At 39.9% G+C, this 72,089-nt stretch overlaps 4 protein-coding genes across 4 annotated transcripts in view; 1 reads left to right on the top strand and 3 right to left on the bottom strand.

The window, feature by feature from the left end:
• The first annotated feature begins 26,748 nt into the window (after positions 1–26,748).
• Positions 26,749–28,933, top strand: LOC140851167 (uncharacterized). The gene is made up of 5 exons (XM_073242746.1): positions 26,749–27,424; positions 27,560–27,893; positions 27,938–28,016; positions 28,107–28,236; positions 28,371–28,933. Exons 1-5 carry the CDS (start codon positions 26,749–26,751, stop codon positions 28,931–28,933), a joined length of 1,782 nt encoding a protein of 593 aa, XP_073098847.1.
• A 7,599-nt stretch (positions 28,934–36,532) lies between these two features.
• On the bottom strand, positions 36,533–40,020 carry LOC105050022 (scarecrow-like protein 18). Its single transcript, XM_010929862.4, has 2 exons — positions 39,826–40,020; positions 36,533–39,703 (listed from the first exon to the last, which is right to left on the bottom strand). The coding sequence occupies exon 2, from the start codon at positions 38,196–38,198 to the stop codon at positions 36,960–36,962; it is 1,239 nt and encodes a 412-aa protein (XP_010928164.1). The 5' UTR covers positions 38,199–39,703; positions 39,826–40,020; the 3' UTR covers positions 36,533–36,959.
• A 15,972-nt stretch (positions 40,021–55,992) lies between these two features.
• LOC105050021 (uncharacterized) lies at positions 55,993–64,202 on the bottom strand. The gene is made up of 4 exons (XM_010929861.4): positions 63,839–64,202; positions 63,618–63,747; positions 58,891–59,052; positions 55,993–57,102 (listed from the first exon to the last, which is right to left on the bottom strand). The coding sequence occupies exons 1-4, from the start codon at positions 64,024–64,026 to the stop codon at positions 56,212–56,214; spliced, it is 1,371 nt and encodes a 456-aa protein (XP_010928163.1). The 5' UTR covers positions 64,027–64,202; the 3' UTR covers positions 55,993–56,211.
• A 3,718-nt stretch (positions 64,203–67,920) lies between these two features.
• Positions 67,921–72,089, bottom strand: part of LOC105050020 (probable protein phosphatase 2C 66) — a 5,720-nt gene continuing 1,551 nt past the window's right edge. Inside the window, exons 2-5 of the mRNA XM_010929860.4 lie at positions 71,921–72,089; positions 71,486–71,603; positions 70,879–71,102; positions 67,921–68,755 (exon numbers count right to left, since the gene is read on the bottom strand). The exon at positions 71,921–72,089 is cut by the window's right edge and continues 212 nt beyond it. Coding sequence (XP_010928162.1) covers positions 68,204–68,755; positions 70,879–71,102; positions 71,486–71,603; positions 71,921–72,089 — 1,063 coding nt within the window. The 3' untranslated portion in view covers positions 67,921–68,203. The remainder of the gene's footprint in view (positions 68,756–70,878; positions 71,103–71,485; positions 71,604–71,920) is intronic.

The raw sequence follows: 72,089 nt of genomic DNA, 5'->3' as shown, positions 1-72,089 counted from the left end.
ATTAATACTATATGTACATGTAGTTTAATAAATAGTGTTAAAAATTTGTTGTTCAGAATATGAAAAATTAAAAGTATGAAAAAAAGAATATATTTATTTAATTACCAATCATTATCAATATAATGAGCAGTCACAATAATAAAATAATAACTACCAATAGATGCTGTCCAAATATCAGAAGTTAATGATACTTTTGAATTTAGGATAGAGAGAGATTGGATCAAATTTTATTTTATTATTAAAAAATTAGTCATACCTACTCTTCTAAATGTACATCTACTAGTTCTTCTGTAAGTAGGTTGTAGGGCTAATTGAATATACTCTTCAAAATTAAAAGACTCGCATAAGCTAAAAGATAATTCATCCTTAACTATCTATTTGATCAATACTTTCCTTTGATTTTCATGATTATATACAAAATTACCTACAAGACTACCTCTTTGTATGTTAAGGATGCTTTAAAGACGAGCATCACTTATGTAGGGTATAAAATACCCTCCAGTCGAAGTTTATGACAGGAATGACCCTCCAGAGATTCTACTGACTTCCGACCTATGGCGACATCTCTCCGAACCTCGCTGGTGGCCGAGCCTCCGCAACACTCTCAAGTTTTATCGACGGATAAACCCCCACCAGCGTTGACCAGATTCTTCACGACGGACGGACTCCACCCAAGTTTCCACGATGATCGACCACCTTCTAGACTTCACCCGGACTCCTACGGGAGCCGGACCTCGTCCCCAACTCCGGCTGCAGGTAGACTTCGTCCGGACTCCTACAGGAGCCGAACTCCGCCCACGACTTCGCTTGCAGGCAGACTTCGTCCGGACTCCTACGGGAGCCGGACTTCGCCCCCGACTTCAATTACAGGTAGACTTCGTCCGGACTCCTACGGGAGCCAGACTTCGCCCCCAACTTCAATTGCAGGTAGACTTCGCCCGGACTCCTACGGGAGCCGGACTCCACCCATGACTTCACTTGCAGGCAGATTTCATCCGGACTCCTACGGGAGCCGGACTTCGCCCTGACTTCAATTACAGGTAGACTTCGTCCGGACTCCTACGGGAGCCGGACATTGCCCCCAACTTCAATTGCAGGTAGACTTCGCCTGGACTCCTACGGGAGTCGGACTCCGCCCACGACTTCGCTTGCAGGCAGATTTTGTCCGGACTCCTATGGGAGCCGGACTTCGCCCCGACTTCAATTACAGGTAGACTTCGTCCGGACTCCTACGGGAACCGGACTTCGCCCCCAACTTCAATTGCAGGTAGACTTCGTCGGACTCCTGCGGGAGCCGGACTCCACCCACGACTTCACTTGCAGGCAGGCTTCGTCCGGACTCCTACGGGAGCCGGACTTCGCCCCCGACTTCAATTACAGGTAGACTTCGTCCGGACTCCTACGGGAACCGGACTTCGCCCCCAACTTCAATTACAGGTAGACTTCGTCCGGACTCCTACGGGAGCCGGACTTCGCCCCCAACTTCAAATACAGGTAGACTCCGCCCGAACTCCTACAGGAGCCGGACTTCGCTCACAACTTCACTTGCAGGCAGGCTTCGTCCGGACTCCTATGAGAGCCAGACTTCACCCCCGACTTCAATTACAGGTAGACTTCATCCGGACTCCTACGGGAGCTGGACTTCGCCCCCAACTTCAATTGCAGGTAGACTTCGCCCGGACTCTTACGGGAGCCGGACTCCGCCCACGACTTCACTTGCAGGCAGATTTCGTCCGGACTCCTACGGGAGCCGGACTTCGCCCCGACTTCAATTACAGGTAAACTTCGTCCGGACTCCTACGGGAGCCGGACTTCGCTCCCAACTTCAATTGCAGGTAGACTTCGCCCGGACTCCTACGGGAGCCGGACTCCACCCACGACTTCACTTGCAGGCAGATTTCGTCCGGACTCCTACGGAAGCCGGACTTCGTCCTGACTTCAATTACAGGTAGACTTCGTCCGGACTCCTACGGGAACTGGACTTCGCCCCCAACTTCAATTGCAGGTAGACTTCGCCCGGACTCCTGCGGGAGCCGGACTCCACCCATGACTTCACTTGCAGGCAGGCTTCGTCTAGACTCTACGGGAGCCGGACTTCGCCTCCGACTTCAATTACAGGTAGACTTCGTTCGGACTCCTACGGGAACCGGACTTCGCCCCCAACTTCAATTACAGGTAGACTTCGTCCGGACTCCTACAGGAGCCGGACTTCGCCCCCAACTTCAATTGCAGGTAGACTCCGCCCGGACTCCTACGGGAGCCGGACTCCGCCCACGACTTCACTTGCAGGCAGGCTTCGTCCGGACTCCTACGGGAGCCAGACTTCGCCTCCGACTTCAATTACAGGTAGACTTCGTCCGGACTCCTACGAGAGCCAGACTTCACCCCCAACTTCAATTGCAGGTAGACTCCGTCCGGACTCCTACGGGAGCCAGACTCCGCCCACGACTTCACTTGTAGGCAGGCTTCATCCGGACTCCTACGGGAGCCGGACTTTACCCCCGACTTCAATTACAGGTAGACTTCGTCCGGACTCCTACGGGAGCCGGACTTCGCCCCCAACTTCAATTGCAGGTAGACTTCGCCCGGACTCCTACGGGAGCCGGACTCCGCCCACGACTTCACTTGCTGGCAGACTTCGTCCGGACTCCTACGGGAGCCGGACTTCGCCCCGACTTCAATTACAGGTAGACTTCGTCCGGACTCCTACGGGAGCCGGACTTCGCCCCCAACTTCAATTGTAGGTAGACTTCGCCCGGACTCCTACGAGAGCCGGACCTCGTTCTCGACTTCGACTGCAGGAAGACTTCGTCCGGACTCCTACGAGAGTCGGACTCCGAGCTCCTACCACAAGCGACTCACTCCGAGTTTTCGCTGCAAACGATCTACTTCAAATTCCTACCATGAGCATCCTTGGCCGAGACTCCTCGACAAATGATCCCCGCTCGGGCTTCTATAGAGATCGAACTCCAACCAAACTTCGACCGACAGGCCTGGACCCTTTGGCAGGCCGCAGCAACGGCCATGACTCTGCTCCACTTCCTGCGATGGATTCCATGCGGCTCCATCACCCCCTGGCAGGCCGCAGTAACGGCCACGACTCTGCTCCACTTTCTGCGATGGATTTCGCGCGGCTCCATCACTCCCTGGCAGGCCACAATAATGGCCACGATTCTGCTCCACTTCCTACGACGGATACCGCGCGGCTCCTCCATCCTCTGGCAAGTCGCGACAACGGACGTCGCTCCACTCTCCGCAACAGACTCCACGTGGCATGTCCCGGTGATAGCCATGATTCCACTCCACTACTCTTCGCAACAAACTCCTCCTGACCCTGGGCAGCCCACTGCCAGACGGTTACAAACATCGCTATCAGTCCGTTGCCCCCTTCGCCTATAAAAGGGGGACCCCAGATACGTTATTCTCTAAGCTCTAATTTTTATCCCAAAAACTCTGCTAAAATTTTCGTTCGAGCACTCCATTCTTGTTGAGGCAGAAAACTGACTTGAGCATCGGAGGATCTTGTCGGAGCAACCCCAACTCTGGTTTAGACTTCTTTTGTAGGTCCCGACGGCGACCGCGACTCCGTTGGCTCCAGCTTCTCTGACACAGGCGGATTTTTGTACCAACAGGATTGGTGCTAGAGGAAGGGCTTGTGTCTTCGCAGTACCTTTGTTCTTAAAGGAGCGCTCAATGGGACCGCCTCCGGTCTTCTTTTCCAGCGTCCTCTCCTCCTTCCCCCAGTAGGTCTTCGCCTGATGCCTCCCCGCAAAGCATCCAAGTGACGATCCACGACCTTCGCAGCTAGATCTCAGGCTCCGACCACACCTCCAGTTTCTCAGCCTCCTCCTCCTCCTCCGGCAACGGCGGTTGGTGCAGAGCAATTCGACCTACTGTGCAGCAGGTCAGAGGCCTCACTGAAGCTGTGCAGGCCATACAACAGCAGCAGCAGCCGCAGGCATCAGTGCGACTGGAGAGAGCGTCACCAGAACGCCAGAATCTGACGGTAGGACGGGCTACTTGGGCCAGCCGCCCCATCTTTTTCGGAAAGACAAATCCGAGGGTGGAGAGCCCTCAGTCAGATCACGATTCTACCCCTGGAAGATCTCTACCTCCATTCTGTCAGAAGACCCTTGAGACCCGTAGTCGAGAGGATTTCCTGGACCGGAGGCTCCAGGAGATGAACCGACGGATTGAAGAACTCCGCCATGCTCTCCCCGCTTATGGTGAGGACATTTGTACTGACCCTCCCTTTTCTCAAATGATCATGCAGGAATCGATCCCGCCGAACTTCAAACTTCCTCAATTTGAAAGCTACGACGGAACTTCGGACCCAGTTGACCACCTGGAGGCCTTCCGGATAATGATGCTGCTTCATGGCACACCTGACGCCATTCTATGCCGAGCCTTTCCATCCACCTTGAAGGGAGCAGCGAGAAACTGGTACTCGACGTTGAAGCTGGGTACCATCTTTTCCTTTGATCAGATGAGCCACCAGTTTGTGGCTCATTTTGTTAGTAGCCGGCATCTCCGAAAGGGTTCGGAGTCCCTCATCAACATCAAGCAGAGAGAGGGGGAGTCCATTCGGGCCTACATCAATCGTTTCAATATCGCCACGTTGGAGGTCCGAAACTTGGACCAATCGGTAGCGATGGCCGCCCTGAAAGGCGGCCTTCAGAAGAACAACCTTTTATTCTCCCTGGAAAAGAAGTATCCCAGGAATTTTGCTGACTTATTGGCTCGGGCCGAAGGGTACGCCCGAGCGGAAGAAGCCTTCAAAATGAAGGATGAGGAGACCGTGAGAGAGCGGCAGGCGGAAGACTCGAGTAAGCCCGCAATCGAAAAAGGGCCGAGAGAAGCTCGGCCATGTTCTCAAACTCCTCCCGGGCACAAGCGCATCCAGACTCCTCCCCGAGCACGCAGGCAGGGAAGCCCGGAGCACCGGGCTCGACAGGGCTCTCCCCCAAGAAGATTCAGCAGCTATGCCCCCCTCAACGCATCGAAAACCCAGGTGCTGATGGAGGTCAGAGAGCAGCTCCCAAGGCCAGAGAGGATGTGCACGCACCCCAGAAAGTGCAATCCTAACAAGTTCTGCCTCTACCATCACGACCACGGCCATGACACGGAGGAATGCATCCAGCTCCGAGATGAGATCGAGGAGCTCATCCGACGAGGTCGACTTGATAAGTTCATTCGGTGTCGGCCTGAGGGTAGAGAAGATCGGCCAAGGGCTCTGCCGCAGTCTGAGCCGCCAAGGAGGGAAGAGCAGCTCGATGATCGGTCTCCAATCGAAATCATCAACTCCGTCTCTAGAGGACCTTGACAAGAAGCAGACATTCCACGACGCTAGGGTTTGAAAAATTGTAAATGTATAATGAACGACTCTACTTTAAATCAAGATTCCTTTCAGATCTGCACATCTTTTTCTTTTTGGCACGGACTTGTAACGACAGGGGACGACCCCTTCGGACAACAAAAATAAATCTTAATGTGGGCAAAGTCGAAGGCCCGGTTACCCTTAGACCGGATGGGGGAGAGGCCAAACAGCGCCCATATGTGCCCCCTCAGCCATGTTAGGGACAGGAGGAGAACCTCGCCCTAACATGAGCAAAGTCAAAGGCCCGGTTACCCTTAGATCGGATGGGGGGAGAGGTCAAACAGTGCCCATATGCACCCCCACAGCCATGTTAGGGACAAGAGGAGAACCTCGCCCTAACATGAGCAAAGTCGAAGGTCCGGTTCTCCTTAGATCGGATGGGGGGAGAGGCCAAACAACGCCCATATGCGCCTCCACGCCATGTTAGGGACAGGAGGAGAACCTCGTCCTAACATGAGCAAAGTCGAAGGCCCGGTTACCCTTAGACCGGATGGGGGGAGAGGCCAAACAGCGCCCATATGTGCCCCCACAGCCATGTTAGGGACAGGAGGAGAACCTCGCCCTAATATGAGCAAAGTCGAAGGCCCGATTCTCCTTAGACCGGATGGGGGGAGAGGCCCTGCAACGTCCACATGTGCCCCCACAGCCATGTTAGGAACAGGAGGAGAACCTCGTCCTAACATGAGCAAAGTCGAAGGTCCGGTTACCTTTATATCGGATGGGGGGAAAGGCCAAACAGTGCCCATATGCGTCCCCACAGCCATGTTAGGGATAGGAGGAGAACCTCGCTCTAACATGAGCAAGGTCGAAGGCCCGGTTACACTCAGACCGGATGGAGGGAGAGACCTCGCAGTGCCCGTATGCGCCCCCATAGCCCTGTTAGCGACAAAAGGAGGACCTCATCCTAACCTGAGCTAAAATCAATTATGTCAGAAATAGGGAAAGAACCCCATCCTGACGCCAGTCAAGATCTGATCATTTAAGACCAGATAGGAAGAAGGGAACCTTCCCAGTGACCCCTTCGCGCTCCCGCGACCCCACCAAGAGCAGAGAAAAAATCCTCACTCGAAAAAAGAAAAATAAAAAGGGGAGGGGAGTTAAAAAGGAAAGCAATGGACTGCATCAGTGACGAATAAAAAATAAATTGCATCAAAGATGCAAGGAACCTCATCTCAGCAAGGATTGGGATTCTTATCAAAATTTCCGACCTTCAAGAAAGCTCTCAACACGAGCCAGAGATAAGACGGCTTTCTCAGGGCGACGATAAGCCCAGACCTCCCAGCTTGAGCTCTAAAAGGAGGTGTCAAACCCGAGTGGTCCCGGACAAAATAGCAGCCATAAACAAAAGGACGGGTCAATGCGACGACGATCGGGCACTTTCGAACGGCATCGATATCGGACAATGCAAAAGTCGAAGGAAGCTCGGCAAATGATAATTCGACACATGAGTAAAAGAGGTAACAGAAATCTTTTCATTTCATTGACAAAATGTGCATTACAGAGCCCTTGAGGCTGAAGAAGAAAGATGACAAAAAAGCAAGCCGATGCGGCGACGTCCAAGAACCTCCAGACGACATGGGCATCAAAAAGAAAAAGAAAAGCAACAACGCCAACAAACAAATAAGCGGCAAAAGAAGACACATAGGAGGACGAAAGACAAAAAGAGCCCTAAGGGGGCCCGGCTTCTCCCGACCTCGGACTTTCAGTTTCGACCCTCATCAGGGAGTGCCTTAAGCTTTTGACTTCTCCTTCCAATTCCTTCTCTCTCATTAGCATCTCCATATATCTCCGATGAAGTACTGGCTTTCGTTCTCCACCTCTCGATGCCTCTTTCTCAGGACCTCAGATTCTGCCTCTGTATCCTTGATTGTCCGCTGCTCGTACACCAGCTGGATCTTCAATTGCTGCAGTTCGGCCTTCCCCTCCCCAAGGACGACAGATAGTCCTTCTATGATCCTTCTCAGGGATTGGAGTTCGTCTGAATTCCGAACAGGAGTAGACTGAGCCCCCTCGGCTAGCTGCCTTTGAAGGCGGGCAACCTCATCGATCGCCATCCTGAGCTTCCCCCTGTATTCGTCCACCTGCCTGCACCAGCCGGCCCGGTACGCGTCATAGCTCGCCTTGGCATCCTGGAGCTGTTGCTGAAGGTCAGAGACCTTCTTCGACCATTCCCTATCGCAGTCGGCCCGAGTCGGAAGCCGGAACGAGCTTCCTTCCAACTAGCTAATCCTCTCCTGTGCAATCGACAGCTCCACTCTGAGAGAACTGATCTTGGCAGCTTGAGCCCAAGATCGATCGCTGGCGCGCTTCTTGTATTCCTCGAGCTCCTTCTTGAAGTTCATTTTCCTCCGGCTGTACTCCATGATCCCCTTCACGTGGAAGTTTCGAAAGTAGGTGGCCTCCGCGGTAGCTTCAGAGTGGCTCTCCCTCAACCTGCGAAGCTCACCATCCATTTCTTTCGATCTTTTTGTTAAATGGTGAACCTTCTTCTTCAAATGTTGGATCACGGACTTCAGCGGAATCCCCTATGGCAGGGGGAGCGCTTCGGCAGGACACTGCCATCGGGAGACAAAAACGTCAAGGTGTATCTCATTGCATAAAGCAAAACAAAAAAAAAGGAGGAGCAGAGTGGAGAAGCCCTCCAAAAGGAGAAACCCAATTTTATTGATTGAATATTTCTTAAAGACAAGAGGGAAAAAAAAATTGCAATAAAAGAAAAATACAAAGTCAGAGATCTCAGACCTCCGAAGTAGGAGTTGGGGAGCTCGGTGTCCCTGGAAGGGGGGCTGCGGTGGCAGTAGCAGTGGGAGAGGGATCGGCTTCATCTTTAGACCCTCGCCCAAGAAGCTGAGATCGAGCTCGAAAAATTTTCTGACCACCTTCTCCTGACAGAGCTCGAATCCTTTGATGAATACCTCTTGGCCGAATTTGACGTTCAGGTCCCTCATCTTTGCAGAGGCCTTGAACTCCTCCACCGCTAGAACCCTGGCCTCCAAGATCAGGACCGGGATCTGCTCCGCCAAATTCGCGACCTCGGCCTCCGCCCTCCTCACCGTCTCCTCCGAGGTCTGCTTCTCTTTCTCCAAGGCCTGCTTTTCTTTCTCCAGGGCTTCTTGGAGGGAGACTACCTCAGCTGCCTTTTCTTTGAGGCGAGCGACTTCGGTCCGGTGACTCTCCTCCGCCTGGATGGCGTCCCTCCTCGCCCGGTTCGTCACCTCGATATTGGCAAGGAGCTGGTGCCCGATCTGCGAGGACGGTTAGGAGGTCAGAATGAAGGTCGAGAAGCTAATTAAACGAAGGAGCGAGGAGAAGGGGGAAGGTGAATCTGTTTACCTCGAGAAAGGACCCTAGGGAGTCCCAAACCTGCTGTTCGGGATCGGCGTGATCAATCCTCTGGACGACCTCGGGCATGATGCAGCCGTCAATCAGCTGCTTTATTAAGTCCCTGTCATTGAAGGGATTCTCCCCCGGCTCTTCTTCGGAACCGTGGGACTCTTCGATGGCGGCCCGGCGGCTACTCACCCTGCGGGCCACCGACTTTCTTCTCCTCCCCCTCTCGACCCCGAGCGCCTCCGCGGAACGGACCCCCGAAATGGGAACCTCAGTGGGGGGACTCCTGGAAGAAGCTCGGGGAGCCGGAGGTTCGGCGTCCGAAGGAACGTCGACTGCGAAGGTTGCCTGGGCAGGCATGGCCGAGCTCGTCTCCTCCGTTCTAGCCTTCTTTGCCGATCCGGAGGCCGCGGTGTCTTTTCTTTTGTGGGCCTTAAGACCCCTGGCGAGCATCCGTGCTGCTTCGGCGTCCATCCCTAAAAAAAAGAGAGAGAGAAAAAAAAGAAAAATTAGTGACGGGGTAAAAAAGGAAGAAGTGGCGTGCAAAAAAAAAAAAAAGAAAAAAAGAAAAGAAGAGAAGAACAGAAAAAAAAAGGAAAGGAAAGATGAGATACTCGCAGGATCCAGGGGACTCAGGTCGATGTTGAACAAAAACTGCTCCTTCAGAAGGTTGGGAAGGGAAGGAGCCGAATAACCAAGAAGCCTCCGGGTGGCCTGAAGGTCATCCTCCCCCAGACTGGGAGCCCGACGGACAGAGTCTCTCAGGGAGCCCCAAGGGGGCAATCCCAGCCTCAAGGTCGGGCAGTGGACAAAAATGTACTTCCCCTTCCAGTTATGGATTGAAGAGGGAGCACCTTTCAGCAACTCCTTCTTGCCAAACTGGGGGGAGAAATATCACCAGTCTTTCACCGAGGGGTGGCGCTTGAAGGTGTAAAAATACCTAAACAAAGAAAGAGATGGCTGGACTTTGACTACATGGCAAAGGGAGAGGAACCCTATTAAAAATCTAAAAAAATTCGGCACAACTGAAGCTAAAGAAATATCTAAGAAACGAAAAAAGGCGACGTCGAAGGACGAAAGCGGAAGCCAGAGTCCGGCACGGAAGGCCTCCTGATATAGGCAGAAACGACCAGGTGGGGGGGTGCTAGCCCGATCGGAGGGATCAGGAAGCTCCAGATCATACTCCGGAGGAACTCCATACTGAATCCTTATCAGTAGAAGTTTGTCCAGAGTCAGAGAATAAGGAATGACACCTGGCACAAAAATCGGACGAGGCCCAGCCCTAGATGAGGGTTCATCTACAGTGAGGGGGTTCTGGAGGGCTGAGGTGGACGAACTCCTGGAGCCACTAGAAGCAGAGGTGCCGAAAGATATTTCAAACGAAGACCCTAAAGATCCTGGAGAAATCAGGCAGGACAAGGGGCGAAAGGTTTGCGGAGGACCAAACCAGAGGAATGCGGCAGAAGAAAAATGGAGGAGAAAAGGCCCCTAAATGGCAAGAAGAAAAATGAAGGTTCCGGGACTAACCTAGATCGCTCTGAAGGATACAGAGGGATGAGGACAGGGATGACTCGAAGAACGCTTAGGACCAAGGCGGATGCCAAAGAGGGTCAGAGCTCTCGGAGAGAAGGCAGACGCCAACGGAACTCTCAGGTGGAATGAGTTTCCTGAAGGCGGAAAGGCAGGTTTAAATAGACCCTGGGATCCGGTGCTATAATGATCGCAGATCTCCCCAGGCCGACCCACGCTCGCCACGTGTCCCACTCGCCACCGCAGGCGGCTAAAAAGTGGTTGACAGCTGACAGAGCCATTACTGCATCGTACCTGAGCCAACGCACCAGCGGGAATTCCGAAAGGTCCCCTCGGATCGTCCCGATTTAAAAAGACTCCAGCACGCGCGCATTAAATGCCAGAATATCTGAGGACGATCGTGCACAGGATTCGAGGGAACAACTTAGGCTGTGAAAATTTCTCTGTACTTTCTTCATTCGAAACTCGAACTTGAAAGTAGGGAGACTGGTGTTGGGTATAAAATACTCCCCAGCCGAAGTTCATGACAAGAATGACCCTCCAGAGATTCTACTGACTTCCGACCTACAGCGACATCTCTCCGAACCTCTCTGACGGCCGAGCCTCCGCAACACTCCCAAGTTTTACCGACGGATAAACCCCCACCAGCGTTGACCAGATTCTTTGCGACGGACGGACTCCACCCAAGTTTCCATGATGATCGACCACCTTCTAGACTTCGTCCGGACTCCTACGGGAGCCGGACCTCATCCCCGACTCCGGCTGCAGGTAGACTTCGTCCGGACTCCTATGGAAGCCGGACTCCGCCCACGACTTTGCTTGCAGGCAGACTTCGTCCGGACTCCTACGGGAGCCGGACTTCGCTCCCGACTTCAATTACAGGTAGACTTCGTCCGGACTCCTACCCGAGTCGGACTTCGCCCCCAACTTCAATTGCAGGTAGACTTCGTCCGGAATCCTACGGGAGCCAAACTCCGCCCACGACTTCACTTGCAGGCAGATTTCGTCCGGACTCCTACGGGAGCCGGACTTCGCCCCGACTTCAATTACAGGTAGACTTCGTCCGGACTCCTACGGGAGCCGGACTTCGCCCCCAACTTCAATTGCAGGTAGACTTCGCCCAGACTCCTACGGGAGCCGGATTCCGCCCACGACTTCGCTTGCAGGCAGATTTCGTCCGGACTCCTACGGGAGCCGGACTTCACCCCGACTTCAATTATAGGTAGACTTCGTCCGGACTCCTACGGGAACCGGACTTCACCCCCAACTTCAATTGCAGGTAGACTTCGCTCGGACTCCTGCGGGAGCCGGACTCCACCCATGACTTCACTTGCAGGCAGGCTTCGTCCGGACTCCTACGGGAGCCGGACTTCACCCCCGACTTCAATTACAGGTAGACTTCGTCCGGACTCCTACGGGTACCGGACTTCGCCCCCAACTTCAATTACAGGTAGACTTCGTCCGGACTCCTACGGGAGCCGGACTTCGCCCCCCAACTTCAATTGCAGGTAGACTCCGCCCGGACTCCTACGGGAGCTGGACTCCGTCCACGACTTCACTTGCAGGTAGGCTTCGTCCGGACTCCTACGGGAGCCGGACTTCACCCCCGACTTCAATTACAGGTAGATTTCGTTCGGACTCCTACGGGAGCCGGACTTCGCCCCCAACTTCAATTGCAGGTAGACATCGCCCGGACTCCTACGGGAGCCGGACTCCACCCACGACTTCACTTGCAGGCAAATTTTGTTCGGACTCCTACGGGAGCCGGACTTCGCTCCGACTTCAATTACAGGTAGACTTCGTCCGGACTCCTACGGGAGCTGGACTTCGCCCCCAACTTCAATTGCAGGTAGACTTCGCCCGGACTCCTACGGAAGCCGGACTCCGCCCATGACTTCACTTGCAGGCAGATTTCGTCCGGACTCCTACGGGAGCCGGACTTCACCCTGACTTCAATTACAGGTAGACTTCGTCCGGACTCCTATGGGAACTGGACTTCGCCTCCAACTTCAATTGCAGGTAGACTTCGCCCGGACTCCTACGGGAGCCGGACTCCGCCCACGACTTCACTTGCAGGCAGGCTTCGTCTGGACTCCTACGGGAGCCGGACTTCGCTCCCGACTTCAATTACAGGTAGACTTCGTCCGGACTCCTACGGGAACCGGACTTCGCCCCCAACTTCAATTACAGGTAGACTTCATCCGGACTCCTACGGGAGCCGGACTTCGCCCTCAACTTTAATTGCAGGTAGACTCCGTCCGGACTCCTACGGGAGCCGGACTCCGCCCACGACTTCACTTGCAGGCAGGCTTCGTCCGGACTCCTACGGGAGCCGGACTTCGCCCCCGACTTCAATTACAGGTAGACTTCGTCCGGACTCCTACGGGAGCCGGACTTCGCCCTCAACTTCAATTGCAGGTAGACTCCGTCCGGACTCCTACGGGAGCCGGACTCCACCCACGACTTCACTTGCAGGCAGGCTTCGTCCGGATTCTTACGGGAGCTGGACTTCACCCCCGACTTCAATTACTGGTAGACTTCATCCGGACTCCTACGGCAGCCGGACTTCGCCCCCAACTTCAATTGCAGGTAGACTTCGTCCGGACTCCTACGGGAGCCGGACTCTGCCCACGACTTCACTTGCTGGCAGACTTCATCCAGACTCTTACGGGAGCCGGACTTCGCCCCGACTTCAATTACAGGTAGACTTCATCCGGACTCCTACGGAAGCCGGACTTCGCCTCCAACTTCAATTGCAGGTAGACTTCGCTCGGACTTCTACGAGAGCCGGACCTCGTCTCCGACTTCGACTGCAGGAAAACTTCATCCGGACTTCGAGCTCCTACCGTAAGCGACTCACTTCGAGTTTCTGCTGCAAACGATCTACTTCAAATTCCTACCACGAGCGTCCTTGGCCGAGACTCCTCGACAAATGATCCCCGCCCGGACTTCTACGGAGATCGGACTCCAACCGAACTTCGACCGACAGGCCTGGACCCTTTGGCAGGCCGCAGCAACGGCCACGACTTTGCTCCACTTCCTACGACGGATTCCACGCGGCTCCATCACCCCCTGGCAGGCCGCAGTAACGGCCACGACTCTGCTCCACTTCCTGCGATGGATTTCCCGCGGCTCCATCACTCCCTGGCAGGCCACAATAATGGCCACGATCCTACTCCACTTCCTACGACGGATACCGCACGGCTCCTCCATCCTCAGGCAAGTCGCGACAACGGACGCCGCTCCACTCCCCGCAACAGACTCCACGTGGCATGTCCCGGTGATAGCCACGATTCCACTCCACTACTCTTCGCAACAAACTCCTCCTGACCCTGGGCAGCCCACTGCCAGACGGTTACAAACATCGCTATCAGTCCGTTGCCCCCTCCACCTATAAAAGAGGGACCCCAGATACGTTATTCTCTAAGCTCTAATTTCTATCCCAAAAATTCTGCTAAAATTTTCGTTCGAGCACTCCATTCTTGTTGAGGCAGAGAACTGACTTGAGTGTCGGAGAGTCTTACCGGAGCAACCCCAACTCCGGTTTAGACTTCTTTTGCAGGTTCCGACGGTGACCGCGACTCTGTTGACTCCAGCTTCTCCGACGTAGGCGGATTTTTGCACCAACAACTTATAATATGACTCTCTTGATATCTCTTTAAATGGTCAGTTCTCCCACTACTATCACAACTATACAATTTGACATATTTTTTATATTTTACTTTTAAAACTCCATCTACCATAATTCTTTCAAAGTCATTCCATACAACACTAGTCCTCTTATGAGAAGAAGAGGCAGAGCCTTGACCTTCAGTATTGATTTCAGAGGAAGAAAGAATAGTAGTTTCTTCTCTCTCTGAAATCGATGGAATGCCAAAATGACTCTCATCATAAGATGCCATATCTAAATATCAGTTATGCAAATAAAAATAATTTATCAAATAAAAAAATTGAGAAGAGGTAGGTCATAGGCAGAGACTTGTGAGCTTCCTCTTGTGCTCCTCACTCCTCTTCAAGACCTCAATAAAGACGTCCAAGGCTCTAATAGATGGACTAATCCTCCTTTTGTATAGCACTTGAACACTTGCTAATTGTGAATTGAATACTTGCTAAATATTACTAGAAGAGTAGTAGTAGAGGAGAGAAGAGTTAATTTGCTGTTGTGAAAATGGAAGAGAAGGGGGGTGTTTAACAAAATCCAATATTTTTATTTTTTCAAAATACCCCTCAAATTAGTCATTTTAGGCTATTGGGAGGGTTAAAATGGTCATTTTCTCAAAAATAGCCGTTATAACTCTAAAAATAAGAAAAAGAGATTTAGCCGTTACGGGTCGGGCCTAGCCCGTAACAGCAATAAAAAGGTCGTGCCTGGTATGGCCTGTAACGGTGCTAAATGGGCCATGCTTGGCACGGCTCATTTGGACTGATTTTTTTTTAAAAAAAAGAAGGCCATCCATCAGGCTCACGTGCTGCCCATCAGGCCCACGGGCTTGACGGGCCACGTGTCATGCCTGGCACAGCCCGCCAGACCTCGGCCTTAGGACCATGCCAGGCCAGGGTCCGAAGTAAAGGCTGTGCCAGGCACGGTCCGTTTGGACTATGGCCCGATGGGCTTGGGTCGGGCCGTGTTAGACATTGCCCAGTGCCCATATCTACATGCACTCTCACTCCAGTTAGTATCTCCACACTATAGACTCGAGACTCGTCTATCTTAAGGGAAGCGATCCGTGCACTGATCGGATCAATCACCGTCTTCGTGATAATTCTTTGATCGAGAGCAATTTAAGAATTAACCATCAATGATACATGTCTTAAATTTTTAATTTTTGAGAATATGTATCATCATCTATTAATTTTTTAGACGATTCATGGACAAATACACTATATGAATGGAATTAACTGTCCTTATTAATTAGGTCAAGTATAAAATTATATCATAAAAAAAATTAATATATCGATCTGATTGACTTTTAGGGAATACATCTAACACCCAGGACCTCACATATTTATCTCGTTAAAGTCCTGAGGTCGTTACTAGATTAAGGATCTAAATTTATTTAAATCTAATGACAAACATCATGATTAGCTTATGATCAATCTAAATGGAGTCATATTGTAGTGTTCCTCAGTCTTACAAAGATTATGAGTTGGATTGAGTCTGATATCATTTATCATAAATTAGGATCATATAAAAAAAAATTAATCTGGAGATCTTATTTATATATATATATATATATATATATATATAATTTTTTGGTGAATAATTAATATAGGAGTAACCATGCATCTGCATGGGTTCTCGTAATCAAAATATTTGTGGTATTAGGGGAGGCTTGCCAGCTTCCTCTTTTTTTTTTTAACCGGTTGATGCATACCGTGGTGAACCAATTCCATTTATTTACTGCGATTTTAGGAGAGCAGCCATCTTTTCAGCAATTCACGTACCACGTTGTCTTTGTTTACGGAATGTACTCGTTACGAAATATTCGATGAGTAGATTACAGGTCCGCAGGGGATGCTGGGCCAATATTCGTTGACTCTTCTCCACCAGTTCCCTCGTTTCCACAAGCCGCTGGTGGAGCAGAACATTCATGTGATGCACCTACGGAATATTAATTTGGCCCGTGACTGCACCACATTATCCTCTTACGTTCTTGTTCTCTACGGCAACAAGGACACTCTCAGGTCCCATCAACTTTATAACCCTTGAGCCAAATACGGTATCATTATGAGCTAATGATCATGCCCCCAGATTTAGTTATCCATGCTGCTGTGACCATGCATGTGAGATCTGTTGGGTGACTAAAGGCTCGAGGTGGATCTCAGCTGCAAAAAAATTAAGACGGATCTCGACTTTCACCTGAGATGTCATTGTTGACAAGAATTCACTCCATCACGTATTGTTCATTCTGATTCATAAATTTTATATTTTTATCTTTTAAAATATATTTCACATAATTTTTTTTTTTTTCTTATAAATACAATTTTTTTTTAACTCACAATCGATATGAGACTATTGCTATTCTCCACATTATTAGGTTTATAATATTGAGATTTTCAAATTTATCAACACCTGCATGGAGGAGATGGTCAGAGGAGGTTACGCTAAAACCTGCGTCCAAGTGGGTTTTTTTAAACCGTTGTGGCTTGGCATCGGCATCGCCGCTTCCGATAAACAACGCCGGCAGCAATTCAAATACAAAAATGTTCCAAAGCTATGCTTTCTCTGTGGAAGAGTCGGGCATTTGGAGAGTGGCTGTACACGCATAGACGAGGATGAAGCTGAACGGATCAGGAGGCAAGATGCTAGGCTGCATGGTCCTTGGATGGTGGTGTCGCGTGTTCCGATGGCTGCGATTCCAGAGAACCAGGGGACTCCGACCGGCAATGGTGGCTGGCCGGCGCAAGACCAGAGTGGCAGCGTTGCGGACGCTACAGTCTAAAAAGAACAAACTATGCCAAAAGACTGGCAGACTGTCGTCACGAAGAGAATGTCAGGAAGTGGCGACAGACAGAAAAGTGGCGCATATTCTCTGCCGGTGGTTAATTCATCACATTTTGTGATTCTTGAAGATGTGAATGAGGATGGGATGGAGAACAATAATACTCATATGGTAATGGTGGTGGATCATCAGACTCCATCAGCACCTACCCTCGGTATATTTTTAACAAGGACAACTTTGAAAAACGACAAAAGGAAACGCCCAATGTATACATCTACGGAGTTCGTTACCTAAATAATTTTAAAAAAAAATTATTTATCAAAATAATATATATTTTTTAATTTATTTATAAAAATAATATAAATCTATAAAACTTTATTTTACATGGTGTTTTACAGCCTCCACGTCACCACTCTCTCTGCTCCGTATGAATCATAAAAAAAAAAAAAATAAAATCATCATTTGAAATGGTGTTTTTGAAAACACCATTTCAAATGACATTTTCAAAAACATAATTTCAAATGGCGGCTTTAATTATTTACTTCTAAAAAAATAAAAAATAAAAAAATAAAAAAAAATAAAATTATAATTTTAAATTTATAAAAAAATAAAAATTTTAATTTTGATTCAAATAAAAATTATTATTTTAAATTATTTTTTTAAAAAATATCTCAAAAAAGAAAAAAAATACTTAAAAAAACACCATAAGAACAGGAAAAAAATGATAAAAAATAGAAAAAAATAATAAAAATAAGAAAAAAATAAAATTTTAAATTATAAAAAAAATAAAAATTTTAATTTGAATTCAAAAAAATTCTTCATTTCAAATTACTTTCCCCATTTCAAATTAATTTTTTAATAAAATATCCCAAAAAAGAGAAAAAATATCTAAAAAAAGCACCATAAAAAAAGAAACAAAAATGAAAAAATAGAAAAAAATTAAAATTTTAAATTTTTTAAAAAATAAAAATTTTAATTTGAATTAAAAAAATCATCATTTTAAATTACTTTTCCTATTTCAAATTAATTTATTCAATAAAATATCTCAAATAAGATAAAAAATACCTCAAAAAATAAAAAAATAAAAAATACCATAAAAAATAAAAAAACCTAAAAAAAATGAGAAAAAAAATAAAAATTATAATTTTAAATTTAAAAAAATAAAAATTTTAACTTTAATTCAAATAAAAATTACCATTTCAAATTATTATCCCCATTTCAATTTTATTTTTTTTAAAAAATATCTCAAAAAAAAGAAAAAAATACCTCAAAAAAATAAAAAAATACTATAAAAAAGGGAAAAAATAGGGAAAAAATTAGAAAAAAATAGAAAAAAATTAAAATTAAAATTTTAAATTTAAAAAAAAAATAAAAATTTTAATTTTAATTCAAATAAAAATCATCATTTCAAATTACTATCCCTATTTCAAATTAATTTTTTTAAAAAATTATCCCAAAAAAAGAAAAAATACCTCAAAAAAATTAAAAATTTTAAAAATACCATAAAAAATAGAAAAAATAAAAAAAATGGTAAAAAAATAAAAAAAATATAATTTTAAATTTTAAAAAATATAAAAATATTAATTTTAATTAGAATAAATATCTCAAAAAAATATCAAAAAAAAAATATCATAGAAAATGACGTTTTTAAAAATGCCATCTCCCAGTCATTTTTAAAAATGCCATCTCTCAGCTCCCACGCGGCCCTGCGCCCCCACGTCCTTGGCCCGTTGGTGGCGCCGCGATTGCCGCGCCCCCCACCCCCCCTTTCCTTCGCCCAGCGCGGCTCTGCGGCTGTTGGTCGGCAATGGTCCTGCAGCGATTGACCGACGGTGGCCCCCCGACGGCGACCCCGTGTGCCCCCCTCCTCCTATTTTAGTTTTTTTACTTTTTATTTGTCTCATTATTTTTTATTTTTATCTCATTAGATTCGTATTTGATTTAAAATTCGATTCGACCCTAATTTAAGAATTTTAAAATATGTTGTATTTCATGAAACTGTAGACCCATCAGTTGACCAATGTAAGATATTCTACGGTATCCATATAAAATATATATTTGATTATATATATTTGTACGGATATTGTAAAATATATATATTGATCAATTGATTGTCCAGTTTGGACAGTTTGGAAATTATATTTAATTTTGTAGGTAATTACATTATTCGAACGATATGCAGAGGGTTCGAAAGAAATTTTGGACATAATTTTTCTTTAATTTTTCTCACACATTTTTAGCCGTATGAAGAGAATTAAGGAGAAATACTGCCAAAATTTTTTTCGGTTCCTATTGTGTATCATTTGAATAATATAATTAACCTATAGAATTAATATAATTTTCGAATGGAATAGGACCTATGTGTACCTATTTGTTGATGATATGATGTATTTATCATGTAAATCTTTTGAAATGATAAAATAATTACTAATACTAAATTTTTTGATTTTGATTTTGTCATAGATTTTTCTGAGAAAACGGTCAGTACTCGGATTCGTGTACTATTGTATTATGATGGTATGATACAGAATGACGAAACTGGTATGCAATACAATCATCCTGCAAATTGGATGATTAGAGTATCTTCATCATTATCACGTCAAAAATTATTGGACCATTTATACAGCAGTATTTCTGTAGACAAAGAGAAATATGAAATAAAATTGAAATAGAGATCTCCTAGTCTGTCGGGACAGTTAATGTAGAGCAAGTATATCTTAGTTTCAATTGATGACGATGAAGATGTCAAAAAAATACTGAGCTTTCTTTTGACATATTTAGAATGTCAATTTTTAGAATTATATATTGAAAAAAAAGATATACCGAGCTTTGGATACTATAGTCAGCTTTTAACCCAAGCGGATAATACTGTTGGGCCTTCCTCGCCTTTCATAACTCCTATAGTGCAAACCGACAGTATTGAGGCCATATTTGCAGAACAACATTCTACTACTGTCGGTCCTAGTTGTCCAATTATTCAAAGTCCTATAGTGACTTCTCCTATGTCTTCTGCTATGATGACTTCTTCTTTGGTAAAAGTAGTGGTAAGTGCGGAAGATGACACTTATATAGGGAACGATGACTGGATAGGTGGTAGAATAAATTCTGATAATCTAGGCTTTGAGTCAGATGAAAGCGGAGATAAAAACCATTGGATGGATGAGAACAGTAGCAATCAAGATGATGATGGTGAAGATGAGGATGATGATGAAGATGTTCAGCTTAATATTAATATGAGAGAACCTCAACCTCATTTGTACGAACCCTTATAATTTTTTTATGATATAAATTTAGATGATGGTGGTTGTGTTAGTACTGGTCAAAGATTAAATTCTGACTATCAGTTTTGGAACTCCTCGATGACTAAATTTTTTAAAGGTCTAATGTTTGAGAGTAAAGATTATGTAAGGAGAGCTGTTGATCTTTATCATATTATGAAGCATCGGACATATAATGTAGTTCAGTCGTATTCAAAGTTGTGATCCGTACGATGCTTCACATCATCAGATAATGTTCAAAATTGTAAATGGAGGCTTCGTGCTGCATTGTTAAAAAAATATGGATATTTTCAAATCACAAGATATGAGGGTCCTCACACTTGTTTGTTTACGGGATTGAGTCGAGACCACAAACATGTCAGTGGAAGGATGATTGGCACATTAGTTCGATATATTGTTGAGAAAGATCTCAGTGTTAGAGTTGAAGCTATTGTGGCAACCGTTAATAATCAATTTCAATATACAGTGTCATATAGGAAAGCATGGTATGGAAAGCAGAAGGCATTGGTTGATATTTATGGAGAATGGGAGCCGTCTTATACTAAATTACCCTATTATATGACTGCACTTCAACATACAAATTTTGGTACAGTTATTTCATAAAATTTTTTTCAAACTGCGAATTCCAATGTCCGAGTTTTAAATTATATTTTTTGGGCTTTCAAACCATCCATTCAGGATTTTAGGAACTGCCGTCTTGTAATCAGCATTGATGGCACGCACTTGTATGAAAAGTTTAAAGGTAAGATGTTAATTGCAATAAAAATTGATGCAGAAAATGGGATATTTTCATTAGCATATGCAATTATGGATGAGGAGATGACTGCAAGTTGGAGTTGATTTCTTTTCCAGCTCAGAATATATATCGTCAAAGATAGAAATAGAATATGCTTAATTTCTGACAGACATCCAGGTATATTAAATGCCATCGCAGATGAGTCTATTGGATGGAGTCCGCCACGTGGCTATCATCGATATTGTTTAAGATATATCTGCAGTAATTTCAACACTCATTTTAAAAATGTGTAGCTGAAAAGAGCAGTATGGCAAGCAGAAAGCACTCATCAAGTTCGTAAGTTTAACTTTATCATGGGTAGGATTAGAATAGTGAATGAAGAGGCTTGGAGCTGGTTATCTGAGTTAGAAAAGGAGAAGTGGATGTTGGCACATGATGACAGCCTGCGCTATGGTGTCTTAACTACAAATTTGTAGAAGATTTTTAATAGTATTTTATGAGGAGCTAGAAATGTATCAATTACAGCTTGTGTTTAAATGATATTTTACCATCTTGTGAAATACTTTAATACGAGGCATGCCCAAGCCTTGAGATATGTACAAGAGAATCCAAATAATCTTTTCACTCCTCATATTGCAATTAAGATTGCTGAAGATCAAGTTAAAGCTAACTAGCACCGAGTAACAGCATTCAACCTTCAAAGAGGCATATATGAAGTACTTACGAGGAGACCAAGTGCAGGATTACGAAGTGGAGAAAATTTTCATACTATTACTTTAATTGAAAAAAATATTTTTGTGAAAAGTGGAGCATGTACAAATATCCATGTTCCCACGTTTTAGCTGTGTGCCAAAAAATTATTGTACATTTTAGTAGATTTGTGGATGATATATATACAATTACAGCATATATGAATGCTTGGAGTGACAAGTTTAATCCATTACCACATGAAGATTATTGGATACATACACATATATTCAAATGTATTCCTGATCATCATCATTTGAGATCCAAACAGAAAGGCAGACCAAAGTCAACAAGACTGCGAGATGAAATGGATGATAGGCAAACAAGAAGTAAGAATCACTGTGACATTTATAAGGAACAGGGTCATGATCGTCGCTGTTATCTTAGGATACTTCAACTTCAAGCAGCGAAAGAAATTAAAGACTCCGAAGATGTATTTTCAATATTATTTTATGTATTTATGTGGGATGTTTTATGTATTTATGTGAGATTGTAATTTTAATATTACTTTCTATCCGAAGATGAACTGTATTGTGTGTTTAAGTTGTATTATATGATAATATTATATTTAAAATATATTTTTCATAAAATGAATGGCTATCATATTTTTCATGCTCTAACACACTTGGGATAATATCATTATTTTAGATTCATTAACGTGCTATGGCTTATGATCTGCGGTATCCAGGCCCTCAAGACATGAGTATTCTTACATTGCAGGAGCACCATCAGTCATAGACTATTTTAGATGACGGCGTAAGCATTCCAATCCTACTCTTATTATTAATATTTTTTTTTAAATCATATACATCATCTAATTATTATATCTTATTGCAGGAGCCCAGACACCTTGACTACGACGATCCGATGCTGACTTCTTGAGGACAGAGCATATCCCACTTAGAGTGGTGGATTATTTGCGATATCTTGGATTCTATGGAGTGTATCGGATTGGTTGCATACAGATAGACGTTGGTCTTATTACTGCCTTGCTTGAGAGATGGCGTCTAGAGACACACACGTTTCATCTTCCATTCGATGAGGCGACCATCACGTTACAGGATGTCAGCATTCTTATCGGACTATCGGTTGATGGCGATTTAGTTACCAAAGTTGATCCCACGCTTATTATTCCGGAGTGGCAGGCTTTATGCTTACAATTGTTAGGGTTTAAGCCTGACATCCAGTTTTTCGATCATTCATGACTTAGGATAGAGTGTTTGGATGATCATTATCGATATTTTCACATTGAGGATGATGCACCAGAGGAGATGGTGCAGTAGTATGTCAGGGGTCAGGTGCTGCGATTACTTGGTGGTGTTCTATTACCTGATACTTCATTGAACAAGATGAAGTTGGTATTTTTGTCATTATTAGAGGATTTAGAGTTCGTTCGTAGGCTCAGTTGGGGCAGTGTAGTACTAACTTGCCTGTACAAGGCTATATACCAGAGTTCTTATACTGACCAGAGTGAGATTGATGGTTATCTTGTATTACTACAGGTATGTGAATTAAAATTTATATTTTTAATATTTTTAAAAATTTAATATTATAGCTTTGATTTGATATATCAGGTATGATTTTTTTTAAAATTTGCAGATTTGGATATGGGAGAGGATGTCGACTATTAGTCCATTACGGCGATAATTGCTCAAGATGCCACCAAAGCAGCATGACCCTGATATTCCATTCAGACTAAACGGACCATTGGGATATAGGTATAAAAATTTTGCTTCATTTATTTGAAATTTAGTACTGTTTTAAATCCAAAAAAATTTATTTAACGTGAGTAGACTGCCAATTAGATGGAACGTTGTATTCAACATTCATTATATATCAATGAGAGTGGCACGGGTTTATAGGTGCCAGCTGGATACATTAGTTGATACACATAGATGAGTAAATTTTATTTATTTATAAATATTATGTTATAGTATTCATAATCTATTAAAATTTTAGCTTACTAATTTTTTTTATTTTAACTCTGTCAGTTTTTGTGGGAGCTATATATACATGAGATATTGGCTATATTGCCACAGATATATACAGTTGGACAGGATATATGGACTGCTAGGGTGCCACTTATTTATTTTAATGTGGTAGAGTGGCATCTTCTCGATCGTGTCCTACGATAGTTTGGTCAATTCAGGGCATCACAGAGCAGTTTGATACCAGCCAGAAACTTCATCGTATTGATCGATGAGGGAGAGCTCGTATTGACTGACGTATTAGACATGCAGAGTACATCGATATTTGAGATGCACGTCGAGATCATATTGTTCATAGTGATCTCATTTTGAGAGGCCGTTCATATACCAAGGACTATATGGCTTGATTTTTTCGTATTACAGTGCGAGTCATTGGACAGCCTCGATATGCAGTTTTCGGATACGAGGGCGAGAGTTCTGCTGTGCGTCTTTTGGTAAGACTACGAAAATTATATTTTATATCAATGTCTTTACTTCTAATAATTAAGATTGAAAAATAGTTTATGTTGTTTGTATTTTATTTTTATTTTATATTTTATAATATATTGCTAATTTTATTTTTATTATATAGACTGATTCTATGTCGGATCTTGTGTTGGACGCTCGTCGTGTTTTATCTATGACTGATGAGGACGAACGGATTCGGATACTGCATGAGATAGGGAGAACAAGTTTTAGAACATTAGTGGCGATTGGTGTTGACCCATATAGCTGTGCGTCTTGGTATGGAGCAGCCGATGCATCAAATATGAGATATACGTCGTCACCATATGTTCCACATATACCATCACCGTATATTCCGCAGATATCATCACTAGACACTGCACAAATGCCACCACCTTTTGATCTACAGATGGCAGCACCTTCTTCTTCCTACATCCCTCAGATGACATCATCGGGTACCAGTTGGCCACATGAGTATGACACTTTTTTTTCAGGCCCATCCATGTATTCAGATGAGAGGGTTGAGGAGGTCGCTCAGTCCGTAGATGATTCGACAGCATCAGTTATTTCTGAGCAGTATGACCAGCAGACCTCCATTGATATAGATGAGGAGCCATCACAGCAGATATAGGAGCAGGAGCAGTCATTGAAGACCTTCCTGAGAAGGTCCAAGCGATCATGAGCACCACGACATCTTTGTGGGACTTAATATTTTTTAGATTTGTACTTAGTATTTTTGAAACTTTTATTGTACTATTTTTTGTACAATTGATATTTTTATTCTATTTTATATTATTAATTATTAATTTTATTTTATATTATTTAATTTCAAATGATCGGATATTATGCTTTGTGGACATGGATATACATACTCTTATGTGTCTCAGAACATTAGGGGAGAAAAAGTTATGCTAAAATGGCTATAGAAATTATAACGCAAATAATAATAATATATCAGATAATTTAATTATATTTTTTAAAATATCTAAAAATAAACTAAATCAGATAAGTCGGTGGGGAACCAGCAAAGTTCAAACTGATTTTTTGATAAATGAGATGAAACGGACTGCACTGATACATCTCGATCTGGTACGGGCACGAACAGCTACTACGGTGCGGTATGGGCCAGTATAGATCGATAAGATTTCCGTACATTATGGTACTTTTATCAACCGCTCGGTGCGATGCGGTTTGGACTGCTATAAGTCGGTACGAGGATGATACGGATTGATTTTTTATTTTTTTATTTTTTTAAAATTTATTTGAATTAAAAATAAAATTTTTATTTCATTTCCTCTTTTTTAATTAAAATTTATTTTAATTAAATTTAAAATTTTTATTTTTTAAAAAATTTAAAATTATAATTATAATTATAATTTTTTATTTTTTTTATTTTTTTAAAATTTAAAATTTATATTTTTTTATTTTTTTATATTTAAGCTTATTTTTAAAAATGTCATTTCAAGTGATCGGATATTATGCTTTTTATACATGGATATGCAAAGTCTCATGTGTCTCATCTGTCTCAAAATTAAAATTTTTATTTTTTTTAAATTTAAAATTTTAATTTTTTTTATATTTTTATATTTTTTTATGGCTTTTTTAATTTTTTTTAATTTTTTTGAGGTACTTTTTCTTTTTTTTAGAATATTTTATTAATAAAATTAATTTGAAATGAAGAAAGTAATTTGAAATAGTGATTTTTTTGAATTCAAATAAAAATTATAATTTTTTTTATAATTTAAAATTAAAATTAAAATTTTTTTATTTTTTTATTTTTATGGTATTTTTTTATTTTTTTAGATATTTTTTCTTTTTTTGAGATATTTTTTAAAAAAATTAATTTGAAATGGGGAAAGTAATTTGAAATGATGTGTTTTATTTGAATTAAAATTAAAATTTTTATTTTTTTTAAATTTAGAAATATAATTCTTTTTTTTTCAATTTTTTTATGTTGTTTTTAATTTTTTTAATTTTTTTAAGGTATTTTTTGAATTTTGGATATTTTTTTAAAAAAATTAATTTAAAATAGGGATACTAATTTGAAATGGTGATTTTTATTTGAATTAAATTTAAAATTTTTATTTTTTTAAGAAATTAGAATTAGAATTTTTATTTTTTTTTGATTTTTTTATTTTTTTTATGATTTTTTTATTTTTTAATTTTTTTGATGTATTTTTTTTGAATATTTTTTTAAAAAAATTAATTTGAAATGAGGATACTAATTTGAAACGGTGATTTTTATTTGAATTAAAATTAAAATTTTTATTTTTTTAAAATTTAAAATTATAATTATAATTTTTTTATTTATTTATACTCATTTTTTTAAAATATTTTTAAAAAAAAATAATTTGAAATGAAAAAAGTAATTTGAAATGATGATTTTTATTTGAATCAAAATCAAAATTTTTATTTTTTTATAAATTTAAAATTATAATTTTTTTTAATTATTTTTTTAAGTAAATAATTAAAGTCGCTATTTGAAATGACTTTTTTGAAAACATACCATTTCAAATGGCGATTTTATTTATTTATTTATTTTTATGGTCCACGTGGAGTAGAGAGAGCGGTGACGTGGAGACTATAAAATATCATTTCAAATAGCATTTTATAGATTTACATTATTTTTATAAACAAATTAAAAAATATATTATTTTAATAAATAATTTTTTTAAAAAAAATTATTTAGGTAATGAACTCTGCATCCACACCCGATAGTCCCTCTCCTCCATAACCGGAGCCCAAGATCCTGTTACTCTCGTGTCAGTGCCACGTGGTTAAGCCAAAATCATAGGATAATATGAGAGAACGCAGACTCACTCAAGCTCCGAACCCTGAATCTTCTATCCTCCTACGATCCGAACCCTCTTCTCTTATGGATCTCCAACTGCAGACAGCCACTTCTGTACCTCTATTATTACCTCAGTTGCTGTCTGATCCTGATGATGGAGATGGCAGTCTCTCTCCTTCTTGTTCTTCGAGTGATGGGCAGAACCTCAGTCTTCCTCCCATCTTCTGGGTGCTCTATGTGCTGGGCTGCTGGTGCTGCGGGAGCTTCCTCTTTGGAGAAGGTGGGTTGTCAGGATGTGCCGAGGTCACGAGAGATAGGAGAGGCTCAGGTCCCTGGTTCTCCCTCCGCTTCTTTGCTTACCCCATGAACATTATTGTTTGGAATGGCAGAGGTGCTGCCAAGCCCTCCTTGTTAAACAACTTTCATGATCTTGTCCGTAAACATCAGCCTGATATAATTTGTGTTTTAAAGACTCGTCTCTCTGGAGATTCTATTCAGAAATTTCATCTTAGTGTTGGCAACCAGTGGCAGATTTCTTCTATTCCATCAATCGGTTTATCAGGAGGAATCATCATCCTCTGGCACCGTAATTTTGACCATGTTCAGTTTGACAGTTCTATTCGGCAGCTGGCTGTGGGAGTGGTGTCTGCCCCTAGAGTGCAACCATGGCTTCTTGGGGTGGTTTACGCCAGCACAGATTATTGCGAGCACCGCTTCTTTTGGGAGATGGCTGCCGCTGGGATGGACTTGGATACCCCATGTTGCTGATTGGTGACTTCAACGTTATTACCGACAGCACCGAGAAGCGAGACGACCGTAGATTTAATGCTGATATTAAAGTTAGAGAATTTAGAAACTTTGTAAATTCTTCTGCTCTGATCGATCTGGGATTCAGTGGAAAGTGCCTTCGCCTGGTGTAACTACAGGTTCGAACATGCTCGGGTTTGGGAGAGATTAGACAGAGCTCTTTCTAATGACGAATGGATCAACTGTTTTTCTGATTCCACTGTGACTCACCTGCGGACCATTGCCCTCTGTTACTTCAAGTCTCTTCTCAACCTTCTCACATCCATCGATCACCTTTCAGGTTTCACAAATTCTGGCTATCAATTGAAGAGATCCAGCAAGTGGTCAGGCGAGCTTGGCGTGGACCGTCTGGTGCGTCTCATGGAGTTCTATTATTCCAAAACACCAAACAGGCATTGTCTAAATGGAACAAGGATATGTTGGTAATCTGTTTGACAAAGTGAAATGATTGGAAACACAAATGCAGGAAAAACAAGAGGAGGACATTCAGAGTGGGGGCACCAATTTGCTGTTACAGCATCACCAACGTTTCTGAATACCAACGAGTGCTTAAGTTATAAGAGATCTATTGGCGGCAAAAATCCAAAATCAGATGGTTGAAGGAGGGGGATCTTAACACTGCATTCTTCCATCAGACTACTGTTATTCGGCGCAGAAGGAATAAGATCTTCTCTTCCTTAATGACACAGGATGGTGAGGTGAACACAGACTCGGAGATTGCCAATACTATTACAAACTACTTCGCTTCCCATCGAAACAATCATGGTAATCCTCCCTTTGTTGATCTCCCTCCAATCTCGACGCCCATTACGTCCCCCCAACAGCTACACATGGTGAAACTAATTACTGAGATGAGATCCTCGCAACTTTATCTCTACTCCTCTCTGATCGGGCACCAGGGCCCTCTGGTTTTCGACCATTGCTCTACAAGCACTTCTGGCCTATCACGAGGAATGATGTCTTGGCTGCTATCCATGAAGTGTTTGACTCTGGTTCTATGCCAATGGACTTGAAGGACACCCATTTAGTTCTTATCCCCAAAATTCCTAATCCACGGGAGGTCAAAGACTATAGGCCGATTCGTCTCTATAACACGGTGTACAAATGGGTAGCCAAGATTCTTATTAACAGGATGAAATCTCTGCTCCCCAACCTAATTTCTTTGGAGCAAGGTGCTTTTGTGCCAGCCCGCAATATTTCTGATAACATTATGCTTGCACAAAAAATTTTTCACTCCATGGAATCGGCATCTGGCACTAACTCTCTCATGGTTGTGAAAGCAGACATGGAAAAAGCTTATGATAGGCTATCGTGGAGGTACCTTGAAGCTGTTTTATATCACTACGGATTTTATCGGCGGTTCATATGCTGGATCATGGCCTATGTCCTAAACCCAAGGTTCTCTGTGCTGATTAATGGAAGGCCTTCTCCATGGTTTCATTCTGCTGGTGGTGTTCGATAGGGATGCCCCCTGACTCCGTTTCTCTTCATCTTTTGTTTTGATATGTTATCTCGCTCCCTGCATTGCTGTGTGGAGGCTGGTACTTTGAAAGGATTTCAACCAAAACGGCATGGACCCATTATTTTCCATTTGATGTTCGCTGATGATCTTCTTTTAATTGCGAAGGCTACCAAAAGGAACGCCAGAACCCTGAAGAAAGCAGTTATGGACTATTGCTTGCAATCTGGTCAGTGGGTCAACACCAGCAAATCCATGATCCGATTTAGCAGTAGGATTAATGTTCGGACTAAACAGTACATTGTCAATCTTTTAGAGATTCAGTTGAATGATGGTCGGTAGTCCTATCTCGGGGTCCCTGTTTCTAGTAGTAAACTTACTCAGCAAGACTTCAATCCACTGTTTAGCAGAGTTAGCAGCATATTGGAAGGCTGGAAATGGAAGCATCTATCGCAAGTCGGGCGCTTTACTCAGATTCTATCCATCTTGAATTCTACGTATGTCTATCTTTGGTCCAATGTTCCGGTTCCTTGTGCGGTTCTTACTGAATTGGAGTGAATGTTCAAAGCTTTCTTTTGGGGTCATAATATGAGCCAGAAGAAATTGCACCTCATCTCCTGGGGAACTATCTGCACACCTAAATGTTGGGAAAGATTGGGGCTGCACTCCTTAAGGATCCACAAACGGGCAGGCTATGACGCAAGTAATCCTTGACAAAAGCTCTCTATAGGTTAAGATGGTGGAATCGAAGTATAACTTTAAGGATTGGTTGAATTACACTCCCAAAAGGAGGTCTTCTATTCTGTGGCGCTCCATTATCTCTGCTTCGAAGGTTATCACCCATGGGTTTCGATGGCGGATTGGTAATGGAAGCAACATTAACATCCTCAGTGACCCCTAGCTCTCTGAAATTCCATTGCTTCATTGTGCCTCCACTTACAGTCTGGCCGCTATTCAGGACGATTGGACTGTTTCCAAGTTAATCAACATAGAATGCTGAGCTGTTAAGGGAATTATTTTCTTCTGAGATGGTCACCAGCATACAGGCTATGCCTCTGCCCACATCTCATCAGGAGGATCGGCTGTTGTGGCATGATAGTGCAGACCCAAAGATTCATACTTCGACGCTCTATCGACACATTCTTCACAATCAGCAGCCTAACACTACCACCAACTTAAGCTGGGTTTGGATGTTGAAGATGGTTCCACGTGTTCAGTTATTTTGGTGAAAGGTGTGTTGGGATCGTCTCGCTTATAAAGCTTTGCTTCTTGAGCAAGGCCTTAATCACCTTCAGGATGCTACGTGCGATCGATGCTTCACTGAAATAGAAAACATCTCACATTGCCTATTCAGCTGCTTGAATTCTTTGCATCCAATGCAGCTTGGCCGGTATGTCTTCCACTCTCTTCAAGATCTCATATCCCTCACATCGAATTCTTCTGTCCCAGATTATCTCAAGACTATTACTTGGTACATAGCCTATCACATCTGGCTTCATCTCTAGTGGCTGCCTCCTTTTCCTCTGCTTCTTTGCTTCCCTCTGCCTCTCGTTTACTGGTTTTTGCCGATATGGCTGGAATCCAGTTTCCTAAAGGCGGGTGAATTTCTTCTCCTTTGTTTTGCTTCCCTTTGGGACTTCTGCGCCCCTGCACCCCCCCCCCCCCCCCACAACAACAAAAAAAAAAAAAACATAGCAAAAAAAAAAAAAAGCAAAAATCCACTCTAGTATTTAAATGGCAGTTATGATTTTAAGCTTGGGTTATCTGATTTGCTCTTGCTTCACCTCAAAGAGAAGTTTATTTTGCATTGAAGATTTTGTTATGAGGAATTAGTGCTTATTAGTACAGTTCGCTATTGCATACATTGGTAATCTACTGAATAGATATAAAAGGTGTATTATTTTTATGTATGTGCATGCATGTATGCATAAAGAAATGAGGAAGCTTACTAGCTTCAAAGGTCAGCCACATTAAATTGTGTTTATAAGTATGAATTGTAGCTGTAATAGATCAGGATCTTTAAATAGATTCTACATAATTTTGCTTAGGATGTTCGAAAGCTGAAGAAAAGATATTGGCGAGAGCATCTGCTGACTGGAATTCAATATTCCATTCTTTATGAACAGTACAAGACGTTTCAGTTCTTGGCTTCCCTTAGCAGGAATGGTAGCTCCAACTATTTATCAGATTAGATGATTAAGATACTGGGAAAAGGGTATCAACCAATAGTATTTGAGGCCTCAAGGTAATAAAATAGCAAGCCTTATATTCAAGGAGAAGATTTCTAAATTATTTTTCGAATTAGTACCTATTAACAGTTGGATCCTTCATCATTTTTAATTTTTCCAATTTCTTTCTCCTGATGTCAACACATGTTATCTTCTAGTTACCAATCTAGTCAACCATAACAGCTTAACTAGAGATGGTTATTTTAGCCGATCAACCGAATATTCGATCCAATGCAATCCGATTAGAATCCGAGATAATAATATCCCCATCTCAAAACTGATCCGATATCACTCTTTCAAAATCATAATTATTTTTTAATATTTATATGATGAATGCCTTATCCAACCCATCTTATATCTACTCAACCAGATCTGGCCCACACATCTATTTGACCCAACCCAACCTGAGGCAAATATGAGGCAGGTATAGATATATATGGGGTTTTTAATCAGGTATGGATATTGGGTACTTGGATCCATACCCTATCCGTTGCTATCCTTAGTCATGTGAAATTAAACCTGGTGGAGCTACCACCATCTTGCTCTAAGAAAAAGAGGTACAACAAAAACTTGGTGCTTTTTTTTCCACCCATTCTCTTGCCAAGCAAAGCCAGACTGCTTACCATGTTTTCCTTGATGTAAAGGGAGGAAAATCCACCCTGATTATGTATTAAGATAGTTGTAGAATGTACAGCGATACAAGATAGTTGTAAACTGCTTACTATGTTGGTTAAGGGCTGCGGAGGGCATGAACTCCAAACTTTTACTTGAGTCTGAAAGCAAGGCGACGTTTACAAAACACTCCTGAACGACCTCGACTACTTGAGTGCTTGCTGCTTTTCTTCTTCCACATAGAGATGATATAACAAAATTGACTGTCTAGGGTCACGCCTGGTGGCTAAATGAGTGGCGAGACCACCATGTAAGATTTTTCCCCTTTTTTAAAGGTTTTGCAGAAAAGGTTCATTTTATATCTTCCAAAATGGACCAATTTATTTTTCTCAAAATAGCACACTAGCCGAATGCCATGCGCAGTAGGACCAGCATTCACTCTCTCTCTCTCTCTCTCTATATATATATATATATATCTTCTACATTCAAGTATTCAATAGAGAAGGCTTTTGCAACCAGGCAGATTTTTGTAGCCATCCGGACTGCCCATCTATACACTCCGGCTCATGTATTCCAAGAGGGAGTTTAAAACAATGGTTTTGGAGGAAAGTGGACCTAGCGGACGTCCGGTTCTCTCACCTTTCCTTCATACACTCTTTTGGAATACCAAATGGTATACAAAAGGCAAGGGTTTATTTGGTTGGAGGTAAATTAGGCATAGAAAAATAAACTCCACGTTAGATTACCAGGCTTTGTAGAAACGATGGATTTCACTCGTATTTACTGAGAGAGAAAGTAAAATAACTACTATTAGAGTCAGGAGGTGGCATTTTTTTCTATATTAGATTATTGAGCGGAGGAATTCTGGAATTGCCGTTGCTTAGCGCAGATGCCCCCACTTTTTTCCGTTGAAACCCATAAATATTCCCTCTTATTTTGACATAAATGCCCTCACTTTTGATATTCATTAACTCATAGAAATATCTCTCAATATTTGAAAACGCCCGCATTGACAATCATATAACTGAGCTATAAATGGCCAATAAACAGATTAAGCAAAATATGTATATTATTTAAATTATTAATTCAATAATATTATGGAAATTTAGTAATATTTTCAGATAAAATTATTTTCAATCAAACATGACAATCTTTTCTAATATTATTTTTCAGAATAATTGTTTCCACCAATCAAATATGATAAAATTTATATTTCTCTGTAATTATTTTTTTAAAATAAATGATTTTCAAAAAACGTATCCCAGCTAAATAAGTTCTAAAAAAACTAAGAAATATATTTTCCGGTACAAATGGAAAAAAAAATCTTCTATATAGTCCTTTCAAATCTTCTAAACATAATGGAGGTATATATGGAAATGTAATTTTCTGTACACGAACAGATTTTATGCCCTCGAATGCTCTGCTTGTATCAACTGGAATGGATGACCAAATTTCCGGTTGACTCCCAAGGAAGAAATGATGCTCGGGAAAGAGGCTATCTACCACTTGGTTAACAGATGTAACAAAGGCAAATAGATGGCAGAAAAACTATTTGCAAGAAGCAAAGAACTCAAACGATCAAACCATGCTTGCATAGCTTGGTTGAGACCGTAGAGAGCTCGATGAAGTTTGCGAACATGGTCAAGTTGTAGATGGATGCCTAAAACCCAATAGTTGTCCATATCAACAAGTCAATTGAGCTAGCCACGTGAGAATGCATTCTTTACATCTAATTATCGAATTTACATTAAAAAAAAAAAGGACGTTCAAAAAAGCGATCTTGATTACTGTCAAATCAATTTTCAGAATTTGAATCAAATCTTTTGGAAACTAAGGTTCGAGTCATATCTTTTATGCGAAAATTGATTTACTTTTTCTTCGTAAATGAGTCAAATTGCTCGTGAGCTATTCGAGTTCGACTTGACTCAGTTATTATCGCACTCGAATAGCTCAAATGATTTTTCGAATCAAGCTCGAGTAGTAGGATACTCGACTCGTAAGCTCACAAGCCTATTTGAGTTTATATATATATATTTAATAATAATATTTTTATTTATAATATATTTGTTATAAATAGGCTAAGACTCGATTTCGAATTCGAATATAGTTCGGTTGATATTCGAGTCAAGTCAATCTCAAATTTTATTCTTTTTTTAATCAAATCGAGCTTAAGCTTGGGATATTAAAGCTCAATTCATCTCGGATCAAGTTTCAAACTCAAGTATTTTGAGTCGAGTCAAGTTCAAGCTTCCAACTACTCGACTTAACTCGGTTCGGTTCAATTGCATATGTAATCATAACAAAAACATAATGATGAATCAAATAGATGGCAAAAAAAATCATTTGCAAGAAGCAAAGAACTAAAACGATCGAATGCATACCTTGGTTGAGACTATAGAAAGCTTGATGGAGTTTGCGAATCTAGTAGTTGCCCATATAAACAAGTCAATTGAGCTAGCTATATAAGAATGCATTCTTCACATCCAATTATCGGATTTACATTAAAGAAAAAAAATGAGAACATCCAAAAGGCAATCTTGATCACAGCCAAAATGATCTTAATAAAATCAATTTTTAGAATTTGAATCAAACCCCTTGGAAACTAGGGTTTGGGTCATATCTGTTGTGCGAAAGATTGATTTACTTTCTTCCGCAATGTCAATCATCACATAGCACAATGGCTGCTTCAAAATTTATACAAACGGATCTAAAGAAAAAAAAGATCGGAATATTTTGAGATCTATATAAGATGCGATCCAATGGATCGCATCGTAAAAGAATATCCATCATTCTTTTTTGATGTGGTGTAGTGAGAGCTTCTTTAATTCCACATTGATTATGAGTCAAGAGGGAATATAGCTTATATAGATTAGAATCTTCTCTCTCAATGTGAGGCGCCTTTTAAAAAATAAAACCGTGAGACTCTAAATGATCAAGGTCCATTGAAGTCTAAAGGTCTACTGAAACCTAAAGATGGTCACGAGTCAAAGCGAACAATACCTCACGTATGCGGAGGCGAAGGTATAAGCCAATCACCTGAGCCTTTCGACCTCTTGATCCATGACCACAATATTGGCGCTCTCTGTGAGAATGTTTCTCTTGATTTATGACCACATCCCTCTTAACTGGGCATAAACCAACCATCAGAGCCATTTGACTCTTTGATCTATGACCACAACACCCAGCTACCGAAGCAATTCGAAGAAGCATCATCTATCCCATATTTCCATTGGGAGGTCAGATAATCGCTTCCAGAGTGCAGCTGTGGTCACCGAATCCTTGATCCATGACCACAACACCCAGCTACCGAGGCGATTCGAAGAAGCATCATCTATCCCATATTTCCATTGGGAGGTCAGATAATCGCATCCAGAGTGCAGCTGTGGTCACCGAATCAGTAGTAGTGCTAAAATTAGCTCGCCAGTATTCAAGGACAAGAACCTGGCCAGCAACGATCCATGGGCCGTTGGCCATCACCCGGCTCTGTTCTCTTTGCTAGAGAAGCGAAAAATCCGTTGGTCAGCGGAAAGAGGAACTATCTTAACCTCTCCAGCGACGGCCCATCTTTTTTCCCAAAATTCCATAGAAAATCCTTTGCCCAGGAATCTACCAATGAGAGAATAACACCATTTTTTGCTGGCATTAACAATCTCTTCCTCAGTAAAAATAATGGAATCCTTGAATCGTTCCTGCAGCCTAGCTATCTCTTCCTTAATTTGTGACCACCTAAGTTTTCCATTTATAACGGCGCTTTCCTTGGAGAACCTCCGCCCAACAACGAGCAGCGGTGGCAGAAGGAGGGCAAGGATCTGCCGGTCCAGTGGGGAAAGGGCAGGGCTCCCCTTCCACCCGTTGGGCCTCCGTCGACAAGCTATCAGGGCCTCCGCCGGGCTTCCCGGTCGTCTCCGACGATTTCTCCGTAGTGGTCGATGGACGCTTAATGGTTTCTCTCTAAAATTCCGAAGTTTTTCTCATTGGAACTTTTTTCCATCCCACTAAACTTTTTGCTTTGTTTAACAAAAAATACTAGGAATAGATTGTAACATGCAGAACTCTTATTTAGACATGCTACAACAGGTACTAGAATGCTTGATTCAATCACATCAGAAGCTTATAAGAGACAATCGATGCTTGCGTGCGTTGAGTGCGTGCGTGCGTGAGTGCGTTTAAGTGGGAGAGAAATCAGCAAGACCAAGGCAAAATGGGAGGATCTATGAGCAAAACATGCAAGATCCCAAGAAGTGAGGCTTCCTAGACAAAAGGGAATGACTTCTTGAGGAGGGCGGCAAGGTGACCACCAAAAATTTAAATTTAGAAGCCCAATAGTTTTGTTTGAGGGGACAAGAGGCAGAATTTAAGGTGGTGGGAATGGAATGATGCTGTACCATAGGCTATATACAGGGAATGGGTGCAGAAATCAAGATAGCTTACACCATGGAAGCACAAGACAAAAGAATATATGGGAAACACAGGTCAGCCAATTTGCAAAGAAGAAAGGCATATCAGTTGATTGATCTCATAAATCCCATTTGCATTATTATTTTATCATAGGACTTTAAGTAGTGGGTGGAGACCAAGCATATATAATTAGTAAAACATAAAAAATTGCACAAAACCACAAACAAGCGGGACAAAGATGCCGCAACAAACCATGCGAACACGAGGACTCATAAAGAAAAATAATGCAGCTGAGGCAACGCACTAGCACAAGCAACATCATATAGAGCAAAAGCCAAAGCAAAGACCATAAAAACAACCGCAATACTATGATTCCATCAATGGCATGTAACAATTTGAAATCTCAAATACTGCAATATATTGCAGGATTACAAGGAATATTATGTATATGAAAATAAGACAAAATTGTGGGAAGCAATAAAGAGAGCAAGAAGACTGGAGAGATTTGAGTTTCTTCTGTCTTCAATACTTCCAAAATTTTGCCATGCAATGTGCACCATCATGCTCATGAAACATCAACTAGAGTTGAAGACTCATGTTTAGGTTTGGAGTAAAGACCTCCCATATATACCATATCAACCTATATATGAGTATCTCTCTACACTTTTGGGCCTTCATTTCTAGTTGGGTTTTTGTTTTCCATGTGAAAACCCCATTTGATCAAAAGAAGCAACACTCACCAAAGAAAATGAAGTAGATCAGCTGGGTTTCTTCCTGGAATTGCTGCATGATCAGTGCCAAGAAGAGACCGAGAAGAGGGGTTTATGCTGCCAACCCAGGAACAAGGAGTTCTTTGACATCTGAAGCTGGTAACCCTCCGAAGGGTAGTGCAGCCGGAGTAGCAGTTTTGCCTGAGACAGTGCAAATGGGCTCAGCGGGAGGCTCGAAAACCCCCTATCCCTCATCAGACCCTCCCACCATTCAAACCGCTCGTGCCGCTCCTTCCTCCCTTCCCCCTCCCTGCCAACTATGTCTTCGATCTCCCTCCCGAGCCACACTTGCTCCACCTCGAGCCGCTCCGGGCTCTTGGGAGGCAGTGTAGCCTCCAAGGACTCGAAAACCGCTGTGTAGTGATCCAAGGCCTCCATGAATCTTCGCAAGAATACTGGCGAGTTGTGGGTGGCCTCCCTCTCGGCAACCGTCACCACCACTGGGTTCATCGCCTTGACCGCATGGAGGAAAGCAACGAGCTTGCATGCAGGATCGTCACCGGTTCTGTCCCTGAGAAGCTTATGCAAGAACAGTATGCAATTCACAGCCAGAGTCTCGCCCGGGTGCAGTTGGAAAGAAGAATTCAGACTGGTGGTAGTAGCATCAGGATTGGTGGTAGGGAGGTAAAGGGGGTGGAATTGGAATCTGAGGCCTAAAGAGTTGGCGAATGCTTGGAGGCGGTCACCGGTTCGGTGGAGGACATCAAGGTCGGTTCCGGTACCGGTGATGCGGATGGACTGTAGACTGGAGGGGTCGGAGCGCTCAGCCATGGCTTGTAAGAAAGGAGGCCATTGCACACCATGTGAGGTATCGAAGTCGAGGATGTGGATGGATCGGCGGCCATCGATGGCCTCGAGAATGGCCTGGTTGGCGGTTAGGTGAGCAAAGCGGAGGAAGGGAGTGACTTTGTTCAGGGAGAGGTAGGAGGAGGACTGGATGGTGTCCTCATTGGATGAGAACATTGAGGAGGAGATGAGATGGGTGAGGACGCGATCGATGCGGAGCGAGAGGGCACGAGCGAATTGGTGGACAAGGCGGTCTGTGGAGTCGCCGTGGGGAGAGCAGATGGTGGAGAGGAGGGAGAGGATGCGGCGGGCAGCCGAGTAGTCGGCGCGGTGGATGAGTTCGGCGCAGCTGATCAGCAATTGGCATGAATGGGTTGATGGTGCGATCAGTCCATGTGGTAGGATTTGGTGGTTGGGGTGGTGGTGGTGCGTGCCTTCTTCTTCATCTCTATGCGAATTCAAGGAGGTGAGCATTTCAAGCAGCAGGGAGAGGTTGTGAAGTTAAGAGAGGGAGTGGAGTACTTGTGAGTCCAGTGAGAAGGCAAATATAACATGGGAAGGAGATGGAAGCCAGATTAGGGGGTTTGCATTCCCTTGCATTAATTGAACATCTTAGAATGCTGCTGCTTTGGCAGGGCATGATCAGCCTGAGACACAGAGATTAACAGTAGTATTGGTGGTATGGGAGTGGCAACTTGTCTATGTAGGGACATTATATTCACAAGGCCCCTTTCTCTCTGCCCCATCCCTAAATAGTATCTTAGAGAGAGAGAGAGGGAGGGGGGAGGGGAGGGAAAAGAGGGCTTTATATACACCTTCTTTTGTTCTTTTGTAGATGTTTTGCTTTTGGATTTTGGTGCCTGATATGTAAACTGATTTGATATCGGCTTAGGAGCAGGTACGTAAATGAAAGGAGGAATCTAAAATATTCTATAAAATTGAGTGGTGATATAGGAGAAGCAGTAAAGGTTAGAATGCCAGGCTAGCAGAAGAGAGAAACAAGACAAGGGAGAGATGGGATGGTGAGCAGGGGTCCATGTGCATGGGTGAAAAATAGATCGCCATGCAGGCAGTGAGAAATGAAGAGATAAGTGCAAGAATAGGAACGATAGTGACTCTAGGACAAGACACAGAAGCAAAAGATGCTCCTAATCTACTGCTAAATGGAGGACATCAGGAGATCGGATCTACTGCAGCAGTCTGGAGAATTTCTTTTCCAGCTCCTTTTCTTCCGGTTTTCATTTTTATCCTAGCTCTTTCATCTAACATGCAAACCTTTTAGTAGGTCAGGAGAGAGTATTCATATATCATCAAAAAGGAGAGTATCCATACCTCCCAAATCCAACTCTCTTTTGTTTTGTCACCATGTAGGAACTTGACTGATGGATTCCAGATAACATCCTTCCAGTCTCTTCTCTTGTCATTGGTACAAGATAAACTGTAACAACAGGCAAGCCACCCTCCTCTTCTGATCCCCTTGTAAAAGCCTAGAAGTCCAAAGGAACGGCCGGCACAGTAACCAGTCAAGTCTTGTTCACTGCTGGCTCCATTGTTCACTCACATCAATGTGAAATCAAGGCATATTTGTACATCCCATTAGCCAGCAAATGGAATATTGCAGGCCGAAGGGGGATCTTTTTTTTCCCAAAGAGATGGTTATCCTCAGACCCACCTCCCCACTGAGAAGAAATATCATCAACAGGAACAGATCACCAACACCACCACCTCAGATCCCTTGCTAACACTCATTAAGATCCCTTGCTTGCTGTTTTGGACTATCTTTGTCTTCTCCAGGGAACAGATGATGTAACAGAAGAGATCAAGATGCAACTGTGTTACCTCTGGGAGGGGATGGGGTTCTCGAACTCTCTTTTCCTCAAGTCCCGATTAGCTTAAAGAGGTGGGAAAAGATCTTGCTCTCACTTGAGGAAATAAAAAACTTCAGAATCCCAAAACAGAGAATCTCCCCTCCCTTTCGTCTGCACAGCATCATAAAAGGAAGAAATGGACGTTAATGGAGCAAATACTGCGAGCGTGGATGAGAACATACTGAGATACAAGAACAAAAGATGATTTTTTTTTTTTTTTTGGGTTAGTTTACCTCTTCCAAATTGGATTTACTAGCTTGACATGCCCAAAAGTCCAACTTATAGAGAATCTTCTGCCATTTCTTGTGTCACCCAGTGCCTCTACTCTTGCACCACCAATATATATTTTTCTAACCTTACTTCTCCCACCAACCGATCCCTTTCTCTGCCTCTCTCTTCATTTCCTATCTAAGGAAAATCTTATATCGGAAAGAATTCTAAAAAGAATAGCCGCATGGGGGAGGGTTTTTGAGGAAACAGCATTGAGTGGAGTCGAAGGCAGGAAAAGGGGAGAGTCGTGAACATGGTGGGGCCAAGAATTTATATTATTATTCGAAGCAGGGGGAATTTTGCCATAGAGGAAGACATGGAGGCATGTACATTAAGAGAGCCCACTCATTGTTGTCCTTTTCTCTCACTTTTATTTGTAACACCCCCAGGAATGAACCTCTTCCTGTTTCCAGGCCACTCATGTGAACAAGGCTGTTTGGCATGTTAGACCAGTACTTCATGTCAAGCTTGCCATTTCAAAAAGTAGCTATGAAAAATTTAACAAAAAATATTACAAGAGAAGAAGCCCAGATGGATCTCCTGAAGGATTTGGAAAGAAGCTTTTCAGAACTTTAAAACCTTCTTGTAGCCTTCTAATTAATGTTTCTTTCCATCAAAGGTCTCCTTTGGAACTTTTTCTCCCCTATTGATATCATTCTTATTTTTTCCTCTCATCATTATGCACAACCACCCAACACCTACCACTCAATAAAAAAAGAGAGAAATTTTGTTTTATGCGAACTTCTAGCAGTTTCCTAAGAAAACCTAGTACCAAGATTTAACAGTGATACATGCATAAGAAAACCAAAGTAAAGACATATCTCATAGAAGGGGTAAAATATCTTTGGTAAAATTTTTTTATCAGGACTTATTTGGATAATTGAATCCAAAAGATTCTGCAAGTTTTTTTTTTTTTGCTCTCTCTCTCTCTCTCTCTCTATATATATATATATATATATATAATTCAATTGTTGCCGGTGCACTCTAAAAATACTCTCGTTATTTATAAATATGGATCTAGCTCAATCTAATTTTGCCATTTGTATAGATCCAATGCACAACTCTTATAAGATTTTTAGGCACAATCATCAAAAAATAGACCCTTAAATGACCTTTGGTTATTATATATCTGTTAAGCTAAAAGAGATACCAAGCGAATGCATGGTTATGAATCGTGTATAAATATTCAGCTTATAAAATTAATTGGTGGTCAAGATATGCCATCTGATAATATAAAAAGATGTCTTTGATGCTCTCAAGATATGACAACAAAAAGACCGATCACAATCTTCTCAATTTCAATATGCTTTAGGAATTTCACTTCAATATAAACAGTGGAATCTTAACTAGATGATATTATGATAATATTCCCTTGAAAAGGCGTGTTGCTTTCACTTCTAGTCGGTGCACTCTTTTTACTTTCCAATCAGCTCCTAAAGGGATGAAACTTTCCTAGTGTTTTCGATTCATGTTTTAGTTTTCTATCTATTAGATGTACCTTGGTGCCCCATATAAGGCAGCTAGGTGGTTTAGTAGGCGCCTTAATGCCCATTTTACCCCTATCGATTCACAAAACTTCCGATGATGGTACGGATGAGGGCATGCACAGGAACATTAAGAATTGTTTGGTAAAAGAATAAACTTCCATGTGAAGTTCAATAACTGAAACTTCCATATATTTTGACACAGATCCTTTCTTAGGTCTTAGAAGGAATTAAGAGGTACAAACTTTCTATTGCCACGAGGCTATAGGAGGTGCTGATGTGGCTGGAGCTGAATGTCACCCAAAATTCATGATGCTAGAGGATACCTGCAAAGAAAGTCCATACTCGCTGGAGGTGCTCTAGTGGAGAATCTTCCAATGCTCAAGTTAGCTGAAGCTTTACGAACAGCAAAGAGAAAAGAAAGAGAGAGCTGGAAGAGTGGAGAAAGTTCTCCTTACTCCTCGCTTAGGATATGCCCCTCTCTCGTGTGCTTAAGTTTGCTTTTTCTTATTTATTATTTTTTACCAGATGATCCCTTTCGTATCTTTTTCTTTTTATATAAAGGTTGAACTCGTAGGCCGCTAGCCGGAAGCTATGAGTTTGTTAGGCCTAGCTCTGTAGACCATTAGACCACTTTCTGATTCTTTTTTGAAGGAAGAATCTCTCCTAATCGAGATTGTTAGTCATAAATGTCAGGTACAGACTTCACTTGTGTGGCTGGCTGAATTGGTGGTTTTAGATCTACAACTGATATGACCTCATCACGTCATCTTGAATGCATCTCAATGGAGAATTGGTCAAGTTGGTAGATTTCTCCCGCAACATATGCCTCCTACTTTCAAGTTTGAAGTGATCTTTGGGCTTCGAGCTAAAGAAGTAACTACTTTAGTAGTTGAATCGTCGATTTGATTCCTCTTTGGATGCACTTGCATTATTGCTTCTGAAAAAATTTCTAGGGATTAATAATGCATCGTTTCATGGCTTATGCTACTTTTATTAAGGAGAGAGCTCAGGGAGTCATGGGACGATGCTTCTGAGAGAAGAAATTCGGAGTTCGCCCCTGGACTCATTGGGAGGGCCTACCATGTGGCAAATGGTGGTAAGTTTCGAGGCATGCTTCGCAAGTTGTCTCATGTGGTATGGTGTTTGTGACCTAGGTTTGAATCCCACCTACACTAGAGGTGGCTAGGCAAGGGTTGACCATCTCCCTTTTCTTAAAAGAAAAAAAGAAGAAGGAAGAAAAACAAAGGTCTTTTGAGAAATTAACAATATCTCTATTTGTATATATTTGAACTAATTGGGATCTAGCAACTCTGAAGGTTCTTAAACAACATTACCAATTAGTCACTAAGAAAATGCATGATATGATCCACTAAAGAGAGCTAAGAGTTTTCTATATGGGGCTCATATCTGGAAGGCCAGGGCATGCATCTACTGGCTTAGGATGTGCTCTGCCAGCAATTGAGAGATGGTGGCTTGGGCATTCAATCCTTAGTGATAAGATGGGAGGTCCTAATTGTTCGATATGCAGCTAGACTAATACTTAAAATGGAGACTCTATAGAGTACGATTATAAGGGCCTAATATGGTTCTTGGCCTGTCACTGCAAGAAAAAAGACTATGAGCGACGATAATTTACGGTCGCCAATAGTCAGTTTGCCATCGTTAAAAATCTGACGAAAATAATCTCGTTGCTAATTATCATTATTAGCGACGGTAAATCCATCATCGTTAATAAAGATAATTAGTGACGTATTAGCGATAAAGTTCCATCGTTAATAACTTTAATTTTTTTCTTAACTAAACTGTTAAAAAATTATTAGTAACGACAATTTCATCACTATTGCCATTGCTAATAATTTTTTAATTTTTTAAATTAAAATTTAAAAAACTATTAGTGACGACAATTTGCATCGCTATTACCATCACTAATAGTTTTTAATATTTTTCTAAATTAGTAATTAAATATTTTAAAATCTGCTTTAATCACAGTAACAAGTAATAATATTTTTTAAAACTTGTTATAAAAAAGATAACAATTATATAATACAATCATAAATATAAAATTAATTATATTATATTAAAAATATAAATTATATAATTTCACATACATATACTGCTTTATAAGTATCAAAATTATATACATATAAAAAAAATTATGTACAATCCTCCTCATTCTTCTCCTGCTTCTGTACGTCTTCTCCAATAGCTAATAGATGAGAGTCAGATATCCCAGCATCCTGTAATTAAAAAAAATAAAATATTATTAGTAAGTTTCGATATGCAAGCGTATATATTGATATGGAGATGTATATTTTGATATACTACTTCGATTCTCGAACAGATTATTTTTACATATTTTATTCGATGATATGGAGCTATAGACACCTCTGATCCATCATTTGGATGATTATATTAAATTTTTACTCTTTATATCTCTTTTCCGAACTCAAGTCTAAATATGTGAAGCTTCTAAATATAAAAATTTAAAATAAATAAAGAAAATTATTAATAGATTTACCTATTGTGATGGTTGTGACAACGAGCCCAGCTGATCATACAGATACAGATTCTGGAGAATCTCAACGATCATATAACAGACGGTGTCTCGAAAGCTCTGAGATTACTGGTTCCAAAGCCTCTGCACAATCTCCTCCATATGTGCATCTGCCCATGTTTGGATCGATGAGCTCTGAGAGGAGGACATCGACGAAGATCCTCGAGCTGATGGAGGATCGAAGCTGTGATCAAATCCTATGATCCGAGTCCTACTCACCCCTCCGATGGCCCTGAGCCATCCCTCAACATCAAAAAGGGACTGAGAGGATGGATCCTCGCCGTGCCGTGATACGAGATATTCCATATAATCCATCTCTACAGTTTAGAAATTCATTAGTCCATATATAGTATATATTATAAAAACTTAATAAATAATATTTTACGTTGTTACCTGTTCTCCTAGACTGATGTATGGCCTCTCATATCTGCAGCTATCCTGGTGCACGATCCAACTGCCATATCTATAATAAATATATAATAAAATTTAATTAATTAATTAAAAATATATATTTAATTAATTTAATATGAAATTAATTTAAGAATAAATTTTTTATCAATCTGTTGGCTAGAACATGTGTGCCAATGGAGCGTCAGTGTGCTTGATCGGATGCTATTGGGCGGACCGATTCTGTCGTACCCTCTGCCACCTATCAGAATATTTTTCAGTACTCCACTAGTCGTAGAGGGCCTCCCATATGTCTGTCTGCATCCAGTGATCTACGTAAGACTTTCAGTCCAATGGTGACTCAAACTTAAAGTGCTTTATGGCAGACTGTCAAAGGCTGTACAGTCCGTCCCAGAACCTCCACATGGCCACCTCCTCAAAAGCCCGATGACTAGCCTCCTCATCTCGAGGTGTCTCGAATCTATAGTATCTCTATAAGTAGAAGCAACCATGTATTAATAAATAAAATATAAATCTAAAGTGAATTTAAAAATTAAACATCTTTGACTTACCAAGAATATCTCTCAGGTTGCATCATGAGCTCTCAATGGTCAACTGGAGAACTCATTCATTGACCTTGGTATCAATCATCGGATGATGTCAGTAACCACATGAGGCACCCCAGGCTCTGTAAATATGCTGCAAAATTTATTTTGAATAATAAATGTTACATCCTAAAATAGCTAAAATTTAAATATATTTAGTGAAGATATATAGTACTTACATACGGTTCTGAATGCAGATAAGCTCTCTATTCTCCAACCTAGTCAGAGATGCTGTGAGCTGGGCGGATCCTCTACCATGCCTCTAACTTTGAGAATCGGATGCGGCTTCATATAATTGTGGGGTTATCGGTGATCTCACATCATCCGAACTTGAAAGTATCAGGATATCATAAAGAATATTATATTAGATAATAAAAGATAAAATAACATAAAGAAGAATATCTAAAGTATTATAGTTTACCATATGATACGTGTGGCACAGAAGTATGCGAGCTGGCGGCATGAGAGCTCTCTCCTCCAGAGCTCTCTTCTCGACTGTGATGGCTCTAACCTTGAAAAGATATAATCCATAATCTCTGAAAATAAAAATAACTATGCATTATATTAGATTAATTATGTATCAAAATAAAATAACTATGTATCATATTTATTTAATTGTATATCATGATACCTTAACTTTGTACCAGCAGACTAATACATTATCATATACTACTGGATGAGAATCATTTTTTTGCTAATATATTGCAGATGCTAACTAACAATCTTATGTAACATCTTTTTTTGGACAGTTCCCCCAGTATATTATGCACATTTGGCTACTTTTCGTGCTTGATATTATGTAGTCTAATTTCTCTGATGGAGGATCGACATCGGTTAGCGGGTTTAGCTTCTTAGTATCTTTCGAATGTTTGGTATCCTTCAGATAGGTGGCAATACAAGATAAGTATTTAAAATAAGTCAGAGGTGGAGAAATTCATCGCAAGTGAGAAGCACTACTTATCGGCCTCTTCAGATATTTGGTACTCTTCGAATTTTTCATTTAATTCTTCCTTTTCTTCCTCTTCTTCATCTTTTTCCTCTTCTTCTCCTTCTTGGATAGGATTGTCCTTTAAAACAAACTCAAAATTATCTACCTTCTCACATGTTAGCCATCACGTAGGAGAAAATCTGAAGCATCGAACTCTATATCTATGAAAGACTAATGAACTCCAGATGTTTCGTCCTTTTGAAAGTATTCTGATAAATGAGGCTCTTCTTCTTCTTCGAGCACGTAATGAACAGTTCGAGACTTAATTTTATATACAGTCTACCATTCTTTCTTTTCTCTCTCCTTTAATGGAAATGGAGTATAATACACTTAGACGGCTTGTTGGGCTAGTACAAAGAAATCATTGACATATGCTTTTGATCCATGTTTGATTTCAATAAGCCCGTACCGTAGATCAATCTTCATACAATTGCCAGTATCAAACTATCCGTACTTGAATAGAATGACACTATTACCTCCTAGGTAGGTCTACTTGATCATTTTTTTGAAAATTCTATAGTAGTCAGTCTCTGTCTCTATCCACCAGCTACCCTTTATATACACATTGCTGTTCATTGTATTTTTATGATATTCATATTGCTGCATGTGAAATTTAAAACTATTTACCTTATAGCTATTATTGTTGGCCTATAACTTAATGGTCTTAAATTTTTAGGCATGGATTCGCCCCCTTACATGACTTGCATATTATAAAATAAATAAATTGAGAAAAATTAAAATAAATAAAATGACAATGATCGCTTACCAGTTGATGGAACCAATTTGCAAAGTTTTGTGAGCACTAAGTGGAGATTTCTTCCTCGCTTATCATCGGATTGTCCTGTCTTAGCATCTCATCATATTGCCTATACATACATAAGATAAGTACAGGATGATAAGTGATTAAAGAGTTGAGATTGTGATGGATACTTAACATATAGGTTGACCTCCATGCAATTTAGCAAAATATATATCTCTATCTGTTGAATTTCAATATCAGCTAATACCCGACAAATCTCATATCCAAAGTCATGGAGGGATAGGCAAATATTGAGACCTCTGCCTCTGATCCCTCACCACCATCATCATTTTGACTTATTTGAGTCAGCTTTGTCTGCATACTGGAGTTAAAGTAGTGTTGACTGAAATTAAAATTTTTTTCAATTATGTAAGCTTTTATAATAGAACCTTTGACTCTGATTTTATTTTTTACTTTCTTCTTGAGACTGTGCATGTATCTTTCAAATGGATACATCCATTTATACTGCACTAGTCCCCCCATTCTAGCTTTGTATGTCAAATGAATCACGAGATACTTCATAGAGTTGAAGAAATTAAGAGAAAATATCTTCTCCAACTTGCATATAATCTCTAGACTACTAGCCTCAAGACTGAAAATGTGATCGATGGATAGCGCGATAGCATAAATGTCTATAAAGAAAAAACTATACTCGATCAAAGAACTCCATATGGAGTTAAGAAGAAGATTATGCCAACCCAATGGGAGTAATCATTGCATGAAGATATGGCAGTCATGGCTCTTTAGCCCATAGAATCTACAATCTTTGACATTGACGCACTGAGCTAGATTACTTGCATAACCATCAAAAAATTTAAGATTTTTACACCATTCACATACATCCTTCAACTGCTCCCTTATTAAGGTATAAGATGCTTTCGGCTTCAAAAATTTTTCAGATGATATCTAAATCAGCTATAATAGAGGATGCTTGCATATATTTTTCATATCTGCTCGAGCATTGGGGTTATATTTTATCTTGCCCTTGAGATCCATAACAGTGTAGAAATTATCATCAAATATATTTTTTAAAATGTGCATGACGTCAAGGTTATGATGGATCAAATTGATCGAGCAGTACAGTAATTTTCAGAAGATATTATGCTTCACCCAGTTATGAGTTCTACCAAACCTTCGAGATTTTTGTTTGTCAAATAGTATGTCAAACTGGACTTCATCTATTTGGGATACCCTCTGAAATATTTTCATACCATTGAGATGTAGGAGTGCACGGTCCTTCTCTATCTTATTTCTCCTGAAACTGTACCACTGCTTTCGAAAAGGATGATGCTCAGAGAGAAATTGACGATGACAATCAAACCAGCAGAGTTTATGACCATGCTCAAGTTGAAATGATTTTATATTCTCCATGCAATAGCGACATGCAAGCTTCCTATGAGTGCTCCATTCTGACAGCATCCTATAAGTATAAAAATTACTAATGATCCACATCAATGCAGCTTTCATTACAAAATTTTGCTTCTTCGATATATCAAATATACATATGCCATCGGACCATAAGAATTTCAGCTCTTCAATAAGAGGTCTTAGATATACATCAATATTTCTACCAGAGTGACGTGGTCCAGGAATAACCATATAAGAAAGATGTTATGTTCTTTCATGTATATCTCAGATGGCAGATTGTATGGAGTAATAAAGACTGACCAATATGAATAAGGAACGGCTGCATGACTCAATAGTATAAACCCATTTGAAGACAGATCCAGTCGGACATTGCATGATTCCTGAGCAAATAAAGAGTGACAAGCTAATTTCTTTCATGCCTCACTGTCCGACGGATGACTCATCATATCAGTGTACTTGCGAATCTTTTCTTTATGCCATCTCATCCATCCGATAGTACTCTTGGACAAATAGAACCTTCGAAGCTTAAGAGTGAGGGAAAGATATCAAAGAACCTTATATGATGTCCTTCTGATTTTACCCTCTTACCTCTGCTTAAATCGACTTTCACCTCATACGTTATATGTACTCTTCAGTTGGTCCTTCTTACAGAAAAGCATACAATCATTATGGCATACATCTATTTTCTCGTATTCTATGTCTAACCTTTTCACCATTCTCTTTAAAGCATAGAAGCTTTCAATAAATTTTTCATCCTTTGGTAACATCTTCTTTATTATTGCTACCATCCTATCATAACAATTGACCGTCATATTAAACTCGGCCTTTAAGTTCAACAACTCTGACAAAACTGATAATATAGTATGTATTTCACATCCCGACCATAGTGGTTCATCTCAGCATCTTTCAGCATACGATAGAAATTATTACTGTCAGCTTCTAGATCATCCTCTATATCTCAATCAAATTTAGGACCAGCCGCATCCATAATTATGTCTACCATTTTGTCTGTGTCCCTATCCTGCTGAGGACTTCTATCCCTTGCAATTGTCTCCCACATCTTCGCATGCAAGTACCAATGCTTGTAGTTTGGCATAAATCTATTCCTATATAAATGGATAATTATTATATCCCTATCAAGCATTTTTCTATTGACACATCTCTTACAAAGACAATGAGTCCATCCTTAAACTAAGAGTGTAGCATTCTTAAAAGTATAATCACAAAAGTGCTTGACATCCTTCTTATATTTAGTAGAAATCGTCCTGTCGACTACTCGACGGTCCATCCAACTACGATCCATGGCACATTATCTAAAGATTCTGCATATACAAATACAAGACAAAATGCTTACCAAATATTTTATCATTTAAAATGACTTTTATAATATATACATCTTATCATTAGCTAATAGATATACAAGGTCCTATTTCATTAAAGAATTGTATTAATTCTATAGGTCAATTACAATAATCAAATGATATGCAATAGGGGTCAAAAAAAATTTCGACAGTATTTTTTCTTAGTTCTTCCTATCTAACTGAAAACGTATGAGGAGAACTAAAAAAAAATACTGTCTGAAATTTTTCTCAAATCTTCAACATATCATTTGATTACTATAATTACCTATAGAATTAATTACAATTCTCAAAATATCCAAACTGGATAATCAAGTGATCAATGTACATAATTCTCTGATCCATATAAAAATATATAAATATACGGATGTTGTAGAATATATACATTAATCAAAAGATAAGCCTATCATTATATGCAATGTAAGACTTTAAAAATTTTTAAAATATTAGATTTTTAAGTAAAAGACATCATTGCAAACAGAGATGGTCGGGATACACATCCCGCACATACAGACTTAGAGCATACCAGACATCTAGACCATGCGAGCACACTAGCATGGCATCCAGACAAATTCTATCCTGGAGATTCCAAAGTATCGAGCAGGATTACAAATAGAGTTGGAAACAGACCGGGGTGGGCCAGGCCACATCCCTCCTTGAGTCCGATCCGTAAATCTTTTTTAGACTTTGAACTGGGTCTAAAGTCTAGAGTTCAATCATCGAGCCGCTTCGACCATCATTGGAGTAGATGAGCAGACTAAAATCGATCAAACAATAGTACGATCTCGAACTTCTATCATCGAAGGTGGTAGAACTATTCTCATCGGAGAGCTTTCCAAAGTAGTTTCACCTTCCAAAAATAATATTAATTTAAATAATATTATTAATAATATTATTAATAATATTATTTAAATTAATAATATTATTAATTTAAATATTAATAATATTTAAATTAATAATATTTAAATTTAAATATTATTAATTTAAAATTAATCAAATAAATATAATTTTAAATATTAAAAATTTAAAAAGATGGAAACGGATTGTGGCGATGGCAATGGAGCCGTCGTCATTGCTAAAAATTATCTGACGGCTCCGACGGCAGTGCGGGGCCGACGATGGGTCCGACAGTGGGTTAGCGGCGTAGCACTCCAATAGCTGGGCATCCAAAGGGGGAGGGATGGGGGAAGAAGGGGGAGGCGGCTGTAGATTCAGTCCGACAAGGGGAGAGGAGTGGGGAGAAAAGGGAGGCAACAGGAGGCCCGATCCAGTAAGGAGAGAAGGGGGAGGTGGTGGGGGGCCCGATCCAACAAGGTGAGGGGTGGGGGGAGAAGGGAGAGACGGCAGGGGCCCGATCCGATAAGGAGAGGGGCAGTCTGGCAAAGGGGGGGAGGTGGTGGGGGCCCCAATCCAGCAAGAAGAGGGTGCTCCGATAAGAGGAGGGCTTGAGAACATGCGATCCAATGAGGGGATGCTGGGTTGGAGGCAGGGACGGTGGTGTGGGGGCTAGGGGAGGAGGTTGGGGGCTCTGATGATGCGGCGGGAGAGAAGGGAGATTGGAGGCAGGGGGAAGAGGGGAGGCGGAGGGCGATTTAGGAAGGGGAGGGCTCGAGAACCCATGATCCGACGAGGGGACATTGGATCGGAGGTAGGGACGGCGGTGCGGGGGCTAGAGAGAGGAGGTCGTTGGCTCCGACGGTGTGACAGGGGAGAAGGGGGACTGGAGGCGGGGTGTAAGAGGGGAGGCGGGGGGGTGGAAGAGGAGAGGTAGGTAGGGACTAAGGGGTATTTTTAGGGTACACTATTAGCGACGGCTAGCTTTCATCACTAAAGCCATCGCTGATAGATATTTTTAAAATTTAAATTTATAGCGATGGCTTTGCCATCACTAATAAGTATTTAAGCCATCTCTAATAATTCGCTAACCTTTTAGCGATAGAAAATTTTTTGCTGTAATGTTCGGTCGGTAAAGCTTAGTATTAGCGACGGCTTGTTCGTCGTCGCTAAAAGTCATTGCTAACACTTCATTTTCTTGTAGTGTGTGGATGAGGAGATCTGAGCCAGCTAAAGTAGCTCATTTCTCTGGAGGAAGATTTGTTAGCAAGCCCGCAATATGATAGCTCAAACGAGGTACTTAATGGGGGATGGTAGGTCTATAGACCTTCTACAAGATCCATGGGTAGCCGACCTACCGTTGAGCTATTGTCCGACTTTTTTTGCCCCAAGACTGCTGCATCCTTGAGGGTTTGTGACCTATTTTAGCTTGACGGCATTGGATGGAATCAGGGGCTCTCACTCATGTTTTCAATGAGCAGATGGGGGAGGGCGATCCATTGTGATTTCCATGCATAGGTATCATGATGTCAGAGTTTGGAGATCCTCTTGCATCCTAAGAGTGATGACGGCTGACCTGTATTGCCCATTTCAGCAAGAGTCCACTAGATGTCTAGACGTTGGTTGGATATAAAGGATAGGAGTGCATTCGAGGATGAGTCTCTTCCTATAGAAGGTGGCTTGAGGGGGTCAGCTTCCCACCAAAGCTATTCTAATGGGTAGAGCCTTAGACCTTCCAGTCGGATGTCCGTCTTGCGATGCTGAGGATGAGACAGTGGAGCATGTCCTCTTTCAGTATTTGAAGGCCAGATAGATGTAGCACCTCATAGGCCAGCATTAATAATATGATCATATTGAGGCTTCGATCCAGGCTTTTCTGGAGTTTCTGAGTCAAAGCACTAGGAGTGAGGCAATCAGAGCGACTATCATCCAGGTTATCTATATTACTTACCACATTTGACTGATGAGGAACGGAGTGGTCTTCGAGTCTAGACGGTGCCCGATAAGACTTACTTTGGAGTGAGCCCTCATCTCAGCTATGAAGCTAACTGAAGTGACCTTAAGGTCTCTAGAGACCTGAGACTCCCTTTCTGCTCGTGCAACGATCTGATGGGCTTTTATTTCCTAGGAGCCTCCACCATGGTATACCTCAAGATCAACTTCAATCATAGTGTCAGAGATAGGTAGGATGGTGTTGGCTTTGTGATTTGAAGATTAAGCTCGGACCTTGTTGCGGCTAGAGGGAGCAGGTTGGATAAGCCTATCTTCTCCGAGGCAGAGCTTCATGTGGCCTGAGTCGGGATCATTTATGCTCGCTGGATCTTGCATGCTGACCATTTTATCATTGAGAGTGACTCAACCACTATAGTGATCTGGCTACAGACCTGCAAGCAGGGAGCCATTTCCCACCCTCTCCTACAGGATATTACGATATGGCTACCAGGCTGTGTCAGTCTGGCCATTCATCATATTTTCAGGGAGGCCAATACGGTTGCTGACTAGGTAGCCGCCTATGTTGTTGAACATACTGGAGATGTTCTTTGGATGCATCTAGAGTCGGGCCCTCAGTCTTTTAGGAATATTTTATTTTTTGAGTCTCCTAGATCTATTCACACAAGAGTAATATGAATGCTCCATTTTTAGCAAAGAGAGAGAGAGAGAGAGCTTGGAGTTTTTGACCTCCTCTTATCTTTAATTGTATGGATTATGTTCTTTGTAGCTCCCCATTTCCTCTGTCTTATAATTTTATGGAACGTACTTTGCATAATAAATTTATTGATCAACACATAGATAAGAATATACCAACTAGAAGGTGCACCAAGCTTGTTATTGGCTATGTTAGATTAATTAGATCATACTCCACAAATAAGCAGATAGTTTGTCATGGAGAAATCTTGACGAGGCATTCCAGATTTACTCATAGTTCTTTTAATTTTTCATTAACATATTGTACCTCTGATCTATCAAGGTGGTATGAATGCCAGCATTTTGGTCTAATATTATGCTATTCAAGGATAACAAGCCATAGGCTAGGATTCCAAGGGTTTATTTGGTTGAGGTATGTTAACTTACGAAGGAATCTAATGATTCTTGAAATTTATTTATCTCAAAAAATGATAATGAGGAAAGATAATTTTATCACATTTGTTCGGTGAAAAAAATTATTCTAGCATCAGAAAGAAAAGTTACTATGTTGGATTAGAGGTAATCTCATACAGGATTATTGCAAACTTTTCAACAATATCTTTAAATAAACAATTTAAGTAATAAGATTTTTTTGCAATCTATTTGTTAGCCATTTATGGTGCATCTATGCAAATATTATAAATATTGGCTATTTTGAATATTAAATATAGTGATATGCGGTATACATATAGTACATAAATGATGCTTAATTTAAATATTTTAAATTAATTATATATATATTAAAAAATATATTTCTTATTATAAATAAATTTAATATATTTTTATATATAAATTATTAATAAATTCTATGTTACATTTATTGATCATTAATAAATATTTATCAATAATTAATATATTTAATATTATTATTTATAAAATAATATTAATCAATATATTAATATAATTAATATAATATAAGTGAGAACATATTCATCAAGAAAAGATATCTTTAGGTTACTTCCACTTAGTAACTTGGTGTAGGAAAATAAATACCATTCTAGTTATTTTATATTCTCTTTCGGGGAAGTAGATATAGAACCTTACCATTTATTTTACAATCTCTCCCATCTACTTTTTATATCAAACACAATAATCTGATTTGCGATTTTTTTTTCACATGCCAGATTATCCCTGATCAAACGGACTGCAAGAGAAACTCGAGATGTTGGAGTACTCCATGAAGGTTTTTAAACTGGTCCTAATATTCTGTTTACGAATAAAGTTTGAGATTTTGGCACCGACTAAACTGGTAGATGATGATGCATGGTTAAATACTCAGGAAAGTATTCCTGAAATAGCACCCCCAAGCTTAATGATATGTTTGTGTCATCTCTTCTCACTGTTAACTTGGTCTCGTTCTTCGTGTAGGCAGTTGATTTGTGTTGTGGGACTTGTTCTGATTTCACTACCATTCAAACTTGGTGCTGCGATTTTATTCCTTTGGGATATGGACACAGGGAAGAAATAGGTCAAATATGTAGTGCATTCTTGGATCCTTTTTGAAAAGAGGAGGAAGAATTATGATCGCACTTTCAAAAGGTAAGATGATATGAAGTACTAGAAAAATGGTTTTATTTAAGCTATCACAGAATTTTCTTTTTCTTATGAGACAGATCAGTAATAATACCAAAGCGCATTTATTTCAGGGCCATGTAAAGATGGAGCTATTCAAATGGAAATTCCTTCCAAAAAGCTTAAAGTGATGCCCATATAGGATCCTAACCAAATGGAAAATGGTTCTTGCCACTTTTTGATGAGATGAGGATATCAAGCTGTTCTTCGGCTGGATTTTCTTTTGCTTGTTGCTTAATTTTGTTCCTTTCCCACCACTGCATTACTTTAATCACCACGTATCCCACTGATAAGAAAAGTAGGCCTGGATTGTGATTCTGAACCAAATTTTTTAATTATAAACTTAAATGAGATTCTCCTAGAGTATATTTTTTAAGTTAAGAGCCTCCTCCGGCCTAATCGCAGCCTGCCGGGCATGCGTACACCCGCCACATTTGCATTTGTCGCCCGCCACATCGCCGTCCATAATTTAAAATTAAAGCCAGCTTGTGTTTGATTGGTGTTTTTGATAGGAACAAGAAATGATCAAGGATGAAAGATGAGGCTGAAGATGCTTCTCACACCAGCATTGTGGAGTTAGTAGAGAGAGAGAGAGAGAGAAGTGGAAGCCGAAGAAGACAGCATTACAGCACAGGAGGGGCAGGAATAACCACTTTCTTTGGATCAAGTTACTAAGCATTAAGAGATAGGAAGATGTCACAAGGGATGCAAATCTAGAGTCCTAGCAAAAAGAGAGCAAGGAATTATGTGGGGTTACCTTACAATCCTCCTAAGCAAATATATTAGTGGACTCCTCTGGTTAGGATTCCTCTTTGCGTAAATGCATGCACCAATATAATATCCACCTATGGAGAATATTTATCCTATCACCAGATCTGAAAATATTAACCGTTAAAATGTAGGAGCCTCAGAGTTAGATTAATCAAAAGAGGGAGTCATGAACAAGATCAATCTGAAGGGTAAATCAGGTTTTTAAAGCATTTGTATGTAAAGTATAAACTAAGTACAGAATTATGATCAAGTACAGGACAAGGTTGAGGTCGCCATGCAGTAGAAGAGCAGCCAGCTGATTGTTATTGAACCATGAAACTCTTTGTGCTCTTCAGCTACATAAATTTGCGAGTTTTTTGGGAAGCAATAATAAAAGCATAACGTGAAGGAGAAAATGAGCAGGGTTGATAATGGTAGGAAACCTTAAAATGGGAAAGCTTCTCTTTTCATGAAGGAAATCCCAAGGATCAGGTTGGAGCTTCTCAGTGACGCTAGATACTCACACCTACAGAATTCTTGAATTCTGCACCTTTTACCTTGTCCACTGAGTTGTTTTCAAACCGAAAGTACTCCAAATACATCAAATGGTATGCAGAGGCAGTTTCTGAGGATACATTACCCTTCCGGGTTTTGAATACCTGGTAACCTTGGAAAATCCAGGGAATTCTAATTCTATATTCTAACTTGCATGAAACTCGGTACGATTCACTACGAAGCTCAAGTATCATATGAATAATTTTGCATTATTGCTCAAGGTAAAGAGAACACCTGACTGAGAGTTTGGTTCCACGCTGAGATGCTCTTCAGGTGACGTCAGAATAAAGCAATACCAATGAAGTCATAAAGAAATTTGTCAAAGGCAGTAAATACATTATACTGTTACCAGATTTATCCAATGAAATACATCACACAACACGGCTCACCGCTGGAAAGCATTGCTTTCATGGGCTGCAGAGCCCCCCTTGTGAATAATATGCATGGCGACGAATGCTCTCTTCAATTGTAGAGCTTCCCCCTTCTTCCGTTCCATAAATGCTCTTTTGGGCAGCATCTAAGAAAGTCTTGCCTGCTGAAGTAGTTGCCCGCAATGCCTCCTGGGCATCAGCCTCAGCTGCTCTCTTCAATCTTTTCCACCTTTGCTCCTCGTGAAGTTCTGCATCGAGTGGCATTTCTCGTAGCCAAGCTGCTCTCTCTTCCTCGGACATCTTCAGGACACCCTGACGTCGCTTATAGCCTGGCTCCTGTTGCAGATTCTGGGTATCGATTTCCTTCTGCTTGCTTCCTTTCCCAAGGTCCGAACTATGATGATGATGCTCAGATTTTGAAACATTGCTCTTTTTGCCCTCTTCCTCACTTTGGTATTTTGACTCTGCACGACCTCTGGATGAATGCTTCCCCTGCTTTGAGTAACAGTGTTGATGATGTTCCAACATTGAAAAATATCTCTTTCTTTTCTCTTCACCATCACTCATGTTTTTTAATTCTGAATGAACTTTATCTGCATGCTTATCATGCTTTGAGTTGCCACATCGGTGATGCTCAGACATTGATTGGTGCCTCTTTGTTCTCTCTACCTCAACGTCGCTATTGTCTTCAGAATCTGAATGAATTCTAGATGAATGCATCTCATGCTTTGACTTGCTGTGCTCTCGCCTCTCAGATGTTGCCCGATATCTCTTTGTTCTCTCTTCCTCTACTTCACTTGTGTCTTCTGACTTGGAATGGACATTGGATGAATGCTTCTCATTTTTTGACTTGCTACGGTAGTGCAAGTGTTTTTTCTTTTCATGTTTCTCCTCCTTTTCTTGCTTCTGCTCTTTCTCAGCTTCTACCTGCATAACCAAGGTCTCTTTCAGATGGTGAATTTAGTGGCACATATGCTGCATCATTGTCAAAATATCAGGTTACTGGCCTATAAGGTAATCAGTTTGAGAATCAATAGGCGCAATATATAATTCATACAGCTACTTCTAATAAGGGGTTGATAGTGTTTGTTATACTGGGTGGATTTGCTGCCCCATGAAACATGCAATAGAATATTCCCAATGGCAGTTGAATATAAAAGTTTAAATACACCAAATGAATAAATAAATCATGAAGTAAAGAGGAAGAATGATAGATCTTTATCTTCAACATCTCATTTTGCAAGTCTGCCGAAAGAAATATCAGCACAACAATGGAGAGAGGCAAATCAGGGAGGAGGCAATGTCTCACAAAAAAAGGGGCACCAGTGCACAAGTTATCTAGGCCATGTTGCTGGCCCTAACTACACAACGACCATTTAATATTTTGAAAGAAACAGCCTGCTCTGTACAAAAATCCTAGGGTTGATTCCTTGTTGAGAAAAATGGTTTTTTTACCATAATTGTCACCTTGCAGGGGCAAGGTGGGGTATTAGAAAAGCTGCAGCCAATCTTGAAAACAAGCATAATTCGTTGCTGCACATGCAGAGCACAGCAGACAGAGCACATGGACATTACAGTGGATTTACATGATGCCTTAGCTCTCCACATCACATCAGCAATTATACAGATGGGCTGTTTGAATTTGGTCAGAATCCTTGGATGCTTCATTAAGGTACATATGGAAGTGAGCGTCAAAACACTAACAATTTACTGATTCCTGATTCGAGTACCAAAACAAGTGTTTAAGGCACAAAACTGATAGTCTAGCCAAATCAGCAAGGCAAGAAGGCGACATAGCGTACCAGCAGACACCTGATGCTACCGGAATAACTGAACTAGCTGGGTATTCTAAAATACCACATAGTTGAATTAACTGGGTTAGAGCCTCTTTACCATGAAAAAGACACAGGGTTGCATGATTGCTAGTTAGAGAAACAATTACTCAAAAAGGATGAGTACTTGGAATTTATCTTTGGTTGTTGTTTTTATTCTTTTCAAATATATAGTCTAATTTTGTTAGCATATACAGGGTTTAATGTCTATAAAAGTCTATGTCATATCTGCTTAACAGGATGCCCATGTCTATCTAGAACAATTCATGTTGTTAAGTATTCATCGATTTGGATATGTATCAGCTAGTCAGACACATCAGACTCTTAGATACTCATCAAATTCTTTGACTGCACTTTGAATAAATCAAGGGGGAGCTAGCCTTTTCAATAATAAGTTGGAGCTGTCACAAAGATTTGTGAATTAGGCTTGTATAACCTTTAGAGCTTGATTGAGGAAGTAACTATTGAAATAACTTTGTGAAACCATCATGTTCCTTGCATACCTGAGCTAATTTTGAGTTTGGATAAGAACACATACACTGAAACTCGTTAATAAGTAATATGTTTTTAATATTTTCTATAGTAAATGTTTGTTTGAGATAAAATTTTATATTTTTAATATTCTAAAAAAATAAGCATACATGTATTCATGCATAATACATACATATATTAGTTATAATTATTTTTACTATGTATCCCCATATCTCTTACTTTTGCCTATTACTCATGAGATACATGTCTGTGCAAATGCAAGTATGCAACATTGAATATTTGAGTTGGATATGTAATGGTAGTTAAGTAACAATTTAAAAGTTACTGAAAATGGTTGTTGAAAGTCCCACACTACAATATAGTATTTAGAAACATAGACCACATGACGTACAGATTTTTTGATCATGGCCATCTTGATAGGACTATTCTTTATCCTGGCAAGTGCATCCTGCCCACGTTGTCGGATAAGGAGCAAGGGATCAGAGTGGAGTTTTTTCCAAGCATCATTTGCAGACTGAGGCTTATCCTCAAATAAAGCTCCAGGAACAGCTGCCTGAGATATCAGGAATCAAATGATTAGCATAGTTCATATGAACAATAAAGAAACGTGCCTCTAATAAAGCTCCAGGAGCAGCTGCCTGAGATATCAAGAATAAAATGATTAGCATAGATCATATGAACAATAAAGAAATGTGCCTCCACTTATTTTTTGATTAGAAAAATCCAAATGATTCCAAAAAAAAAAAAAAAGAGGGGAAAATGCATAAGCTCTTGATAACATTAAAATATCGAGCAGTTCCAACTACACAGGGTAAGTTGTAAAATCCATAAATAAAGGAGTACCAAAATACAGACAGAATAAAAAGAATACTGCATACAAAATTAACAAACAAAACACCAATAAATTAATAATCTGCTGTGCAACCCCTCATACTCTAACTTTTATTTCTTAGACTCTTGAGCCAGCTCAAGAATCCATGTCAAACAAAAATATGTTAAATGTAGCCATTTATAATACTGTTTGGATGCAACTTTTACAGATTGGAGGAAAGTTGAAGTCTAGATGTGTTTGATCTACCATAATGATGCCAGAAGTGTGCTTCTGTTTACTTGTTAGAGCTTACTAAAGGCAGTAGGCATCAAAATAATTTTGCAAAGCATCATCTTCCTCATAATGCTGAGATAATTTTGTAGTTGGAGGAAAATGTATTTAGAAACACCTTAGTAAATATATTTAGTGCTTTTTATATACAAAATAAAAATTTATTTGTATAAAGTAGCTAAAATTATTTTTCCTACTTGGCACCCTATCATTTGTTTTCCTCATGCTGAGCCAGATTGTAGAATATGCATCTGCATTGCATCTTGCTTGTGTCCATGTAACACCGACCTTAACAGGAAAACAGTAAAGTACTCAGCTACCAAGAATAAAATCTCAAGTGAATTTAGTTAAGTAGGTGTTCAATCATTAATGAACCTTCTCTTATTCCTTCTAGTTACTAATAAAACATGCCATGAGACTTTATCTAAGTGAAAGAGTGCAATGACAAATATTACCTAAGTAATTCCTAATGATACTTAGTGCCTAGTAACGTTGAACTTACATTATTCAAAGAATGTACCTATTAATGTCCCAAAACAATCAATTAAGAATTCTGAATTGTATACCTAGGCTAAGAGCGTAAGCCTAAAAATATCATAATCTTTTATGATTTGGAAGTGGCAAAACTTCAACAAATAATTCAGCCATCATTTTGACATCTTTTTGAGAAAATTGTTCCTTCCCAAGTTTTACTTACATCCTGATATTCAGAAACATGCATTTTACATCAGAATAATAATGAATTCAATTTAATTTATTGTTTTCTTAATAGGGAAGGAATAGTGGGATCATACTAGATCTGATAAAAGTTTAAAAAAAAAAAAAAATCTAGGATAAGCAGAAAACAGGGGAAAGGCATGGGACCAGGTAGGATTTTGTCAAGAGAGAGAATAGGGATTGAATTAGAAATCTGAATCTTACTGACAAAAATGCATTAAGGAGCTTGTTATTCCAAATTCAATGGTGTAAAATTCCAAAAATAATGAAGGTTTGGCAAGCTATCTAATCAATATCCTGTCATGGCAAAAAGACAAAAGCTAAACCCAAAGAAGAATGCCACAATATTGGGGTTTCAATTTTTAGAACATGTCTAACTAGTGTTACAATCTTAGTCATAGTGTATCACACCAATTCTAGTATCTTATCCAACTTGCTTCTTGATGTCTCACCCCATTTAATCAAGCATCTTTGTTATGCTACTTGTTAAAGTCAACCTTAGTCATGCCATTAATTAATAAGTGCAATACCAAATTTGAAATACTTGTATCATATGTTATTTGAAATGTGACTATGAAATGACTAGAATTCTACAGATTTTCAAAAAACCTACTTCCCTGCTCCCTCTCTAGAATACACTTCTACAACCATTCTCAAGTATGAGTTCAAGTGGCGACATGCATGTCAATTTTCAAATCTAAACAGTGTCATGAAAAATTTTTGATAGGGCAAAATGGTTTGAAATCCTATAGTAGTAGAAGTCTCTTGGAACGATGCAACTGCTGGACACAGGATAATTAAAAAAATAAATGGATGTGTCTTATATATTAATATATCTGTGATTGGTATTTTAGTGTTTTCTTACATATTTTCGAGACATTACTTACACTAGAGTTGCGTGATATATTAATATACCAGTGATAGGTATAATATATTTTCTGATTTTTTGGGTTGTACATACTAGAGTTGTATGAAATGACAGCCTTACCAAAAAAAATATTACTTATAGCATTTTATACTATCTTGTGCATTCAGCATTGTTAACCAGAAACTTGGCATGAGTACCCAGTGTCCAAGTATCCTCAAGTGATGGACATTTTTTTTAGACACAAGGATGCAGCGCGCACGTGCGCGCGCGCGCGCACACACACACAATGTGTGTGTGCACAAGCACGTGTGTGTATTCTGATGTTTATTCAGAAAAAAGAGAAATTATACATGCTATTTAACAAATAAATTAATGAAACAAATATGAGTGTGCAAATTGTTTAATTTATTTTCTAGATTCATCTAAGATGTGTTCACATACTTAAAATGATGACTAACTGTGATATATTTATATCTAAAATATAATAATATTTCGCTTAAAGTGTTTTGATAATCGTGATAACTTTGCACTAAAAATATAATGATACTTTGCTTAAAATGTCCATATGATCTTGATGCATTAGAAACATAAGGATAGTTCGCTTGAAGCGTCTACAAAAACTTAAGGATGCTTCACTTAAAGTGTCAAGAAAAGTGTCACTTAAGTGTCCAACACTTAAAACTAAGTGGCCTCTGCATAACACTCCAAAAAGGTACGAAGTGTCAGGCACTTTTTGCTGATAGGACACTTCAAAGTGAAGTGTCCAGCCCTTGCCATGTCTCGTCCTACTGTGTCCAACAGTCCAAGTATCCAAAAGTGTCAACACTACCAGATAGCTTAAAAATGAAACATCTAGGTAACATAGGTTTTTAGGTAAAGATATCTCTTGCTTCCACTACTCCTCTACCTAATAAGTACATTTTTTTCCCCCTAATTCATATCATATGCTCAGAGACAAGCACTGCAGATCAGACTCACTGTCCTCATTTCTTCTATTTTTGCAATTAAAGAGTGACTAATTATTCAAAGCTATTAATGTACAGCTAAGACAATAATGTTGTATAAAAAATTGTTGTCTTCAACATTTTCAGAGATGAATGAAATCCACAACATCCACCAAAAACTCGTCCATCATCACCCAACCAGCATTACATAAACCCTTTAATTTTTAAAATTATAGAATGATGACACTTTTGGACAATGTAAACACTCCTTGCCACACAAAAAATGGAGTGTCTTGGTTGTGTCATCAAGAAGTGTTGGCAGTTAACATGGCTTAGCAAGCCTTTGATGCAAGTGAACAGCTTAGACTGACATGTCTGGGCCCTTTACTCAAGTGCCACTAATTTTATTCTTCTTCTATCTTTATTGTGATACACTATGAAAGACACTCTGCAATAAGTAACATTGATGAGTAAAATTAGCCTTATAGTAATGTATATTTTGATATTGGCATACTTCCACATTTATATAGTGTATGGAAATATCATCATGGCAGGTTTTTTGGAGATTGAAATGTTAGACACTTCACAGAATACCTAAAATCTTGGAAGCCATGCCAATTATCCAAGAAACATCAAACATGGCTCATACTTTCAAAGTAGAAATTTCTATAATACCAAAACACAGTCACCATAACAGCAACAGTCTTGATGAGAAATCAAGCCTAACATGTAGTTTTCCAAGTTGAAAAGCATGATTAAAATCTTAAAGATGTGCTACATCATATGGTCCATTATTGTCAGCTCAGGCAGGCAACACACATCATACCCAAATGTCTTGTAGGTCTTGTTGCTAAGATACTAGACTTACAAAGGATGGAAAGGGAACCAAAAGCAAATATAAGAAAAGTCCATCTAGCTTGCACAATATTATTAATGATACTATCCGCAAGAGAAGCATATTTGGTGCAACAGAAGCCTCTTTCAAGCTTGTCATACGCAGTTGAAATTCTGACATTGTTAATGATCGTATGAGTACGATAGAAAGCATAACTCAGTAATGGTGCATTGAAAGAAGCTGTAGTGGTTGAATTAGCTAACAGATTAGCCAGCTTCACAAGCCGTTCAGAGACCTCTCGGCATCACTAGTGCAAAACGAATCACCTCCAAATCCTTAACAGAAGCTTTTGAAGAATTCAAGATACACATCTCACGAAGCTCACCTCAGTTCTAAAGTAAAATTCCCTGACCTTTCAAGTGATCAAATCTAAAACATTTCCATAAGCCAACTCCCAGCACAGAATTGCACTCAAGGCAGCACCTTTTAGATTCCATTTTTTAATAAAAAAAATTAATGGAACAGGAATCCGAGTAGAACTCTATAAACTATTAGTAATTGAGGGTGCTATTACCTACTTCCGAACCGGAACCAAATACTTGCACAAGGGCAGTAAAGGGGTAATCAAGAGAAGGGGGCATAAAAATCATACCTTGGAGGAACTAGCCTCGGCTGTTAGGGCAGCGGGCGGGGGTGGGGGCTGGAGCGCCTTGAATCCCTCGCAACTCCCTTTCCCCACCGCTAAACCCGACTCGTAGAGAAAATCCAACCGCTCTTGCCTCCTGAACAGATTCAAAAGAAAACAAAGAAAATCCACGAACTGTCCGAAGATCAAACACCCCTAAATCTAGCCCAGAGAGATTAATTTCATACGGGACGAGGCCGGCTTGTTCTTGGAGTTGCCGGAACTCGGAACTCTCGCGCTCCTCCTGGATCTGCTTGCGGAGCTCCTCGAGCTTGCGCTGCTTGGCCTCGTGCTTCTGCTCGGCCTTCCACACGTTCTCGATGTTGCGGAGGCTTCCCGTGTGCCATCCTTTCTTGTTCAAAAACTTCAACGCCATCACCGACGACCTTTAATTCCACTCCAATTCCCTCTCCCCCGGCTTGATGACCTCTCTCGCTCTGTTATGTTCTTTCTTTTCTTCTGCTCTCTCTCTCTCCGGGGTTGGAGAAGAACTCGGGGAATCGGAAAAGGATGGGGGAGACGGGAAGGAGCAAACGAGAACGTTGTAATGGAGAGGGGGTCCTATGAATTGAAGCCCTCGTATAAGACTTGAACTATTTCGGGACCTACGAGTAAATTGTTATTGTCCCGGGGGTTTCATATACTGATCCCAAAATTGTTTCTGAGTCAATTCATAGAAATATGAAATCAGAACATTTGCATACTATTTAAAATATATTGGGATCTTCAGCAAATTTTAGTTTCCTCTGTTTTATTTAGTGACTTTGGAATAGTTCCTAGGTAACTGTATGTGAATACGATGATGTTCGAGCCTTGCCGTAATTTTTATTTTCCATGTAGCGATCTTTGAATGGTTCTTGAGTTATTATATCGGAATACAAAATTTGGGAAGTTGTATGATATTCAAAATATAGTGGAATTATGAGTAAATTTTTATTTGCTAGGTCTATGTAGTGATTCTAGACTGGTTGGATCATCATATAAAAGTATGAAACTTGGGCATTATAGTAATTTTTGGTTTTCATATAAATGATCCTAGAATGGTTCTGGTATTAACATATGAGAATATGAAATTTGAATCTTAATATAATATGTGAAATATAGTGCGGTCTACAAGTAAATTTTGATCTCCCAATTTATATTTAGTAACCCAAAAATATTTTTTAAATTAATATAAGCAAATATTATATTTAAGTCTACTATAGTTTCTATTTCCCACGTTTTGACCTTGAAATGGTTCTTGGCACGCTATACGGAAATATTATATTTTAGCATTCGAATGATATTTAAAATATAATGAGATCAACAAATAAATTTTTATTTTATAAAATTCATATAGCGGCCCTGAATGGTTCTTGAATCACGAGCCACTGTAATGAGAAATGATTTTTTTTTGGGTATTTAGATATCATGATCCAAGAACCGTTATTGGGGCCACGTTGAAATATAGAAACGCCATATTGAAAAATTTTCTTATGGAATTTACTATATCTCAAATATTATACGAAGCTTGAAATTTCGTTTGCATATAGTGACTGAGAAATCATTTTTCAAGTCACCCCAAGAAATATGAAAAATAAGAATTATAATAAAACCCAAAATTTATATTTCTATATATTGATTTAGGATTCATTCTGGGTCATCGTATGAAACTGGGGTGACTAAAATTTACACATAGATTCCACTATATTTCAAATATACAAAGATGTAGATTTCATATTTCTATATAATGATCTAGAAATATTTCTAAGATCACTATATGATTCATAGAAAACCAAAAATTACATTAAAGCCCAAAATTCATATTTTAATTAGTGATATAGTGACTTGAGAATTTCCATTTTTCATTAGTGATGTAATGATCTCATAATGGTTCCTTGATTACTATACGAGAATTTCAAATTTGAGCTTTTTTTCATAAAACATAGTACCTATGAGTACCAATACTTATTTCATAAGCCCCATGTAGTGAGCCAAAATGTTTCTAAGTCACACTGTATAGAAATACACATTTTGAATAATATCAAAATATATCGGTTGTATAAGTAAATCTTTATTTTTTATATTTCATATGGTGCTTAAAAATGATTTATGGATTAGCATACAGAAATAATGATCGACTTCATGCTAAAGAGGTTGTATCTTTCACGCTAAAGAATGATAATTTTCTTCAGCAACGTCAATCGTTGGACCACGCATCGTACAATCTCAAAATGCTCCAAAGTCATGATTCATCTGCCTACACGGATCGGGAAGTGGCCATAGCATGATCCAATGGTGTGTTTATGACAAAGATACAATCCCTATCCATGATTATCATACTACCATGCGAACGAGAGAGAACCCATCCCATCCCTTGCCTTAATGGTCCACGTCTCCACCATCCCCTTCGTCGCTATCGCTGGTCATCGATCCACTCTCTTTCTATCAAATGGCCCTCCTCCCGCCACGATCACCGCCACTTATTGGATGCCAACCCCATTGTATTGTTGCCCACTTTACCAATCCAGCTATTGAAAGAGCTCCTGGTGCTGCTCCTCACAAAAGCAAACCGGTGATCGACGATGATGGAGCCGATGCTGGAGTTGTTGTGCAGTTGCTAGCAAGGGCGACGAAGAGAGGGCTGAAATACGTTTCGTGGAGGTGCTAGTGGAGAACTGCAGCAGGGATTGGATGGCAGATGCGCTGAAGGAGAGAGGAGCCGTTGGCAATGCATGGGTTAGAGGAGGAGGACAAAGAGAAGAAGAGGATAGGGAGGAAAGAGAGAGAGAACGATGAGTTATCAGCAAAAATGAGCGAAGGTGGAGGAAACCATTATAGAGAGAGATAGCTTATAGATAGTTTGGAGGAGAACGAGGAGGACGATAAGAAGAAAGGGGAGGAGGTAAAAAAATAGATGGAGATAGAGAGAGCCGTCATGAAAAAGAAATGAGTGAGAAGAAAAAGAAAAAGGAAAGAGAAGAAAAAAGAGAGATGTCAACAATGGAGAAGAAAATCATTTGAAGAAGAAAAAAATAAAAAATAAAATATTTTTATCATTTTATAAATTAATAGTATCACGTAATCGTCATGTGATATTATGTCATGTGATATTATTTCGTTAACGGATATAGAAAGTTGGATCGTATTGAAATATGAATGACAAATTTAATATTTTTTAAAATATATAAATAAAATAAAATTAGATTAAAATTAAAAAAATGCCTTTTTTTATTTTTTTAATTTTTTTATTGCTACTATACATGCACTGTACCATCAATTGTGAGGGGCTTTGGTGGACAATATAGTTTCTTTCGTAGCTTGGAAGTGATTGGGTAGTTTGACCTCGGAGGTCATGAGTTATTCCTCTGACTTCGAAGTACTTTGGTGAGATAAAAGGTTGGCTGCAATGTCCACCAGACCTTTGGAATTACCACCAAAGAACTTCTTGCCGACGAAACCCAGGAAACTTAATAATAACTCAGAACTGTTAAACTTGAATCACCGACTTCCAGACGGCAAACATGCCCTACAAAGCCTACTGAACATACTTCCAACAGCAGAACATTCATAACCAATAATCGATGTATTGCAACAAATCACAGACCCCGGTGGACCCAAAACAGATGAAACCCAAGGGCATTTAGCAATTTTCAAGCATCAAAGGATATCTGTAATTTGATTTCATCACATCATCCATGGCATCATTAGTGGATATGTTCAACACTACTATCATCCTGGAAGCTGCAAATGAACTACATATAGCCATGAGATGAACGAAATTCGAAATATAATATATGATAAATAAAAAAAATATAAAATAAACAAATACTTAAGTATTAAAAGTTACATGGATAAATAGAATACATGAAAGAACATGAACTGAGGATTGCCTTGATGAAATTTCTAAAAATCAGAGCTATTCACTACTACTAACAAGAATATTGGGCCAGAATGTAGGAGAGTATTGCATAATTCCATTGATGAATGATAAACAGTATTCGAGCGATAAATGAAGCCCTTGATATGCTCGAAAGATAGATATACAAAAGCACATAGCGACAAACCAAGCCCCTGATAACACTAATTCTAATTCTCATAGATAACATAGGAGCGCCGGATAACATAGGAGCGCCAGTAACCAGAACAAGCTAGTAGTAGCCAAAGAAAGTCATCAATAGAACAAGAAGAATAAAAAAGTGCGATGCTTGGCAAGGTAATTATCAAACATATAAATTTGGGTGGATTTTTTCCTCCCTTTACATCCAAAAAAAAAAAATCAAACATACAATTCAAAAAAAAAAAAGTCTATATTAAAGATAGGCTGTGTTTCATATAGGAAGAGGCAAGACATATTTCACAGGCTTCTTCCAAAGCAAAAAATTTCTACAGGAGTAAAGAAGCCTGTGAAGTGCGACCCTCTGATAACAACACAATAAATAACAGCATACAGGTTTCCACATGCTCCACTGAGAACTTAAGATAACAGAAACTTGATGTCAAGCAAACAAAAAAAAAAAACCTGCTACCTACTTTGAATTTCTCAGTTCCTTGCAGGAGTTGCTCGTCACTTCTTACAACCATTTTCTCCAAATGGTGGTCCTCTTATCACCAGACAAAAATCTGGGAAGACGTAGAAGTGAGTTTACCCTGGTAATACCTTCGAGGGCAGACCACTCCTCCTCTGTTGTGGATATGCAATCAGCAAGGCTTCTTGTGGCTTGACATATTTCTGGCACCTTTTCTACCTTAGGTTCCTCAGATATTGGTACAATCTCATCAGCATTGCGAAATGCGCATGGATGTTCTAATGTAGAAACAAAAGTATGAGCTCCAACAGGGACTGGTCCATGCCTTTTTTCCTTGCCTTCATCTACTGAACCCAAGACCCTTGTCTCTGCTTGCTCCGTTGGCATATTCTCGAAGTCACTTCCACGAGATGGATCGGAAGGGGATGGTGGCTCCAAAAATAGACAAACAACAGCACAGTCATCAATTTTTGAGGTGGGAAATTTAAGTCGCCAAGCTCGAACAGCACAATCAACAAGAGCTCTAGCTGCACTTGCACGAGTTGGTGCTGATGCCACTATATCAACAGCCTCCTTGTTCGAGAGAACATCCCAAACCTACAAATGGTTAGCGGCACATCAACAACTCCCAAAGGTTTTTTGTCTCATGTCAGACTTCCAATTATATCGGTTGATAATGTATTAAATAAAAAAGTGGGGGTTAACTTCCCCACAACTTCATTATCCAGAAATGATGAAATCTCACATAGAACAAATCATAACAATGCAAACATGGTCCCTCCACATGACATGCATTAATGCATAAAAAGGATTACAATATTTTCACTGAATCAGCAATTAAAGAGAAATGTCTCCTATAATCTTGTAATTGTTGATCAGGTAAATGGATATATAGGGAACTTGTTAAGAAAAAGATAAAAACAGAGAACTGCAAAAATAAATTGATTCATCATTCAGATAGGGTGCCAGATTATATATAGTTGTTGGAATGGTCCAGATAGGAAGAATAAAGGCTAAAAAGCATTAGTATTCTGATATAATGCAAATGAGTAGATGTCAGCAGACTGTGATCACATCACAGAGGGAATTTTCTGAAACACTTACTATTCAATGTACTCAAATTTACCGCCCAGCATTTCATGCCTAGCCAGGTGAAATGCACAGCATCTTCAAACAGATAAAAGCATTCAGTACTAGTCAGTGAATAATATTAAAAAGCAGACTTGAAAAGATAGAGTTCTGTTAGTTAAGGAAAAATTTGAAAGGAATTATCTGCATGCTCATGCAAAAAGCTAATATGAGGAAGGGTTTTTTACATGCATACCCTCCCAAACATTCAAATTTGCATAAATATCCTTTCAAAAAATACACCTCTTTTGGTTTGTTAATTCTTTCTTTTTCTAATAGAAAATAATTAACATATACAACTAAAATAATAAATTTACTTAATTTATTAATTTACATAGATAAAATAAATTTTTTATCAAATGATAGATCAAAATTATTTTATTTAGAAAATAAACAAATCATAACCATCCATGTTTCCTCTAATATATAATAATATGCTTCAAAAAAAAGTATCTAAACCTGATATTAGATGAATAGCTTGTACATTTGCATAGAATGGACATAGTTGTGAATTTGGATATTATGTAACAATAAGAATTTATAATTTTATTCTATTTTATTTTAAAAAATTTTATCGAAAATATCTTTGTGAAGTGTATAAGGTATATCATGTTGCTTTAAGATGGACATAATCGTCCCATCTTGCATAAAAATAAAATATAACAAAACATTCTAATATATAAAATATTATATAATATCATCATCTTATTGTTATATTATGTGATATATTACTACATTGTAGAGTGAGAGGGCCTGAATCTATCTAGATGAAATAGATAAAAATTAAATTAGAATTTTTTGCGTGCATATCCTTCTAAACATTCAAATTTGCATGAATACCCTCATGAAATTGCTATTTGTATATATACCTTTATAAATTTTCTTTTTGCATGTCTATCCATAAGGATGTTTTAGTCATTTAAATTTTAAACCATTAATTTTTTAACGGCGTTAAATGATGTGGGCATATATATAAGAAAACAAGAAAAAAGAAGGATATATATGCAAAATAAGTATTTTATGAGGGTATACATACAAATATCAATTTTGAAAGGATATTCATGCAAATTTGAATGTTTAAGAGGATATATATGCAAAAAATCCTATGAAGAAATACAATGAAAAGGATCAACTTGTAGAATTTTATTTCCATTAAAGGTTGTGAAAGGAGGTCCAAGAGCCCCAAGTTTGTGTAATAGGACACCCAAGCTCAGCTGGCCAATATAGCATGCTCAAAAGTCATGAACCAGATCTGTCACCATGAGCACATCATTCAGTAAAATATGAATTATATGTCCAGACAATACCATTCAATGTTATTCAACATGAAAGCACTAAAAGCGGAAAAATAATTTGAAGCTGAAATAACCCTGATATTTAATGTGCGGAAAGAGAAGGTCAACTAGACTACATAACCAAAGTTGGCAGCTCATTATTCCAAGGTAGTCAGATTATAGTCAAAATCTTTGTTTTTTTTTTTTTTTTGACTAAATTGACAATGATTTAGTTATATCATTCCAAGTCCAAGAACCAAACTTTCAGTTTTGTAACAAATATATTAAGCATCCGCTTTAAAGAGGAGTCAACAATACCCCATCAGTGGCTAGAACAATAAACTCATCTTTACTAGTGAGATGGCGATAGGAGATATCTGGAACAGAAATTAATCCATAATCCTTCAGACAGAAGTCTCCAAAAGCTCTAGCCATAGCCAGGCCAGGTGAGTCATTGTTTGGCAACCATATGCGTGCAACTTCTGGTTCATCCAGCAAAGCAAAAACCCTTCCTTTGCATTGCTGGATCCTGGCAGCTTCCCCTGAGACAATATACGAAAAGGTTAAAATCTTATGTACAAACTAAGTTGGAGTGGATTATCAACTAACCTCAGCAATAAGGGGTTAGAGCAATCAAGACATTCATTGGAAATAATTTCTAAAACTGATTACTGGGAAATGATGCGTGTGAAGATGGTGTCATATTGGAACCTCAGAGGAAATTCTTAGACAATTTTTGGGGCATCCAATTGAACTTGATGCCAGAGACTCAAAAGAAATCTTAGAATAACATGGTGCCTCTGTCTTTAAAGCCCTATTTGGCTTATCAGAAAAGCAAAATCAGCTATTAAGAAACTTGCACATATCCTAGCAATTTCTTCTTCTACCCAAGAGATACTTTACAGAACAGAGAGAGAAACCATACTAGGAAGATTGGGCTTCAAGTCAACAGTCAATTGTACAGCAACCAAATTATCATCTTCATCCCGTGTCCCCAATATTGCTCTAGAGTCTCCAACATTTCCAATTATAAGATCCTGTCCCTGAAGAAGTGCAAGTCGTACTAAATATAACAGCCTGCAAATTGATGGAGGCAAAACCAATGTTCAAAAACTTGCCAACTGACTTGGAACTCAGCCAAGTTGACTTGGTCTGGAAATGCAACAACTACAAAATTACTTCCATAATAAAAACAAAAACCAACATCTAAGTTCTCAATTAACATCTCATATATTATAAAACCTGTGATTTGGAATCATTCCACCAAGTCCAACTTGGAAGCTGAGAAGTTTTTGAACACTGGTAAAAAGAAGAAGAAGAAGAAGAAGAAGAAATCATAAGAATCATTGCAACTTATTACCTGTTTTACCACAGTAACAGCTGTAGTCCCACTGCAGAAACAATCAATTGTTGAATGAAGTTTTAATTCTTTATCCATCAACTTGAAAGCCTTCAAGAAAGACTGTTTAAGCGGAATATAAATCTCAGGTGGCTTTTCATTCTCATCAATGGACTCACCCCATTCATCA

The sequence above is a fragment of the Elaeis guineensis genome, chromosome 8, assembly GCF_000442705.2.
Source record: "Elaeis guineensis isolate ETL-2024a chromosome 8, EG11, whole genome shotgun sequence".
Taxonomy (NCBI): domain Eukaryota; kingdom Viridiplantae; phylum Streptophyta; class Magnoliopsida; order Arecales; family Arecaceae; genus Elaeis; species Elaeis guineensis.
Note: the sequence above shows the minus strand (reverse complement) of the source record. Positions and strands in the feature narration are given on the sequence as shown.

Coding starts and splice junctions, on each gene's coding strand:
- LOC140851167 (XM_073242746.1), top strand. CDS start 26,749: ATGGATCTCCAACTGCAGACAGCCACTTCTGTACCTCTATTATTACCT. Junction 27,425..27,559: donor GATGGACTTGGATACCCCAT/GTTGCTGATTGG, acceptor TCTGGGATTCAG/TGGAAAGTGCCTTCGCCTGG. Junction 28,017..28,106: donor ACGTTTCTGAATACCAACGA/GTGCTTAAGTTA, acceptor TTCTTCCATCAG/ACTACTGTTATTCGGCGCAG.
- LOC105050021 (XM_010929861.4), bottom strand. CDS start 64,026: ATGGCGTTGAAGTTTTTGAACAAGAAAGGATGGCACACGGGAAGCCTC. Junction 63,748..63,838: donor GAACAAGCCGGCCTCGTCCC/GTATGAAATTAA, acceptor GAATCTGTTCAG/GAGGCAAGAGCGGTTGGATT. Junction 59,053..63,617: donor CCGAGGCTAGTTCCTCCAAG/GTATGATTTTTA, acceptor CTGATATCTCAG/GCAGCTGTTCCTGGAGCTTT.
- LOC105050022 (XM_010929862.4), bottom strand. CDS start 38,198: ATGCTCACCTCCTTGAATTCGCATAGAGATGAAGAAGAAGGCACGCAC.